The 71920-nt window shown below is 46.4% G+C and overlaps 2 protein-coding genes, 1 long non-coding RNA gene and 1 pseudogene across 4 annotated transcripts; 1 reads left to right on the forward strand and 3 right to left on the reverse strand.

Annotated features, from left to right (window-relative positions):
* Window positions 1–23106: 23106 nt before the first annotated feature.
* Window positions 23107–25598, reverse strand: LOC136517799 (3-deoxy-manno-octulosonate cytidylyltransferase-like; annotated as a pseudogene).
* Window positions 25599–26203: 605 nt separating this feature from the next.
* On the reverse strand, window positions 26204–27428 carry LOC136514901 (uncharacterized). The gene is made up of 2 exons (XR_010773887.1): window positions 27105–27428; window positions 26204–27071 (listed from the first exon to the last, which is right to left on the reverse strand). It is a non-coding gene; the product is annotated as an uncharacterized lncRNA (long non-coding RNA).
* A 1978-nt stretch (window positions 27429–29406) lies between these two features.
* LOC136517224 (uncharacterized) lies at window positions 29407–33406 on the forward strand. Of its 2 annotated transcripts, none has more exons than XM_066510755.1 (3): window positions 29407–30005; window positions 30726–31004; window positions 31939–33406. In XM_066510755.1, the coding sequence occupies exons 1-3, from the start codon at window positions 29904–29906 to the stop codon at window positions 33100–33102; spliced, it is 1545 nt and encodes a 514-aa protein (XP_066366852.1). In that variant the 5' UTR covers window positions 29407–29903; the 3' UTR covers window positions 33103–33406. The 2 variants fall into 2 exon arrangements, with proteins under 2 accessions (XP_066366852.1, XP_066366851.1); XM_066510754.1 differs by having other exon boundaries at window positions 29408–30005; window positions 31921–33406.
* A 905-nt stretch (window positions 33407–34311) lies between these two features.
* LOC136517540 (protein DEHYDRATION-INDUCED 19-like) lies at window positions 34312–37287 on the reverse strand. Its single transcript, XM_066511132.1, has 5 exons — window positions 36948–37287; window positions 36699–36838; window positions 35726–35803; window positions 35320–35597; window positions 34312–34774 (listed from the first exon to the last, which is right to left on the reverse strand). Exons 1-5 carry the CDS (start codon window positions 37018–37020, stop codon window positions 34666–34668), a joined length of 678 nt encoding a protein of 225 aa, XP_066367229.1. The 5' UTR covers window positions 37021–37287; the 3' UTR covers window positions 34312–34665.
* Between the last annotated feature and the right edge of the window lie 34633 nt (window positions 37288–71920).

A 71920-nucleotide genomic window follows, 5' to 3' on the forward strand; every position in this document is an offset into this window, starting at 1 on the left:
AGAAAATTCATATTTTTAACAAAATAATTTTATGCCTTTTATTTAATTTACTATGTATTTAACAAAAACTATTGCATTTCTATTGTATTTAACAAGACTATTGCTTAAAACAGGCGGGAAACGAAACTGCAGCCCACCTTTACTCCCGGGTGGGAATCCCACCCGGGAGTAAAGGTGGGCTGCAGTTTCGTGGCCCGCCAAAAAAAACCCTTTACTCCCGTACTCCCGGTTGGTAATACGCACCAGGAGTAAAGGGTTTTTACTCCCGGTTGGTGGCTGGCACCGAGAGTAATTCTCTCTGATATATAACCTCCAGCGCCTGGCGCAGATCGATCCGCTCGTCTTCTTCCTCGTCGAACACCGCCGCCCTTCTTCCTCGCGCCGCCTCCACCGCGTCCGTTCGCCTTCCGTGACACCGGTGCCGCCCTCTTCTTCCTCGTGTGGCCTCCACTGCGCGCGCCCGTGCCCCTCCTCCGCGTGACCCGTGGCCCTCCACCGCGCCCTCCTCCACGCCCGAGGCCCCTCCACCGCGCCCGTGGCCCCACCGCGCCTTCCATGACACCGGCGCCGCCCTCTTCTTCCTCGTGCGGGCTCCACTACGCCCTCCTCCGCGACCCGTGGCCCTCCACCGCGCCCTCCTCCGCGACCCATGGCCCTCCACCGCACCCTCCTCCGCGCCTGAGGCCCCTCCACCGCGCCCGAGGCCCCTCCACCGCGCCCGAGGCCCTCCACTACCGAGCTCGAGGTGATATGTTCGTCGATGTCTTTGTACATTCGCCCGAGCCCTCCACTGCCGAATCATAGATCACGTCAAAAACTACGTAAAACTTTGGTGGAAGTCATGTCAACGCTCGAGGTCGATTGAAAATTCCAAATTTTGAATCACAAAATCCAGGAACTGAAAATGAATATTTGGAACTATATATATATGCAGCGAGCGAGGAACTCTATATATTTGGAACTCTATATATGCAGCGAGCGAGGAACTAAAAATGAATATTTGAATCACAAAATCATGACAAGTTTAATTAAGGACCACCAATATGAAATTACTTTAGAAATTAATTAGATCGATGTAAATCCATGGCTTGTATAATAAACACGCTATATATTATTTGGTTTATAAAAATTAAGCGTTTTTTAGTTTATAAAAAATATCACATGTGATGATGTAAGCAGTTTTGGTTGGACTTGCATGCATGGCTACAGACAAATGAAGGAAAACTTCAACGTTTCTTCATTTGTGAACTTTGAATATACAGATATAATATATTAATGTTGCTAAAGTAATATGATGAATGACACATATACTTACATTTCATAATGACTTATACGTTTCTCATATGATGAATGACTACATGGTTCACATGGTACATAGGATCACAACATCACGCACCGACACCGCCCCGGCTCGCCTCACGTCGTCGTCGTCGTCAGCACGCCGGCCCGCCTCACGTCGTCGTTGTCAGCACACCGGCCACCGCGCCGACACGTATATATATGTCATTTGTATTCATATGCATGTATATATACGTCGCGGAGCACCGCCGCCCTCGTTCGTCCATGCGTTTCTATGTATACGACGGAGCACCGCCGCCCTCGTTCACCCATGTGTACAGACATATATATGGCGGAGTGGAGCACCACCACTCTTGTCACACCGCCCTTTCTCGTGGCCTAGTTGATCAACATTCGTATTATCGTTATCGTTAATGCTAAACAATCACACCAGGGCGAACCGCGCTGTTGATGTACTATATATTGGTTTTGTTTTTTGAAGCTAGATGGCCGACCCGAGAAACATGGATGAGGAGGAGTTGATGATGAATTTGATCAACACTGGCACTCAAGTTGCCGGCGATGATGGTGCTAAAAATAACATGCAAGAGGATGTAGATGACGGGAGTCAGTACTTAGCTCTTGAACAAAATGAGCAACAACAGATTGGCCAAGTATATATTTTTTATTATTAGCTATATATATTATCATATGTCTTTATGTGTGCTCATGACATTAAAAATAATGTTTATGTTTTGTAGCCCTCTGGATCGACATCAACAACTACAACGAAGAGTAAAAATGTTCGAGGTCCCAAAAAGCCATTGGAGGGCCGCTTCATCATCTCGGAGTTCAGTGTGGATACAGGAGAACCGGGGGGGGCGAATAAAATGAAATTTGTGCACCACTGTGGTTACCTTGTACGGGACCGGCTCCCGATTAGTACCCATGAATGGAAGAAGAAGACCAATGCTCCTCATATCAGTTTTGTCTCCGATCGTGACAAGGCGTTAATTCGGAATGATGTCTTGGTACATTTCACGCTCCAAACAGATGGTTCTGATGATATAATAGATGGTGATGAATTGAAGGAGCGAGTTAGGGATTGGGCAATGAAGAAGATGGCCACCCAGTTTTAGACTTGGAAGAAACACCTATACACGACGTATGTCAAGAAGAACATAGCACCAGATTTTACTGTCCCAGGCCCGATCTCAAAGCAGAGGCCCTATTGGGATGAGTTTGTACAGTACAAGACTTCGGAAGAGGGTGTGAGTCGGGTGATAAAGAACCAACGTAATGCCCAACAGAAGACATACCACCATACCTTGGGATCAGGTGGCTACCCAACTGCCATTAAGAAGTGGAACAAAATGGAAGCAGACCTTCTTGCCAAGGGTATCAGACCAGAATCACTCGAGTGGGGAGAACGTGCAAAGAATTGGTTTTTCGGTCATGGGGGAACACTAGACCAGGAGACAGGGAAGTGCGTTTATGGCGCAAGACTGCAAGAAGCAGCAGAAAGATTGTTTTATGCTCAGAGAGCTACTGCTAGTGGTGCGTTCAGGCCCAACAGAGAGAAGGATGAGCTGACATACGCCATCGGGACTGTTGAACATGGTGGCCGAACTAGAGGCAAAGGAAGTGTCTCGTGGGAGCATGGATTCCCTCAGGACAGACCTTCTTACAGAAGTCGCCAGAGAAAGAAGGAAGAAGAGGCAGAGCGGCTCCAGAGATTGGAGGAAGCGGTGCGTGAAGCACAGGAGCGGGAAAAAAACCTTGAAGCGAGAATGCAGGAGGAAATCAGAAGGCAAGTGCAAATAGCAGTGAGTGCAAGTAAGCAGGCATCAGAGCCAGAAATCAACATTAGCCAATCTGTTCAGTTGAAAAGCAGCTGCGCTTCCACGGAGATACCAAATCAAGGGGACACAGGACTGCGCTTCCCTATGGATGACGTCACTGAACCTTGTACAACGTGTGAGCTACACATTCCGAAGGAGAATTCTACAATCAAGGTGGCTATCGGTCTTGTTAATCCTATCGACCAAACCAAGACACCAAGGATTCATGGGAATATAATCCAAGAAGGATATGCGACCATCTCGGTAGATAAAGCTGAAAAAGGTTTTATTGATTTGCCTCTTGACATTCCTGGAGGTGATGGCGAGAAGACTCTAGGAGAAGCGGAGAAGACATTCATTCTATGGCGCAAGCGCTACATCATCATTCCAAGGATGTCGGCTCCACCTCCTCCTGAACTACCTCACCATAGGTACGTGCGGATGAAAACACTACATCATTAATTTGTATTGGCTTAAATAATTAACAATCTGCTCATAATAATATGTCATTCCTTTTTTTTTGTAGCAGATCCTCCCCCAACCTAAATCCAATTGTTCAATCGCCAGATCATCATAGTGCTCAGTACGATGACATTATGTTGGAAGACGAGGCTGCATCTACACCATCTCCAAGGAGGTCTCCAACGCCGCAGCCGCCACCTCCAAGGAGGTCTCCAACGCCGCTGCCAACACCTCCAAGGAGGTCTCCAACGCCTCCCCCGCCCCCGCCTACCAAGAAGCCTAGCAAGAGGCCAACCCCTCAAACGAAGAACCAGTCCCCGCCTGCAAAGAAAGCCACCGTGAAACCAAAGGCTATTCCCAAAATAATATCTGAAGAGAAGGAAGAAGGAACTGATGCATATAAAAAAGACATGTCTAGATTCTATGACAAACTTAAAATGAATCAAGAAGCAAGGAGAAACCTGGAGAAACCGTACTTCTTCGTAGCTCTAGATATTCTAAGAAAAAAGGTGACTTCTTACCAGCAACAACAGCGGGAATCTCGTAAGCCGTCCAAATCAACGTTATCAGACTATGACCGCACTCTCACCAAGTCAATTGAGGCGACACAGAAAAAGAAGCGGGCAGGAAAAGGCATTGCCCAACTCGGACAACAAGCGCACCAATCAATCCCTCCGCTAGTTGTTGGTAATGAATATGGTTCGAATTTAGGATTAATGCATCAGGCAAACATACCTCCGGATGTCGATTTGGATCACCTTGGTGAATTTCTTGATGAGACTGGTCTCGACCTTTACCAGATGTTTGGTGATGGAAACATTGAGAGTGCGGCAGAGGTTGATATTTGGAAGAAAAAATTTGTACTAGGCCAGAGTCTATACAACCCTCAAGCCTTATCTGATCTGGGGACGCAAATGTACCTGCTAAACAAGTGGTACATGCAGGCGTCTACCAGTGGAGACTTCTGCGTTGGTGTCAGAATTAGAGACGAACATTGGTTCCGTGGCGATGATGTTATGTATGTTGACTTTGCAGAATTTCATCAACTATGCCACCTGACCTCTCTGGACAAAGTTATCATTAGCTGCTATTGCCTGTAAGTAATAATTCTTTCGATCTATTATTAAACTCATCATATGTGTGTATATGCATATAAATTATCCTAACAAGTACTATATATATGCAGATTTACAATGACAGAGCTCAGAAAGGAAGGCTGCAATGAAATTAGTTTTGTTGATCCCCATATAGTATTCGAAGACCCAATTACTCCAAAGACTAATTGGAAGTCTGAGTCAGAGAGTAACCTCATGAACTTCTTAGTGAACCAACGCCACAAAAAGGATATACTCTTTCCCTATAACTTCAAGTGAGTGTTAATCATGTCGATCATATCCTTAATGGCTCATATGTTGATTCTAGTTAATTAATGAGTGTTATGCGTTATATCCTATAAACACATGCAGCAATCACTGGATATTGATGGACATCGATCTGGTGAAAAGTCACTTGATAATCTATGACTCGATGAGAAAACCACAACAAGACTACCAAGATATGATAGATATTATCCAGAGGTAATTTCGGGATCTCTAGCAACTATATATACACACAAACATGATGATTAACTATATCTGATGACGTGGCAAATTTTTTATTGGGCAGTGTTTGGAAAACCTTTATTGAGAAGCAACACATGGAAAAATACAAAGCGCCACTGAATGTAATCCCTTTAAAAGTAAGTCCCCTGAATCGCATCATCTTTATTAATTAAACATATAGCTTTCACCGGATCACCAGATTGGATGACAAATTTTTTTCTCGTAAAGTGGTGTCTAAGGCAGGAACAGAGGAACAACTACTGTGGTTACTATGTTTGCAAGTTTATCAAGGTGTTCTCCCAAAGAACTCCTACAGAGAGACTCAAAGTACGTTAAAAATACACTATATATTCATTTAATTATTATTATTGATTGTGTTACTATGTCTTTATATATATATATATATGTACATATATTAATTTATTTTTCTTTAATTCAAACCTGCAGACTCGATGGTTGGAGGAAAAGGTCATACGGCAAGACCAAATCAAAGCAATTCAAGAGTCTATAGCTGGATTTTTTAATGAGCAAGTCATCGATTCCAAGGGCGAGTTCTACTTCGACCCAACACTGCCATTGAAGCCAAGCTAGAGGATGAGAGGAAACTTGTTATGTCATAACAACTGTAATGCAATCTTTTGTAATATATGCACATGAAATAATATAATGTAAAATACACATATGCATGCATGCATGTAAATATATATATGATGCATGCATTCATATATATATATATATATATATATATATATATATATATTTCTATGCTTGAATTGTGTGATTTAATACGTTCATTGTGCTTGAACCGAAACATACTATATGCGCGTATAAATGTATAATTAGCCGCGTACAATACGATTTCGAAAACCTATTTTGAAAAAAAAAACAAAAAAATGAAAAGAAAAGAAAAAAGAAAAAAACCTTTAGTCCCGGTTCGTATTACCAACCGGGACTAAAGGTGCCGGCCATCGTGGCATGTCAGGAGGCACCTTTAGTCCCGGTTGGTGTTACCCACCGGGACTAAAGGTCCTCCTTTAGTCCCGGTTTCTGACCCGGGACTAAAGGACCCCCCCTTTAGTCCCGGATGCTTGCTCCCGGGTGGGAAACCGGGACTAGAGGGGGTTTCCCAACGGGAGTAAAGCTCGGTTCTCATATGAGCCTGTTCGTTTGGCTATAGCTTGTCGTAAACGATCGTAAATTTCCAGTCGAAACAGTATTTCTCTTTCACACAAACCAGCCAGCAGTATTTCTTCACGAACCAGCATACCAAACAGGGGCCTTGCTGCTAGTGCTAGCTAGATCGAGACCGTCGCGCTGGCTGGCTGGGCCTCGGCAAGGCCACGTGCGCGGGGCAGCCGTGCCTGCTCAGGTGTCGACGTGCCGTTCTCGTTGCCGGTGCACTGCACTGCCGGGCCGGCGCACACGCCCGCCGGCACAGTGTATGTGTAACGCAACACGTACGCATGCACAAGACGATGCATGTCAGGATCTACACGTCGTCCCTAGCTTAGCCATCATCGCCCATCAGCAGAGGGATTGGAGCTGCATGCATGCGCCTGCGCTCTCTGCGTGCTACGAACGAGCTAGCTAGCTAGCTAGTCCGTGCCGCCGGCCGGCCGTCGGACACGTCGTCGCGATCGCCTTTAGGCAGCTACTAGCTTCTTGTTGCAGTGAACGCGACCGGCCAGGGTGCTGCGTCGATCTGACTGTGCATGCATGCGCGTCCACGTGAGGCTCACGCGGGTCCAGATTGGCCCTGTATGTCCCGGTGGAGCAGAAGTGCGGAACACGACAGCGACACGTCGACGTCGCCACGTACGTACACCATCTACCGACCCGGTACTCGGAAAACGGACGCTTGCCTGCTTCTCGATGGGCGGGATCACCAAATTACTAGCCTTGTTCGTCGTCGCACCAAAAGAAATCACTCAAAACAAGTCGGTACAAGTATGTAGCTAGTGACTAGCGACAAGTACAACTTCGATCAACACAGATTGTAAATCGTACTGAAAAACACGGACCTCTACTAAAAATAAAATAAGAGTCCATAAAAAACTGAAGCGTCCACTAGAGCTTGTAAATCGTACTGAAAAAAATAAAAGCAAATGAAGCGACACATACAAGAACTACGATAACACAAGATTTTAAAGACCACAAAAACTATTTGCTACCATTAATGAGGCTAGTACCCGCTAAAAGGACAGCCTGCAGCCTAGTAGAGCCGTTAAAAGAACAACATGTAAAAAAGCGCTCAAGAACACCATAGAAAAAAATGATGGGGAAATGGGATCTTACCACATAACAGGTCAAAATAAGAGGTTGAAAACGTGGAATCGGAGACCAACCAACCGCTTTCACTGATAACACGAGCATTCTAAAACTCTGATCTATTTCCGTTACGATATAATGGAAATAGGGAATCCCCTCGGTTCGAAAAAAAAAGATAACACATGAACAACCAAGATCTAAACAAAACTATCAAATTTAACTGAACATACTCTCACTGGTCCTTTACCGATACTAGATTGGACAACGTTGATGTAGGAACATACCGAAGAGATCTTAGTTTAATGCACAATCGTTGAAGCAGCCTCGTCAGTGGCAGGGCTGTTCGGATGGTTTCTGCGGCTAATAAGCCAGCTGAAGCTAATTTGTTGTAATAGAAAACACTGTACCATGGCTGATAAGCCAAGCTGATAAGTTCAAGCGAACATGACATAGCAGACAAGGCTCACAAATCTAGCCATTGACGAAGTCGTCGGAAGGGGGAGAGAGAAGAGGGGATTGAGGCGCATGGGGAGAAGTCCCTAGAGGACGATGTGGTTGTTTGGAAGATTTCTAATTATTTACCACCGATACGGTGACCACCTCTCCGTTTGGTAGTTTTATCGTGACACACACCAGTGAAAATGGCAAATTTGTAGGCAAGTTCCTGTGTCCCGGGCAGATTTGTAGTTGTCACGATAAAACTGGCAAACAGAGAGCTGATCGTCGTATCAGTGGCAAATAATTAGAAATCCCTGACGAACCAGGATCCTATGGGTTTTCCACTAGACCAACTACTCGGTGTGGGCTTGTTCCCGGCCAAGGTCTGCTTCAAGACACGGAACAAGATGGCGTGATCTCCAAGTAATCAAGGACCGACCTAGTTGGATTTTTAGGGAAAATAGTCTTAGTAATAGAACTAGGACCCTCCAATTGTATCCGACAAGGACCAGAACAACCGCTCTGCCCTCTAGACTATATAAAGAGAGGCAGGCGGCACCCCTTGTACATCCAGTCAATCATACAATCCAACGCAAAGGCATCACGCCGAATTGGACGTAAGGTATTACGCTATACTAGCGGCCTAAACCAGTATAAATCGTTGTCTTCGCGTTTACCGCCAAGTTCTGTATATGCCGAAGCTCCCCAACTCTGTCCCGGGTAACCCCATGACAGGTTGTTGGTCGTCAAACACCGACAAATCCCGTGTTTGGAGAGAGGATCAGAGGCAGCCAAGCAGGGTATTCATGACTAAGGTTAGCATTATTGGTGTTTTATTTGAGTTTTATTTGCGTTTAATATTATGAAACATTGGCAGATTAATTATGAAGAGAGATAGAGAAAATTCGATAGAATTTCATCGGGATGAAATATGTTATCAATTTTTATGCCATTAATTAACTAGACTAGAGGAGTAAACTTCTCTGGTTGTGACAAGATGGGCTGGAAGTGGTATTACGACTAGTAGCGAGGCAGAGAATGGGCCTCTACAAGCACATTATCTTTTTCTGCAGTTTGTTGCCACCTTGGGCCCATATAGCCCACCTCTAGTGTTTCAGCCGGGATGCTGCTAGCCTGTTTATATAGCATTGCTATCTTCAATTGGAGTACAAGTGTACAACACATTTTCCAGGTTGCTGTTGGCGTTCACCACTAACCCGTGTGGTGTGGGTACATACATCATCGGATTAGCGCCTTTTGCGTGAGTCAGTGAGGCGGCTCTTTGGCGATTAATCAATTGCATTGCTCTCACGGAGGATGGCTACAAACCCTACCATTACCAGTATGGGCATAATATATCTTATCAGTTTTCCGAGTGAAAGCAATAAGATACGTATATATCATCACACGTAAGGATCGCACGCACACGGCACACCACACCACCCTTTTCCTTTTGTCAGGGTCTCATGGAGAAGATGGAACACAGCCAAAAGGACAATCAGTTTGTTATAATCTATAATGCGCTGCGAGGTCACCAGGTTCCACGAAAGCTTTTTCTGAAAAAAAAGAACAACACGATCGACATGTAGTCTTCCACCAGCAACAATGTCTAGTGTCTACTGCAGGACCTTCCATTTTCTCCACCTTTTCTCTTTATTAAAAAAAATAAAAATACGTTGCCCCGACCATGCATCATGATGCATCGTACCCCTACTAGTTTCGACGCCGACCAGCGCAACGCGCCTCTCGTCCGTCCGGTAAAAGTCAAGAACGCTCTACTTAGCAAGTCAAACCGCCCCGCAAGTTCAGAGGGCCGGCAGATGTGTCCAGTCCTCATCTCTGAAACGCGCGCTGCTTTCCCTCAGAACGAGCGTGCTCCACTCTGAGTTCAATTACGACGATTAATCAAATGCTATCATCGTATATATGCATGATGGCTTAGCTCAGCAGTATCAGTTTTACGAGTCAAAGCAAAGCAATAAGATATGTATATCACACGTAAGGATCGCACACCACTCTTTTCCTTTTCTCCTCTTACCAGTATGGATGGAAGATGGAACGTAACACTGCAAAAGGACAACCACCTTTGGTTCCGCAAAAACTGAAACCCCTACCTAAATAACACACATGATATATATAGTGCTTTGGGGTAGGGTTTGAGTATGTGTGTTTATAAGGGTGAGTGTGAGTGCGTGTTGTAGATGTCTACGTTGCAGTATGTAATTTTAAAAAAAAACCAAGAAGTGTATATCTATTAAAAAATATGCAGGACCTTCCATTTTCTTTTCTTTTTCTTTTTATTAAAAAAAATATGTTGCCCCGATGGACCACCATGCATTTACTCGTCCTGTAGTTGTTTGGACGCCGATGTCTCTCGTCCTGTAAAAGTCAAGATCTCTCTGCCCAGCAAGTCAAACCCCGCACGTTCAGAGGCCGGGAGAAAGAAAAAAAAAACAAGGGCCGTTCAGAGGCCGGGAGAAGTGTCCTGTCCTGTCTGATCTCTCTGAAGCGCTCGCGACCTTTCTTTCCGTCAGAACGAGCGCGCACTGCCGCCGGCTGCCGCCCGCCGGCTGCCGCTGCCCGCTAGCCAGCTGATGTCGGGTTGTCGAGAGTGCGCGTCATTGCACATCCCATCCCAACGCGCGAGCCGCCCAATCTGCCAGCCAGCTCAAGTGCACGCACACAAACGCAAGCATGACCGGCCGCGGCCGGCGAGCGCGCGGTGCTGGAGGGCCTATCGGGCGCCACTTTTCCGTGTGCGCTGCGCAGTTATTTGCCGGACGTACTACTACGTCTTATCGCGGATCGGCACGGGTGCACCGCCGGAGTAGTGCAGAGACCACCACCAAACCGATCATCGATTTGACCTGACCTTCTCGCGCGGATCGTCAGGTCAGCAACGAGCCGACGAGCACTAGCCAGCCAGTGGCAGACTCCTACCCCCACCACCACGCGCGCGGCTCTTCGAGGGCGATCGATCCACCGCCCGCGCCTATATAAACCCGCGCGCGCCGTTCGCGGTGCATCGGGCACCGCCACGCACTCCTCTTAGCCCACTCTCCCAGACTCGCAGTTGCTGACTTTGCGAGCCAATAAGCAGGTGCAGTGAGGTTGGGAACGACGAGTCGACGAGCAAGGTCGTCGTAGCTGGGATCGAGTAGTGCGTGTGCATGGCGAAGGCTACTAGCGTCACGACCGGCGTGGTCGCGCTCCTGTGCGTCGTCATCCTGCTCCTGTCGTCCGCCGTGACGACGACCGAGGCCGCGGCCGGCAGGCATTTGGGGATGGGGAGGAGGGACGGCGAGGCCGTGACGACTGCTGCTGCGACGACCGTGACGGGGACGGGGCGGCCGCTCGGTAATAAGGTAATGCGAGAGGAGATGGAGACGTCGATGACGGACGGCGACGGCGCCGGTGTCGGCGAGTCCAAGAGGCGGAGCCCTGGCGGCCCGGATCCTCAGCATCACTGAACTGAAACAAGGTTCTGTGTCGGTGCTGTCAGCCGACTGCATGCGTACACGACACCTGAACAGTTGGATTCGAACGAAGAGCTAGCGTTTGTGCTCGTATACAAATAAAAAGAAGATGTTGTTTTAGTTTTACAGCTATATTGTAGAACCATTTGCTATCTAGCCGTCACCCTCAGCCAGAGTCATAGACCAGATTTTATATCTGAAAAATAGGTTAATTTACGCAATGGTACTTTGGAGAGTTCAGAAAGAATAATGTAATAAGAGGACTTCATTTGATCTCTTCGTGTCCCATTTCGGCTGAGTTTCTGTTCGCATTGTGCCAATTGAAGACGAACACACAGGAGCTGCTCTAGTTTTAAGGCTAATAGTGTTGCAACTGCAGAACATGTTATGCAGATCAGCAGATGTATGTAGTACAGCTAGCGTACCATGGAAATTTTCAATCTCATACCATCTTCTTTGATAAGATCGAAACTATTTGGTCCAAAAGTTTATCTGTGCATGCGCTACACATTTATTTGGTATATTTTAATCAGAAAACTACTCCATCAAGGCACGGGCTATAATTTTACATTAATATTAATTATCGTCTACTGCCTCTAACAAAAAAAAAACGCTTATATTAGAATGTATGCTCTCTCTTTTTCCATTTCCTAACACAATATACATAATAGATACTTTGTGGTCCCTATCTAGTTGTGATAAACTTATATATGTTTTTTTTTGCATCCATATCTATAGTTTCCTATTTGCTTAGCACCTCTTGAATGTGCATTTAGTTGAAACATTATCTTAAACTATGATGGCTCTTGTTGTAGCCTATATATTATGACATCATAAATCTAATTTTTGATTTCCAAACATTAGTCTTATCGATTGCTATAGGTCTTTTATCCTCAAGTTAAGCTAAAACTCAAGTACTTATTATATCTTTTATTAATAATCCTTTTGCAACTTTTCAAAGATAAGGACTTTTGGTTTTAGACTGCATTATTCTTAAGTACTATGATGTCATAAAACGTGCTCTTCATTGCTTAAGATTAGTGGTAGAGGTTGAATGAAGAACTATGTCGGGTAGATGTGCTAACCTAAAGATAATATTAAAAATTAACCATTAGAATGACTATTTACTCCAGAGAAATCTTAAAGGCTACAGAGATATGGCTAAATGTGGTCTGCACTAACCTCCCCCTCTTCTCAAAGTGTTTGAATTTTCATATCAAAGAATTATATGTATATTGATGGTTATATTATTAATATATATGTGCCAAACATTTTAATTAACATGTATAAATATATACAAAGCAATAATTTATTAAATTGTATGTTATTGGTTATAATAAGTTTAATTAATTCTTTCCAAGTTGTCAAACTTAAGAAAGATGTATTAGTATCATATATTAGTTGTTAAGGAAATATTTTCATGATTGATGCAACATATGATATATATTCATCTCCCATGCATGCATTTCTAGTTTGTTTGCATGATGGTATAATATGTATGTTTACTTTATTCAAATTTAATATATTAATATAAATAAGAGTGGATAACTAGAAACATATACTTGCTTTATGGTTATTTATACATTTTTTATAATAAAAAGTGTTAATATTTTAAATGTAGATTTTACGGGACATTTTAGTATTTTTAATAATAAAAAAGTCATAGTTTATATGCAAAATTAAGTTTACTTAGATCATGTTTCTTAATGGAATAGATGGGTAATTTGAAGTATAGATTTGTGGGTTAACTTATGTTGATTTACACAATCCTAGAGGTGGGTAATTATTTACAAATTAGAGTAGATCCAATGACTATTATTATCAATGGTGATTAGAGTCAACAAAATTGATGGCTAGATGTTTTTTTATTCTTGTGAGAATTATTAGGACTTTTTTTCTAGTGGACATCGTATGGAAGAACATGGTGACTCCATTAGAGACCGATAGTTAGAATTTCTAGGATATTTTTTTCTAGCATGAGGTGTGTATTTAGTTGAAACCTAAGCATAAGTTATATAAGTTCTTGCTGCATTCCTTTCTTTCACGTATATAGTTTAGCTTCCAACTTTTAATCTAGTTGTATTTTTAGTCTATTTGTGAAGTTAATTGATAGATAGATAGATAGGCAGAGAGTAGAGTACAGGGCAAAAGAGACCTTTTATAACAACCCCTCTCCTCCAATTGGATAAATGATCACTTTAATGGTTGCGATGTCCAACGACAAAGATTCACACTTTTATAGTGATACCATGCAAATTTGACCATTCCTGTATGTATAAGCAAATTCCACACAAGAATGGTGGTGTCGTGAGTTAATTTTTCCTAATGAAAACCATCTGGTTTCTCCTAGGTTGGTCACCTTTTTTATAAAGTTTTTCATACAATCTAAGCTTAGATATATTGTTTATATATAATATCTTTGTCAAATTGTCTAATCGTATTTCATTTTCGCCCCACGAGCCGACGCAATGTATGCACAGTGAACTTATGTGGAAACTAAACAGTGGAAGATGGCAATGCTTTCATAAAAAAGGTAATATATATATTCTGGTCGTAGATGGCGACCAACCTGCTAGAAATCTCTATAGCACACAAAAAATTGTTTGCCATAAGCTAGCCCTTTGCCATTTTAGTACCTCTCAGCGTGCGCCGCCATGACAAGAAACCGTATGTCAAAAGAGAAATCATGTCTGATAAGTGCATCTGATCGCGGTGGCCATTAGCCAAGTGGTCTGTGTTAGTTTGATCTCCACGAATTGACCCAACGGCCAATTGGGCCCTTGGATCAGCGCCCTGATCAGGGGCGCCCAACCGCACCATGGTTGGTGGCCCCTCGCCACACAGCACCATAAAGGGAGGTGGGGGTAGGGCTCTATCTACAAGGTTCACCTGAGCCGCTGACGCCCCACCTCTATCCCAACGCTAACCGATCAAGAGAGACGGTGCTGCCAGCGACGGGAAGCCACCACCGACCTCACCGTCGCCTCTGCATCGCCATCACCATGCCTACGCTGCTACGACAACAGAGGCTACGTTGTTGCGGCACCACGGCCGCAATTGCCCTAGGGCGAGGTACATCAATAGTTCCCCATCTAAGAGCAGTTTATTCCCTGATCTACGTTTTAAGAGGTACTACTACCTAACAATGGTACCAGAGCCGGGTTGCTAGTGTGTAGATCTAGTATGGGGTAGAGAATTGAAAAGAAATCGAAGAGAAGTAGAGGGTTCGATCCGGTTTGGATTGAAACCCTAACCCTAATCGAGGGAAGAAACAAAGAGAGAGAGGGTTTGAACCCTAACTCAAACCATAAGCATCAACCCGAACCTTAATTCCATCGGGGAAGATGAACAGCTAAACCTAACCCTAACCCTAACCCTAATCCCCAATCGGCAAAGAACCGAGAAGAACACATCAAGATCCAAAGACAGAAGAGGGAAAGGGGAAGAAGGGAAGAGGCCTACCTCGGCGCTCCACCGCGCTGCCGCCTCGTCGGCTCGCGAGAAGTACTCCGAGCCGATGCTCGTTGGGCCTACGCGAGCTTCATGCTAGGGTGCTGCGGCCAGGCCACTCGACGGCGGTGAGCTCACCTGTAGGGGAGCATGCGCGCCGGCGAGGGGGTCGGCGACGGCGCCATCTCTCTCTCTCTCTCTCTCTCTCGGCTCTAGGATAGATCGGCCGACCTTCGGGCTCACGCCGGGGCTCTGGGCTCACCACCACGCGCCACCGTGAGGCGGCTCGATGAGGCCGCGCGTAGCCTCGGCCGCACGCGCGCTCCAGTGAGAAGCCCCTCGGCGGTGCGACTAAGTTCGGGCGGCGTCGCCGTTTCGCCTGCTCATCGGCCGTGCGAGAGAGACGGGAGGGAAAGAGAAAGGTTAGAGCGAAATGGAATTAGGGTTTCAGGGGCACCGGCCGCGACGGGTTTTTGTTCATCCAAAACACACGCTCAGCCGTTGATCTCCATCGAACGACGCAGAATCAATGGACCGGAGGCCGGCCTAGGCGGGCGCGCGCGGCCATGCGGCTTTGCCGGCCCAGGCCCAGGTTGCGGCCTAGGTGCGGGCAACGCGCGTGCAAGGGAGCTGGGTTGGGCTGCTTTTGCCGTTTTGGGCCGAGAACCAGCCAAGATGAGCCCAGTTTTTTTTTCTTTTTTGTTTTCCAGTAAATGGTTATTTCTGGAAAATAAAAAATGACCCAAAGAAAATAGAAGAAATGTGAATTTTACCCACAATGTGAATTTTTCTATGGGTAAAATTCACAAATTATCTTTAAGTTTCCGCTGCAAAGTTTAATGCTGATTATCTTCTAATTAAATTCGAACCAACGGGAGAATTTAATTTGAAGAGCAGTTATATTTAGTAAACTATGATCATGTTGATCCTCTAATTAAATTGGAACCAACGAAAAAATTTAATTAGAGGAGTAGTCCGTTTTTGTTTGTGTTAAATTATTGTATTGTTATTTTCTGACCAACGTTGATGATAACAATATTATAATGAGTTTAAGTTTGATGTTTAAATCTCTGAAAAATTTTACACCAACGTGATCAATTTTTTAGAGAGTAGATAAGGACCAAGAAATGCTCCTGAACTGAAAGAATGTATTTTATTATTAAGTTCCCACTGCAATGATATTAATTATCTTCTAATTAAATTTGAACCAACGGGAGAGTTTAATTTTGAAGAGTAGTTATATGTATTTCAAGTTGATTTATGAGTTCTATGCATTAATTCTTTTTTCTGCCCAACGGTGATATAGAATTGATGCAGAAGCACCTTGTATGTTTTAATTCGACGATATCACTCGGCTGCATGCCAACGGGGTGCAATGCTGAGGTATGTCAATGAAAAGGCTTGAGTCAAGCCAGTTCAGTACAATTTTTATTAGTTTATTAATTTTCTGATTAAATTAGAACCAACGAGAAAATTTAATTAGAAAATAAAGTATAAGTAAATGTTTAGTCGTCATGACTGAGTTTTCGTATAGATGTATCCCGCATGGGGAGAAGTTTTGGTATAGTAATTATGCTAGTCCATCCAGCATGGCAGGAGAAGTTTTGTGATGATTCACATGTTTTGTATCCCGCATAATGAGAGAAGTTTGGATAGCTCTTATGCTATCCTAGTATTGACCTTGGCACAATAGGAATGCATCGTCATGGTCAATACTAATCAAAGGATGAGAAAAAGATGTAAGCGTGACTTGCAAAAGTACTGCTAATGAAAGATCTGTTTGAGTTCTTAAAGTGAATTAAGTAAAGTGTACTCCTAAACGGATCAAGAAATAACTTTGTTTATATTATATAATCATGTGAATGAAGTAAGTTAAAAGTGTCTCCTCGTTTACAGGCTTTCTGAATAGTTATCGAAATTATGGCAGTAAAGTTCATGCTATATTTTGAGGAGGAGAATATCAAGTTTAATTAAGAAAGATACTCTTCATTAAGAGTGAGATAAAGATTAATTAAGATGTATGCGACCGTCGAATGAGTACAACGGTCATAATAATGATACCCCTAAGCAGAGAAATAGCTAAATTCCTGGACCTTTTAAAGTTCTGACAGGAATATAGCGTAGTCAGCGTCAACGATGTTAAGGTGGTGCTAAAAGCGCCACATGAGAGTTTAACGGATTAAACCCAAAATAAGATATTTGAAGATACATTATCTTTAGAAAAGATGAGAAGATCTAGGGGAGCATGATATGTAGAGGTACGTAGAGACCTAAGACTTTGAAGAGAAGATGGACTATGTGCCCACTCTAGTGACTTAGGAGCAATAAGTTTCTCAATACCTGTTGATGTTGTATGACCAATACAACACCTGTTATTAGCTCTTCGAAGAAGATGAATAATGTAAATAAGGATCTTGTTATACAAGAGCCTGTAGAATCAATTGTCTCTTGGTAATGAAGAGCAACAAATAGCTCCATATGAAAGTGCCAGCAGTTGAGGCCCTAGAAGGTCTCAAAGAATTAGTAAACCAGTTTTTCCAATGACTATGAAGTCTATGTTAAAGAATTTCAAATGGAGGGTGATCCCACCTCATTTGAAGAAGCCATGAGAAGCGTTTACTCGTTTAAATGGCAAGAAGCTATGAAAGTTGAAATGAATTTGATGAGTACCAGTGATGTTTGGGACTTAGAAGTAATTTCTAATGAAGCCAAAACAGTAGGCTATTAATGGGTCTACAAGACAAAATATGATTACAAAGGGAATGTAGAAAGATATAAAGCGACTTGTGATCAATATGCTTTAAGCAAAAGAATAAAAAGATTACAATGAGAGTTTTCTCTCCAGTCTTATGTAAGGATTCTTTTAGAATCATAATGGTGTTTAATGGCACATTACGATTTAGAGTTATATTAGATGGATGTAAAGATGGCATTCCTCAACGGGGATTCATATGAAAATGATTACATGGCACGACCCAAAAATGTTTTGTTGTGGAAGAAAAGAATATGTGGGATGCCGCCTGTAGAAATCCATTTATGGGTTAAAAGTAAGTCTCTATACTGTAGTATTTGAAGTTGATGAAACGATAAGAAAGTTTAGGTTTTTTAAAGAAAATGAGAAGGACAATAGCGTTTATGCGAAGTTCAAGAATGAAAAATTCTTTTTCCACATCATGTGAATAGATGCCATTTTACTCACTAGTAGTGATGTTAATCTGTCATTGGAGAAGAAGAAGTTTGTCCTGAAGTTTTAATGTGAATAATCTTGGGGAAGCGTCATTGGTTTTAGAAATCGAAATTCATCAAGATAGAAGAAAATAGGGTATTAGGACTATCGCAAAGGCATACTTAGAAAAGATTCTGAAGAAATAAAGTATGCATGCGAGTAAACCTACGCCCGCTCCTATAGTCAAGGGTAATAGTTATGAGAACTTTAAGTGTTACAGGAACCGATATGAGATCGATCAAATAAACATGGTTCCATATGCTTCAGCTATTGGAAGCTTGATGAGTGTACAAGTACAAGTAAGAAATTACCCTGACGTAGTTTAAGTATCCGGGATATTTTGGCAGAAGTCCAGTTCAGATATAGATCACTGGAATTGAGTTGAGAATGTCTTGCAATTTTGCAAAGTATCATAGGCCTCATGCCGAGTAAGAAAGAATAAGTACTCTTAAATAGTTGAGGGTATAAAAGTTAAGTCTTGGCGAGATGTGTACTAAAATCCACGGCAGTTGCTAACACTCGTAGTTGGAGTATTATTATGGAAAAGCTCCAAAGAAACAGTTGTGGTGTCATCAGTGATGCATACCATAGTATAGCTTATCATGAGGCTTAAGGAACAGGCAAAAGGAGGTTAATGGAATTTGTACCCAGATTTATTAATGTTAGACAACAACAATAACCATTTAAAGTAAGTTAACTCCTAAGACAACAAGTCAAGTGTGCTGCCAAACACATTGACACTAAGGTATATGTTATAAAGGAGAAAATCCAGAATCATGTTGAAAGTATTGAGCACATAAGTACCGAGTGAGTACTTGCGGATTCGCTTACCAAAGGCTAACTACCCAGTGCGTTCAGAGAACACACAATCGACATGGGTTTATGGAAAAGCCTATGATTTCTGGATACTAAGGACCTAGTTGAGTATCTGTTTCGAAACAGAGAGGTGTGTCGTAGCTGTTTAATCTAATGGCAACAGACCGTGACGATGAGGCACGCTCTATACACTGATCTGTGATGGAATGGGAACAAGATAAAGTAAGTAAGTTAAGTTTAAGGAATAAGGTGAGATCAAGGGGGAGAATGTTAGTTTGATCTCCACCAATTGATCCAACGGCCAATTAGGCCCTTGGATCAGCGCTCTGATCGAGGGCGCCCAACCGTACCATGGTTGGTAGCCCCCCGTCGCACAGCACCATAAAGGGAGGTGGGGGGCCGAGGCTCTATCTACAAGGTTCACCTGAGCCGCTGACGTCCCACCTCTATCACAACTCTAACCGATCAAGAGTGACGGTGCTGCCAGCGACGGGAAGCCGCCACCGACCTCACCGTCGCCTCTGCATCGCCACCACCGCGCCTACGCTGCTACGACAACAGAGGCTACGTCGTTGCGGCACCACGGCCGCAATTGCCCTAGGGCGAGGACATCAATAGTTCCTCATCTAAGAGCAGTTTATTCCCTGATCTACGTTTTAAGAGGTACTACTACCTAACAGTCTGCTTATAGATGGGATTAGTTTTATCAACTATCCATCTGGCGTGCAGAAAAAGCACAAGTGCAGAGAACACCATTGCTGGACATGCGGTACATGCATCACCCTCCTCAAACCCAATTTAAAGTGGGGCATAATCCAATGCATGTCGATCATGTCACCAATTCTGTGAAAAATAAAGGAAGTTAACCAACTGGTTTTTGGTCTAAAAGTAATACTGTTTTGCTTTGCGGCGAAAAATAAAGGGTGATGGATGTGTAGGATTGTCGGCAAGTTAGCTTTAGTAGGTCCTTGGGTCACATACTTTTGGATATAGTATTTCTATTCAAGGTATTGGGAAAAGATCGTCTAAATTTCCACTGAACTGCCTTAAGCCCTTAGGGCATATACTTTTGGATATAGTATTTCTATTCAAGGCATTGGGAAAAGATGGTCTAAATTTCCACTGAACAAAGAAAGTTAACAGTTGACACAGAAGGTGTTCATCTATCTTTTATTCATATATGTCCAGTGCTAGTACACTTGCATAGATGCTTAGCATTTGAGCTCCATATATTGCTTTGATTTGCACTAGAACACAGGTGGCCTTCAATCCCGGTTGGGAACCGGCTTTAGTCCCGGTTTCCCAACCGGGATTGCGGATCCGAGACAAAAGGCTGAGATCTTTAGTCCCGTGTCTCGCGCGTAACTTGCTTACCAAATCAACTGCACACCACATGTGAGAAAGTCTTGGACACTCTCCTTTTGAATTGACCCATAGGTGACCTTTAGTCCCGGGTGGGAGACCTTTAGTCCCCGTTGGTGTTACCAACCGGAACTAAATGTTGGAGGTTGGTGTTACCAACCCGAAATTCTGGTTGGTAGCACCAACCTCCAACCTTTAGTCCCGGTTGGTAACACCAACGGGGACTAAGGGTGATTTTTAGTCCTATTTGGTGTTACCAACTGGGATAAAAAGTACCTTCTGTGCCTATGAACTCGAACCCAAATACAACCGAGACTAAAGGTGCGAACCGAAAGTCATTTCTCTACTGGTGTTAATTCATGCAGTATTGGAAGGCCTGCTCATTACCAATCCCTTTGTCCTCGGCATCCACAAGAACACGAGTAGAGATAACAACCATTATCCAAACCCATTTACGGCTGATATCGAGACCAAACTAAAAGATTGCTTGAAATACAATATTCTAAAACATGGCAGCAGAATTCTATGATCAGCACATGTTTACTGTAGCACCATATTATTAAAACAAAGACTATTAGGCTTAATAGATTCATCTCGTAATTAGTCTCAAACTGTATAATTAGCTTTATAATTAGTCTATATTTAATACTCTAAATTAGTGTCAAACATCTGATGTGACAGAGACTAAAATTTTGTTGGTGGAACCAAACACCCAAGTTAGCTGACTGCTTTATTTGCCGCCCTGACTGTTTCTAGTTTCCTGCAGAGACAGAGATTTAAGATTAGCAATGCCATCGCAGACGACAATCTGAAGCATTATGGTTAACGTCCGTATACAACGTCGATCAAGGCCCTCATGGTTCATGGTTTCGCCACTACCGTTTGGACACGACGCTCTGAATTGGCGGCTGGCCGGCGGGTGCGCAGTGGAGATTCGAAGGCCGTAGCACACAGATCGAGTCGGCTATTTCTGCATGCGTTGCGATGGACGCGACCACGCATTCGCCAGCTCAGTAGCTCACTCACTCGCTCCCTATATAAACAGCGTTGCTGATCGTCAAGGGCAGTTCAGTTCACCGATCGCAATCCACAGCTATCCGATCCCGCCACTCTAGCCAGACCACAAGACTAGCTGCCAGTGCTACATGATCACTACATCCTCCTGCTGGCAGATGAGGCCCCGCGTTCACGTGCCTTCTCGTGCTCGCCGTGATTATAACCTCGGGGCCTTTCATGGAAACGTCAATGGCGCGCATGATGATCCGCGGCGTAGACCCGCCGAGCGAGCTGCTACCGGTGCTGGTGCCGGCGCCGCTCGTGGTCGCTGCTGGGCGGGGGAACGCGGTGAAGGCGACGGCGGAGGGCGAAGCCAAGAGAGAAGTTCCGGACGGGCCGTGCCTTGTTCGCTTGGGTTTGTTTACCTTATAAGCTATATTTTTTAGCCAATGAACATTATTCTTCTCTCAAACTAAATCAGCTAACTGTACTTTTAGCCATGACTTATCAGCCAAAAAGGCCAAACAAACAGGACGCTGATCCGCAGCACCACTGAAATTGAATTATTGAACCGTCACTACGGGTGCAGTGCAGAGTTTAGTCGATCAACCCAATGACCCAAAATATAAAGTGTAATATAAACACAGTACCTAATAATTTGATCTACTATAAGTTTTAGTTCGGATCGTGTTGATTTGGCTGTGTTGTTGTGTAATCCAATCCAATCCAATCATCATGGCTCGTAGTGCTAATCGCTGACACTGACACCCGCGCGGCCTCCGGCATCGCCGGCACGCTCCGCCTCCGCGCCCTGACACTGCCGGCGCGTACGTCCTCCGCGACCCATTGCTGCACACAAGGATGCAGAAGAAAAAGGGGTTGGCGACTGGCGAGCACGACGGGATGGACGGAGTGGTAACTCGCAGAGGAACTAGCTAGACCTCCGAGTCAAAGACTTGGAACAGGGCAATGCTGCTATGCCGAGTCCATACTCCATAGGTTTTTGTTGGTTTCATGGACTAACAGGAGCCGGAGCGCTGCGAACGCTGTTTTTTTTACGTAATGAAACTAAGTTCCAGCCTCTACCACCCGAAGACGGTACACAGCTGAAAATGCTGTTAGCTGTGTCCATCTGTGTTCTTCAGTTTTTTTGTTCGGTGCTGGGTTCCTTGGGATGCCCCTTTTCTTTTCATCATTTTTGTTTGGATCGGTAATGTCTAGCGATGCCACCGTTTAGGCTTTGGTGACTGAAATTACTACTTGTTCATTTCTGTTTGTATGCGCACCAGGACTAGTGTTCCCTTGTGTTTATGATTGTCTTCGAGTTCTGACTGACGACGGGGCGCAGGTCCGTTGATGTTCTCTGGTGGAACTAGAACCAAGGATGGAGTGGGTTGGGCTGACCCAAAACCCAAAGAAAATTAGTAGTATAGAGCGGTTAGTGTTTGCGTCAACCAAGTCTGCCCCACACTTGCATGCCCAACCATCACACGGAAAGGGGAAGGCGCGAAGCGATAGAATACCATAAAATGGTGGTTTCTAGCCCTTAAGTGCAAACGTGGTGACTTCTTTTAATACCATGGTAATGATACAATAGATGACCAATTAACCATGGATGCGACATTCCGTGTGAGTACCCATAGGATAGTGCGAGTTGTTGTATTTATCTTATCACATCAGTCACGCAACACGGCATGGATGGGTCTTTACCCATTTTTTACATTGCCCAATTGCTTCATCTCCAGCAGAAACGATTTGTTTTCCACTGTGCGGACGACTGAAAGTACTGCTACTAACTCCTGAAGCACAGATACAATGCACCAGTGCGCTGAACTGCAGATTGAGTAATGCAAGTGACAAATTCAATGAGTGAAAGCTTAGCAAGCACAAACTTCAAGAACTGATGCAGCAGCTTCACTTGGTATCATGCTATTCAGAAAACGGGATAGCACAACCAAAAGTCTCCCACCAAGCCTATGCCGATAGCAATAAAGCACAAACTTTCTCTTCATTTTGTACTGATGTCTATCGCTCGCATCAGTGCTTCGATATTCTCAACGTCCTCAGGTGCATCCACACCATGGGCATCAACCAAAAGTCTATGCAAAGCACTTACTTTCTCTTCATTTTCTACTGAATGTTTCTCGCCCGCATCAGTGCTTCCATTTTCTCAACGTCGTCAGGTGCATCCACACCATGGGCATCGTGGTCCACTTTGATCACCTACAATTACGAAAAGCAAACGGAAACAAAAGTCAGCGCTCTAGGATGACCTGCTTATGCACCATACAAAAAAAAGATTATGTTACAGCACATATTGGAAAAACAGTAGCATTCAAACTGTACAAGTCCATCGTGAACGAAGTCCATCAGAGCAGTAAAAAACAGGCATTGTCTATCTCATAGATTCTAGAGTTCCATGCCAAAATACCTTCATCCTATAGCCGTTTTCAAGTACTTTCAGTTGCTCTAGGTCCTCTTCCAATTGTAACGGTGTTGGTGGAAGTTCTGGATAGATCTTCAAAAACTTTGAATCAAAGCCCTGCGTGAGAGAATAGTCGGTTAATTAATTAGTCAACTGAAAGTTGGTTAATCAAAGGACCATGAAGCAAATACAAATAAATAAACATAAGGTAGATAAGATACCGCAATTCCAAGATGAAGAAGATACGGATATTTTGGATTGACGTTCCCTGATCTGAAATGGTGAAAGTCAGAAAGATTTCATATGATAATACAGTCAATGGAAGAGTTAAAACAACTACTGGTGCCTCACTTATTGAATGGAATCAGCCCTCTTGAAAAGTATATCGCGTAGCCCTGATTATCCACAACACACTTCACTCGATTTGTGTCGAATGCATCTTCTGGCTTCAGTGAAGTAACAGCTGTGCTGAAGACTGCATCAGGAGCTGCTGCAAAACACGTTTGAAGTACAAAGAAACAAGATCAATAAAAAGAGATCAAGGATCTGCAAAGGCACGGGTGTTTGGTGTACAAGGCCAAGGTAAATGTAAATGTGTAGCATGCAAAATAATTAAATGGTGAAATTGCATTATTTTCATGAGCACCCTCAAAGAAAAGATATAGTCCCCAACTATTAATTCTAAGAACCATTTTATTTAACTGAAGAGAAGTACAAGAAACATCAAGATAGTGTTATGTAAGTACCACCTGCAGTGCCATAACTACACCATCTATTATCTCCGGTTCAATAAGAGGCTCATCTCCTTGAATATTGACGACAATATCATAACGTTTTTCAAGCTTCTTTAGTTGCCTCACAGCAACGTTCAGATCCTATGTTATCAAGCAAATGCCAATAAACACACACATTACTGTTCTACCACATAATCATGAAAAGATAATATAACTATAAACCACACAATCAGTACCATTTTTGCAAGATTCTGATGTCATTATAACATCAGCTCCAAATCCTCGACAGCATTCTGCAATTCTCTCATCATCCGTTGCCACAACTAAGGGCAGAAAAGGCACAAGTGTGAACATGATAAGAAAATGAAACCAATCAAATGATTACTATTAGCCATCTTGGGCTTACCAACATGGTCCAAAGAAGAAGCTAGCATCACTCTTTCCCATGTTCTCTGTAAGTGTGAAACACACGAATTTTTAACTGAACACGAAAACAAGAAGTAAAAAAAAAGGTAACAGATCTGAAAAAGCAATGATACACTTTCATTAGTTCTGTATTCAGTATAAAAAAAGTGTCAGCACGAGGTGCAGTAGGAATTATACAGATTGCCGGATTAATCGCAGACAAGAAATTAAAACTGGCTAAAACTAACAGCTAATACCATTTCCCTTCTCCAAAATCCATCAAATCGAAATTCGTTGAACTCAAGCTTGACTTCTAATGCTGAAAAAACATTGAATTGTGAGGAATAACGATTCACAACATTTCAGTAACCAACAGAACAGCTACTGTGTAGTTCACTACTTCACTGTAATCGGAAACAGCACAATTCGACTCGATCTCCCACCTCCCCTCGCAGTCCCAGCCGCGAGTTGCAGGTACAATTTCCCCGGATTGATTTTCTACCTACCGCAAGCCTCCCCTAGCTCTCTCTGAAAGATGCGATGAGACAGAGGTAGGAAGGAGACAAACCTGGGATCATGGGCTTGCCGAGGATGTGAACGAGCGGCTTGCCCTCGAAGCGCGTGGAGGCGAAGCGCGCGGGTATGATCCCCACCGCGCGGCTGCGGAAGCCGCTCCGCCGCCGGTACAGGTACGCCGCGGCAGCGGCCGCGGCCGCCGCGCCGAGCGCTAGCCCGTGGAGTACCCACACACGGAACCCGAGCCCGACGACGACGAGGAGTCGGACGACGGCGCGCAGATCGGCATCGCGGCGTCCGCGCCGGCACGGCTCCCGCCCCTAGATCCGCGCGCCGAGCTCTGGCAGTGGCAGACAACACTGACACGATCGAGGTTGTCAGACAGACACACACCCGAGCCTGACGAGGACGAGGTGTGTACAGGTACGACGTCACGGGGCCGCAGCCCACTTCCATGTTGGGCCTCAATCGTCCTGGCACAAAGAGGCCATGTTGCCGCAAAGTTTTCGGCGGCCCAACCCGTGTTTTTAATTCGTCCATACTAGTTGTTCTCTCGTTTCTTCAATCTTCAGCGGTTCAGCTCTTCAGGATTCTCCGGTATTAGTGCATGACTGCTTTCTTGTCTTTTGTTTGTGCATTCTTGTCAACTAATCCTGTACTTTTTACTTGACAAAACGAGTACGATTGATCCTCGTCATTTTCTATCTCTAATCAGCCAATAACCATGTTTCTTTCAGCCAAATTGACATTTTGAACTTTACGATAAAGTAGATGAGACCATTTCAAATCGGCACGTTGAATTTTTTAGTACTTCATTCGCGTATTTGCGTGCAGGGTAGGGAAACGCGTGAGAAAGCTGTGTGCATTTCATTTCATCAACGTTGTAGAGAGCCTCGGCGACAATGTGAATTGTCAAGAGCCCTGTGATGGAAGGAAGCCTGTTTACGCTCAAACGCCCGTACCTGAATAAACACGGCGTTGACCTGGTTGCACCAGCTGCACGAGGGCATGGCGCGTTCGTATATGAACATCATACGTAATAGCTAGTAGGCCGTGTCCGTGCATCAGGATTGGTCCATGCGGTCCACGCGAACTCACACCCGTTAGCGTTAGCCTAGCAACCTGTTCGCTTGGTGTGTTTGGCTTATAAACCATGGCTTATCAGCCAACAAACACACACAAAATCAGCCAACATTATTTTTAGTCATGGCAGCCAAACAAGCTCAAATGAACAGGGCGTAGATATAGTAGCCACATAAATCATGGCTTATCAGCCAACAAACCAATGTTTTTAAGGCGTCGCCTAATCGGCAAGGCGCTACAGGCGGGACAAGCCTCAGATTGGTATGGCGTCCGCCTTACTACCATGGCGTCCGGAAGTCGTCGATTTGGCGTCCGATTCGCGCCTAATCGTGCGTGGCGGGCGCCATACAGGGGTCCGTTCTGGGCGGCAGGAAATCACGGAAGAAAGGGCGGGGAAAAGAGTGGGCGCGCGAGAGAAATTGGTGTGCGCAGAGAGACGCGCGGGAGAAATAGAGCGCGGAGAGAGGAGCACGTGGGAGAAGCGGACCTACCAGCGAGCGGGAGAGCAGGGGAAGAACCGGAAGCCACACCTCGCCCGCGCGGACGCGTTCTCCCGCGCCGCCGGGAGGAAGTCGCTGCCGCCGAGCCACGAGGACCAGCCTCCTGTGGGGCCGCGGCGGGTGCTCTGGTCCTCTACTCGTCTACCGAGCCGCCTCCTCTGGTCCGCTGCTGCTCTGGTCCTCCGCCGAGCCGCCTCCTCTGGTCCGCCGCTGCTCTGGTCCTCCACCTCCTCTGGTCCGCCGAGCCGCCTCCTGAAGTCTTCTGTCGAGCCGCCTCCTCTGCTCAGCAGGTACTGATTGATTCCTCTGCTCTGTATTTTTCTACTTGCTTGTGGCCTCTTCTTTCGAGCCGGACAACAGCATGCCAATTTGTTTATATTTGTTTTGCTGGGTGCTTTGCTCACTTTTACTTTGTGTCTGGAATCTGGACGACAATTTGTTTTTTATATACTACTGTTGGATGGCCGTAAGGCGTCGCCTCGCCTTACGCCTTACTCGCTTTAGCGTAAGGCGGTAGTTGGTCGCCTCGCCTCGCTTTACCGCCTTAAAAACATTGACACACCAAATCAGTCAACAGTACTTTCAGCCATGACTTATCAGTCAAACAAGCTCAAATGAACAGGACGTAGATAGAGTAGCCACGTAAATGTGACTCACGTGTGACATGAAGACCCGATTCTTCTTCTTTTTTCGCAAAAATCTTGTTCAACGTCATCACTGTCTCAAAACATCATTAGGCCTTGTTTAGTTCCCTTCAAAATTCCAAGTTTTTTCACTCTCTCTTCATCACATCAATTTTTAGTCGCTTGCATGGAGTATTAAATGTAGGTAAAAAAATAACTAATTACACAGTTTAGTTGGAAATCACGAGATGAATCTTTTGAGCCTAGTTGGTCCACGATTGGACAATATTTGCCAAATAAGACGAAAGTGGTACTATTCATCAGGTTGAAAAAACTTTCAATCTAAACATGGCCTTACTCTGTCTCAAAAAGGCAATCTTAGATTTAAATTAAGTCAAACTCTTTAGAATTAACTAGATCTGTTGAAAATAGTATCGATAAATATATTTCATGATTAATCGATAATACTTATTATGCGTTATAAATATTATAGAGTAGTATTTTTATATGTTTTATCAATGTAAAATTCAATTGACTCAATAAAATACGAAAATGACTCTTTTCAGACCTTTATTCGGACGGAGGGAGAACTAGAAGAACGCGTACATCCTACGCCCAGCGAGCGCGGGTCACCGTCGCCCAACTTGCACTGACTGGGCCACTGCCACTCGTAACAAAATTAACAAGCCGTAAGCCCCCGAGCACAAAATCAGACCCGAATTCCGTGCAAGGATTCCCCCGTCGCGCACATGTCTCCCCCGCTGCCGGTGGGCGGTGGCGGCACGCGGCACTGTGTGGCCCGGCGAAAGGGATAACCGGGGCGTCGCCAGCCACATCCCCATTCCCACACCGTATCAAAAAATACGCCCGTTGCGTGCCCGCCCAGCCCAGCAGAGACCACCAGAGGTCTTCGTGTGGCGGAGCAGCGAGGGGACGTCACGAGCCGGCAGCCACCCACCAACCCCTCCGTTTTTTTTTTCTTATTATTCACCGAATCCAAGTCAGCGTGACATCTCACTTCCAGATTCGCTTCGCCCCCGTGCCTATCCGCAGAGCCGAGCCACATGTACGGTGCCGCTACGTGTCTGGTTGTCCCGGCAGCATCCACCAGAAACCAGAACGCAATGCAACGCCATCTTTTTCTCTCTTTTGGTTTCGTGTGGCCGTGCTGTGTCCTGGTCTGTGGGCACGCCTGCAGCTGCAGATTTGGGCGGGAGATCAACGTCTGAGGTCTGGAAAAGCAGGCCTATGAAAGAAATCTTTAGATGGAAGTGCAGCGTACGAGTAGTCCATATACAAGTTGGGTTTTTGTAAGCAACGGGATACCATTGACTTGTCAATTGGGCATTTTCTTTCGGCAGCCAACCTGTCAATACAGCCTGCCCGTCTATTTTGAACGCGTCTCTGTGCTACGTTCACGTCTCCGTGTCGTTGCTGTCAAACAGTGCAGGTCGGATCGACGCAGCAGCCGCCGGAGCCAAAAACGACCAGATGTCATTCCGACACTAACGCATGGTACACGGGTCTAACTGCAAACCACGACTTGCCGACCAGGATCGAAGACCACTAGTATGATCTACAGTGTCGCACGCACGGGATTAGGACGCGGTGATGGGCGAGGGCATTCCTATCCACGTCAACTTTTCACACTAGGCGATCCGCGGGGAACGGGGGTGCCGTGTCCGTCCGCCATTCCACCGCCCATCCGCCGGAGGCCGGACAACCAGGATGACTGCAAGTCGTGAAACACGCGGCGAATGGTGCTCGTACCTGCCACTGCCAGCCGTACCCGTACGGCGATCGCAGCGGCGGCAGGCGATCCGTCCGCGTCCCCGCGCCCACGCCACCCCCCACGCAGTCCTCAGGCCTCGCGTGCGGTGCAATAAAACCAGGCGGCATGGCATTGACCCGCGCGGATCACGGGCGTCTCGGCTGCACGGCAACGCGCACGGTCCACCTGACCAATCAAACCGCGAGCGGCGCGCGGATGCCCGCGGTCCGCACCGGGCAGAGGCGTAGGCAGGCAGGCTCGCACGCAGCCGCCCTCGGGTCGCGTGGCCGCCGAGCCCACCCCCTCTCCTTACCCTTTCCCCCCACCACACCACGGGTCCACGGCACGGCGCCACCACCCCGCCGTATTTATTCCGCGCTCCTCCGCGCCCCCGGACCGGAACTCGCCAGTCGCCCCGCCGCCCACCAGCCCGACCGCTCGCTCGCTTTGCACCGCTTTTTTCGAACGCTTCTTTCGCTTTTACTCCTCTTTTCTCTTGGCTTCCACTCCTCGCCCACGCCTCCTCCTCCCTTTCGTCGTCCCTTCGCTTCCCTTCCCGTGCGAATCCTCTGACCACCGCAGAGCCGCCCCGGAGGAAACCCTAGCGCAGCCGCCGATCACCGCCGCACAGCATGGCGTCCCCGGCACGCCCCGCAGCCGCATCCGTCTCCGGCGCCTTCGGCCTCTCGCTCGACCCCAAGCGCTGCTCCTTCGACCAGGCGCTCCGGCAAAAGGTACGAGCCCGCCCGCCTTTCGATCTATCCGAGCGAGATCTCCGCGCCTGACGCTGTCTTGGGCTTGAGGGAGTACAGTAGTAGGTGTCCAGGCTCCGAAACGAGTGGTTCCGTGTGCTTGTGGTGCGTTGACAAGAGCGACGGCCGGTTCGTTGCTCGTGGCCGGGGATGGGTGCACCTTGTTCTGATTTGTGCCAACGGTTGTGGAGTGGTTTCGTGTGCGCGTGGTGCGTTGACATGAGCGGTCGGTTCGTTCGTTGCTCGTTGCCGGGGATTGGGGGTGCACCTTGCTGCCTTGTTCTGATTTGTGCCAATGGTTGTGGGGTTATCGTCTGTTGCCTGTGTGTGACTGCGGATTTGGATGTTCATTAGCCGCTTCTGAAGCGTAGGGTTTGGGTACGCTTGGTTCTGCTGTTTTCCTGATTATTCTGGACCGTTGGAGTAAAAGGAGTGGACGAGTTAACCAGTTTCGGGTGGAGACTTCTCGTTTCTGTTAGCTGACTTTTCAGATTCCTGGGGCTCTTGCTACAACTAGGGTAGCATGACAATCAGGGGCAACACTGCCTAAGGAGATTTGTCCTTAGGTGCCATGCAGTGATACGTGAAGTTGTTGTGGTTCTGTTCTCTGTACCTAGGCACAAGAGAGATTGTCCATCTTATATGCTAAACTTTTATGTTCATCCTATGTGATCTAATGTGTCTATTATCTCAATGAATCAGGATTTTCAGGAGAACAGACTGCTGATGTCATTTGTTAATTTCCATGAGCAAGAAAAAATTTCTAAACAAAAAATCGTGACAGACGCTATAGAAAGCTGCATGAAGAAACAAGCAGATAACTTATTGAATTCTCTGGAAGTTATCAGCGGTAGGCTGTCACAATTGGAGTTATATTGCTATAAGCTGGAAAGGTCCATTGGAGAATTACGAAGTGATGTGATGGATTATCATAACGAAGCAAATCTCAACTTCCAGTGCCTTGAAAAGCAAGTGAAAGAGGTATATCTTTTTTATACATTGAAATATCAGAGTACTTTGCTGTTTTTATTTGAGCTCTGTTGCATGATGCACTACTGTCTACTGTGAGGTATCCATCACCCATAAACTCTGAACGCTTTATGTTTGGTTTCAAATTTTTATGTAACTAGATTCCATATCCTGTTTCTTATAGGCTATTGTTTGGGTACAATTTTCCGTAGTGTTGGTGTATGGCTGAACAGTACAAAATGCATGTCATGAACAGACTGTGTTTTACTTTCGATAAAAGCAGAGATCCTCTCTTTTCCAAAAAAGAAAAGAAAGAAAGAAAGAATGGACGGTGTTTTCCAATTAAATCATGTAACTGAAATACGGTGGAATGGTATTTCAGTTGAATCATTAGACATTCATCAAGTGAACATTAGATCAGTTTCTGCAGACACGCACTTTATTGATTTGTTGGGATCTCTCAGGAATACACACAAGCTTATCGAGTCTTAGCACTGCTCATGCAGAGTGGTGCATCAAGATCCATTTGAACTGAATCTTTATGCTTTGGTAACAACACGTTATCAGCTTAGTGTGCATAGATTAGCAGTCATATTTGGATTGTGAGTAGTTAGGTTTTATGCAAAACACATGAAATCTGTCACATGCTTAGCAAACAAGTTTCATATACCCCCCCCCCCCCCCCCCCCCCCACACACACACACAAAAGGAAAGAAAGAAAGATCAGATCTGGTAGTAATGCAACAAGTTGTAACAATGCCTATTCTGTAGATTTTCAAATTGTGGCAGACTACCGAGATAAACTTCATTGTTGACATCCTTTGCACTTTTTTGTTACCTTCTTCAGTTATGTCCAACTTATGGTTTCATTAACTCTGATGACATTTTTAAGAGTTTCACTCATAACTGTACCTACTTTCATTGACAGGTTCAGAAATCTGTGCAGGTCGTTCAGGAGAAGCAAGAGCTTGCCGAAACTCAGAAAGAAATGAGCAAACTTCAGATAGTACATGAGGATTCTGCACAAAAGAGTGAAGGTACTGCCCCATCAGTTTTCATGACTAGAGAAAATGAGGTTGCCCTTGTGCCGTTGCACCAAGTAAATGCTGTTCAGTCTCCTGCTGTGCAATTCCAAAGTTGCAGTGGCCTTATTCTACAGCAACTGGTACCAGTACAAGACCCCCAGCGCTCGAACCAAACTGCAGTGTACTGTATGCGAGGCCAAAGTCACCCGGAGCACAGACAGGCCCAAATGTTCCAGGCTGCTGCTCAATCTGTGCAGACACACACTCGGAAAACTCAGCCACAGACAGTAGTTGAGGTACCTCAGGTAAGCAGTCAGGCACCAGAGTTCTACCCTCAACCGCAGCATCAGTGGCAACATCAAACCGGTCAGCAGGTTCAGTCCCAGGCAAGGCAACCACAACCACAGGTGGTACAGCAGCAGCAGTACAGCAATATCCAGCAAGGTCCAGCACAGATGATTCAGCTGCAAACGTCCTCTCCACATGCTCATAGCACACCACAGGTCACACTAGTATATCCTCCATATGGCGCTCATCAGTCTGCATGTGGTAACGCTGAGGCACGCACCGGAGGCATGGTCGTGCCGCCTTCATACTCTACAATTTCCTCATCCCAGCAGAAGCACCATGAAGCTGCTCCTATTTATGTGCAAAGCAACACAGTTTCTGTTCCATTGGCGGAGCAGCATCAGCAACTTCATTCACTCAACAATGGCTCATTTGTACCTCAGCCAAGCAAAGTTAATCCATGTGGTGTCGCATCATATGCGGTACAAGGGAATGCACAGACCTACAGCCCTGCTTATGGAAGCCCTTCCAGCAATCCTGCTACTATTGTTGCTGTCCTTAATCAACAAGCACATTGCAGTGCTCCCATGGTGCTTCATCACTTGGGACCTCAGTCAGTGCAGAACCATCCAGTAGACATTGCTGAAAAGGTTGCTCGGATGGGTTACTCAAAGGATCAAGCTGAGGGCCTTTCACTCCGTATGGTGGCTGCAGGCCAGCCTGCAGAATATAACCACCCGCATGATAGGTTGAGCTCTGTTGGCCATGGGGTAGCTCCTCATGCATGGTCTGGATAGTTAAGAACGACAAATGCAGCTGTCACGCTTACTCATGAGTTGTTTGTGTGATATATCTCGGTATGTACTTCGTTATCGTTGGAAATCTTCAGGTATTTCCTCTGGCATCTTTTTATCAGCCAGGATTACATATTCACCAGCTTATTTTTTCTAGCTGGAGGATCGAGATGAAATAAGACTGTTTAGATTAGTTAAAATGATGCTGGCATATGTCCACCTTTTAATGGACATATGTGCTTGTAACCCGTGGACTTTCACACGCACGTTTGCAATATAAAAATATATGATAATTTGTTGGTTGTTACTACTTTCTTATGAAGTGTTGAGCTCGTTCATCTGCTCAGACGCCAGTTGAGTTGTCATATGTGAAACATACGATAATTTGAGTTGTGAGAAAGAGATGGATGTGAAGTTGAATTGACTTGATTTTGAAATAAATTCAATTGAATTGCGAGTTTGCGGGGATGATATCATGAGTCGGATACCTGCGACCTTCATATCAGGGGATGATATCATGAGTTTGCGGGGTTGTTACTACTTTCTTATGAAGTGAGCTCGTTCCAGCAGTTTCTATGAACTGGGATTTTTATTTGGTATAATTGTGGAGTCATGATAACTGATTGCCGACCAATCTCTCCGACCTCTGCTGATACCTGCGACCTTCGGCTTGCATCGCGGCACGCCGTGTCAACACCTCTCATCGTCATAGCCTATTCGGCGACCGAGGAAACACATCCACTCGCTGAATGTTGTGGGTTGGATAAAGTACCGGTCCGGTTTTTTTTTTCAGAACAGACGCTGCTCAACATTCTTTGAAGGGAGACAGCCGCTCGTGCCGCCAACCACAGCAAACCGATCGAATCCTCTTTCTGTTTACGATAAGGCCAGATCAGAGATCACACAAAAAGGCAGAGGAGCCCTGGTCCAAGCACAGTAGTGCATAGGTCCTGTTCACTTAGCTGAAAATACTGTTCGCTAATTTATTGTGAGAGTAAAACACTGTTTGTTCGTTGAAATAGTACGGCTCGTAAGACAAGCGAACAGGACCCATATCAGGCTCTTACGCTTCACTGGTGGTCTGGCGCACATGGACTAAACGACATCCAAATATAGACAGTTTCGGAGCTCGTTAATTGCTCCCTATACAGTGCAGTGTATAATCATGCGCTGTAGTTTCGGAACTCGTTTAATTGCTCCTACACACTGCAGTGTATGCATAGCCATCCGCTGTTGCAACATTATTATTATGTTGGTACAACAAACCAATGCTTCAGAGTTCAGACACAGATGAGGTACACGCACAACCGCGACTTGCATGCATACCACATGCTGATCGTCAGTTGTGAAGGAACTGAAGATAGATAGAGACCGGCTTACAATAACTTAGAAGACACATCATGCCCACATCGACTCTGCACCTTACTGGAGGGGACGAAGGATAGCACCCCGGATGCGGGCGTATGTTCCGTCGAGGAATTCAGCAAGTTGGGTGGAGCACGCTAGTCTTTGCAGACCTGCACCGGGAAGCACCCTTCCAGTGATAACTTGGCTCGCCCTGATTAATTAGTCCCCGAATAGAGTAGAGAGCAGCAGGTCTTGCACGAATGTGGCTCTGACGCTGGCTTGCTTCCGTTTCTGCTCCCTTTCTTCACTTGTGAGGGACGAATCGATACTGTGCCAGCAAAAAAGGACAGCGGATGACTGAACGGTGTACAATCAATTGTAAGATGGGTAGAGGATTTAATGATCGCATGGACAACCTGCTTTATCTAATGCGTTTACACAATAGTAAGTTGCAAAAGGCGAAGAGAAGTCTTTTTTTTTTGAACCGTAAAAATAATGAAGAGAAGCTTGGTACTACACTGCTTATCATTTTTCAACGGAACCAACTTGCTGGCTGGAAGACTTAATATTCAATTTATAATAAAAGGCATCCATCAAAGGAAAAAAAAGAGCTTTCTAGCAGACAAACTACTGGCTCAGATTTGCATGGCTATCAAAGGAAAAAAATGAGCTATCTAACAGACTAAAACTACTGGCTCAGATTTGCATGGCCACATAAGATTTCCCTATCACACAAGACCATTCAGCTAGACTCTGAACTAGTCCAGAAAGTAACCTGAAGATTATGGTGTTCACGTGATTGGGCGAAAAATAATGAGGTTGTAAGCCGATATACTAGTGTTTCATTTTAGCATGGATGTGTATAAAACATACCTTAACTTCCGTGCCTGAGCAGGCGTTTCTTTTACCATCGTAGCATCATCAGGACTGGAAATAGTCGATTTGGATGTTTGCTCTGCATCTGATGCAGGGAAGCTAAGGCCGAATGATGACAGAAGAGGATCAGCTGAAATATTTGTGGTGCTGTTATTGTTGCTTGACCTATGTCCACCTCCTAGAAGCACCTGCAAATGGGCTTCCCGTAGATCTCGGCTCAGTAAAGAAAGGGCCTGGCTGCCTGGAATAACGAATCTGCGCAACCGGCGACGATTCTGCAGGAGGTCAGAAGGTGAATGAGTTTCAAGGGTAAAAAGAGCTTTGTAAATTGAGCAGCTACATTTTGATGTATCAATTGGTGAGATCAAGAACCACGAATTACATGTGCACAATGTGAGGATACCTTAAATAAATATCCATGTTGCATAGTAATATGGTTAACCATATCCTTCGTAACCATCTCAGAGCACACAGGGCAAGCCTGAAATGGGCAGTGGAAAAATCAGGGCAAGAAAGCAACCAGCAAAATGAATCATTATTACGGCATAAAAGCAACAACATCATTAAGGTGTGTTTCATACATGGTACACATTTTTTTGGGGGGTGGGGGGGAGAACAGATAAATAAAAGATCAATTCAACTGAGGCAAAGAGAAGGGATCCTCAAATCGATACGCAACAGATCCTATAACATTGGAGACAACTAAGAACTCTTAAATCTACAACTTAGGATAAGCTAGAAGTTCTACCCCTGATACTGAGTTATTGTGTTCCTTCCAAAACTGATGTTTCAGTTCACTGGTCCAAAGCCAGTGCTGTTCATTCTTTGGATCAAACTTGAAACCTTTCTTCTCCAAATACCTATTTGTAAGCTTTTCTGTAGCAGGCTTCAGTCCATGGTTGTATGTTGACAAAAACTCAAGCCACAGGGTTATAACACTGACGAATGGCAAATTAGCTCTCATTTTGCATCTCCGAGAAGAGCTACCCTAGCTCTAACTGGTCATATATATACTCATATCCCAAAACTCTAGTTTCATTTAGGCAGACTAAAAGAATAGTGCAAGTATCAAATAATACAATCTTTCTAATACTTCTCGTGTCCATGGATCTAAAAAAACAATCTCGTTCTTCAAGTCAACGCCAACGAGCTGATAGTTCAAATTCCAATCAGGACAAGGTATTTAACCCATATAATCAAGCATCAGCACCTACACGACTAGCATCGTGAGGTCTGTCCCCAGGTCAACCACGCACAAAATTGTTCGATCCTCTCTAGCCATCGAGGTCAACCAAGCACAAATTTGTTCGATCCTCTCTAGCCATCCATAGGAAGCAAAACACATCAGATTAAGGCACCCGGTGTGGGGCACTCACCGCGGCTTGGGGTTCGAACGGGTGCTCCTCCTCGAGGTGCGCGCAGAGGGATCCGACGTCGTGGTCCTCGTAGCAGTAGGGGCAGGCGAACTCGGGCCTGACCTCCTCGTCCATGTCCAGCTCCTCCATCCCCGACCGATCTGCGCCCGCAAAAGCAATCCCAGGGTGAAGCAGTCAGAAACCACGCCGCCACAAAGGCAAACCCAGCGGAACGGAAACACGGGACGGGAGGGAGCGCGGTCGCCGCACCGCTGTGGCCGAGCTGCGCCGCGTAGAAGCGCTTCGCAGCGGCCAGGCGCGAGATCCAGTGCTCCGAGTCCATGGGTCGATCGGTCCGGCGGGAGCGGAGTGGGCGGAGGGATACGGCTCCTCTTCTTTCGTCTCTCGTCCTCCTGTGGCGGTGGCAGCCACGGCGCCGCGCCTCTCCTATCCTCGACCGCCGCGCGACCAGCTCGCACGGCCTCTGCGGCGTGGGGAGTAGTCGGATCGGATCGGAGCTCGCCGCAGTTTTTTGGCCGAGGATGGAGGGGAGCTGGAGCGCAGGAGGGGAGGGAGGGGAAGCCGAGGGCCCTCTCTTATCGGGAGGTGAGAGTGAGATGTGGGCCGCGTTTAGTTGCGCCCAAATTTGCCGCCGCCTGAATTATGTGCATACGGTAACATTTTCGTTTGTATCGGGTAATAATTGTCTAATAGTTAACTAATTAGGTTCAAAATATTTATCTCATAAAGTACAACTAAATTGTGTAATTAATTTTTGATTTCGTCAATATTTAATACTCTATGTATATACTATAAATTTGATACGATAAAAAATCTTCTTTTTTTTTTATAGTGCCAAAGTTTAGATTCTCGGTGAACTAAACATGACCGTGGAGAGATGAGGAGAGGAGGAGGAGAGGAACGTGGCGCCTTTTTTTTTATTCGCCGTGCGGTCGCCGTCCCCGCCGGCCCGCGCCGGGCAGGTGAGGTGAGGTGAGCAGGCTGAGCAGAGCCGGTCGGGTCGTCGCCCACTGAGTACTGACTCGCCGTGTCAGTCAGCCCGTGAAATTTCGCCGCGGATGACGTGTGGGGCGGGACGAGGCGAGCGAGGCGCGACCTGCCGTCCACGCGGTGGCAACGTGGCGTGGCCGCGTGGGCCTGTCGGACCGCGGAATCGTGGGATGGGACCACCGTACCAGTAACCGTAGCAGCAGTAGGTAACTCGTCAGAGTTGCTGACCCCGAGGCCGAGAGCCAGACGGCCGACGGGCACGGCTCCGGCGGCGTGGCTGAGCCGCTGAGTGGATGCGCCTGCGCCCGCGCGCTGCAGACGTCCGTCACCGTGACACCGCAACTTCGACGATACTCTACCAAAGACCTGGAGGAGAGAACTCCAAATGCAAATGTGCTGTAGCACCGAGTCGAAAACATGATAGGGACCAAGCTACCTACTGCGGCGACAGGTGACGAAGGGCAGAAGGACCTACTAAACTCGTACAAGTAGGCCCAAGAGACTTTCAGGGCAACAGGATGCACCACCATACCATTTGGCCTCAAGAAACTATCCAAGAAAAAGAGGCGACAATGAGATAAAAGATGATCAAGTCAACAAGACCAAAATGACGCGCATGCGCCATCCTTTATAGCAAACGGGGTGCTTAATTGCAATGTAAGGAAGTTTAGAAGTAGTGTCCAATACAATACTTCATCCGTCCCAAATTATAAACCATTTTAATAACTTTCTTAGATACTCAAGGAATCTTCATTTTAACCAAATTTATATAATAAAATAATAACATAAGTACCATTGGATTCGTAATTAGTTATATTTTCATAGTATATCTAATTGATGTCATACATCTTTATAATTTTCTCTATAATTTTGGTCAAACTTGAAATGTTTTGACTCTCTAAAAAAGTAGAACTACCTTATAATTTGAACGTAGGGAGTATATTATGTAATTTTTCTAGCACATGTGCACCAAATTTCTATCTCGCTTATACTTCCTTCATTATTAAAAAAATACAATTCTCACTTTCTAAAGACTTACTCCCTCTGCCCTAAAATAAGTGCATATCTCACACTTCAAGAAGTCAACAAGTTCAAAGTTTGACCAATAAACATCAATTTATAAATCACATTATATATTCATATGAGTACATGTGCTATTCTACACCCTAGGTGTAGAATAATATTCTAAACCATGGACCAACTTGACCCAACCAGCTTCCAACCGACGCGCCACCCTTGGAACCCTCCCCGCGCGCCCCGCACCACGCGCGCCCGAGCTATCCCTGCACGCCCCGCACTCAAATCTGGATACCGCCTAGGTGCCCTCTGTTTCTCCAGAAACCGATGCCCTTCTCCAAGCTGTGGTTCCACTAGCTATTTCAAGTTAGTGTCAAGAATGGTTCTTTGGAGAGAGGCCACTTTTTCCTAGTGTAGGGGCTTGCTGCCTTTTGTAGGTAAACCAAGTGTGGTACTTGGAAGGCTAACATGGAAGTGGTGATCTAAAGGACATTTGAGATTCTTAGTTGAAGCAATCTAAAGGGTTGATCAAGAGAGCAACCAACACCCAAAAGAGAGCTAGTCATGACAATTCAAGTTGTATTCTCTTACTTAGTTCTCTCATGCAAGCATTGATCAAAGGATGAAGCTAGCCGACCACAACAAGAAAAGTGCACTTGATCATTAGTGGTTCTCAATTCATATGGGTAAAGAATGGATTTTAATATTAATGATTGGTCTTCACCAAGCTTATAATTAGACTTCACATTGCTAGTGGAGTAATAAATTAGAATCTAATGACTATCTTCTACTCCAACATAGCAAAGGTATCATTGTAATGTGCATGATCATCTCATCCCTTACTAGTATATTGTTAGTGCATATAGTACATGCTTATAGGATCATGCATAACAAATGAAATTTTAAAATTTATAGCCTACCACTATTGCTTGAATGGTCAATTGATCTAGTGGTATGAGTATGCGTTTATTCATGAGCTAGTGAACCCAACAACAACAACATAGCCTTTAAGTCCCAAACAAGTTGGGGTAGGCTAGAGTTGAAACCCAGCAGAAGTAATCAAGGTTCAGGCACGTGAATAGCTGTCTTCCAAGCACTCCTATCTAAGGCTAAGTCTTTGGGTATATTCCATCCTTTCAAGTCTCCTTTTATTGCCTCTACCCAAGTTAACTTCGGTCTTCCTCTACCTCTCTTTACGTTACTATCCTGGCTTAGGATTCCACTACGCACTGGTGCCTCTGGAGGTCTCCGTTGGACATATCCAAACCATCTCAACTGGTGTTGGATAAACTTTTCTTCAATTGGTCCTACCCCTAATCTATCACGTATATCATCATTCCGAACTCGATCCCTTTTTGTATGACCGCAAATCCAACGCAACATATGCATTTCCACGACACTTATCTATTGAACATGTCATCTTTTCGTAGGCCAACATTCTGCACCATACAACATAGCAGGTCTAATCGCCGTCCTATAAAACTTGCTTTTTAGCTTCTGTGGTACCCTTTTGTCACATAGGACATCAGATGCTTGTCGTCACTTCATCCACCTTGCTTTGATTCTATGGCTAACATCTTCATCAATATCCCCATCTCTTCCTAAGGCTCTTCCACAAGATGGAAGCTCTTGGGTGACGTCTAGCCGGCTAGGGTTCCAAGAACCCAAGAGTAATAGACGCAAATCCAACCGGCTTAACAAAGAAATTGAGTGCTCAAGCTTGCCAAAGTAATTTTCTCACTCAATCCACTCTCCTTTCACTCATAACCCTAGGGGAATTGAAGATTGGAGCAAAGGGGAGAGGATAGGGGCGCCTTGAATGCTTAGGAGTTGTTTTAGACAAAGGTTGTTGAGCAATGAATGAGTGGGTAACTATTAGAAGAGAGGAGAGAGCTATTTATACTCATAGTAGAATCCAACCGTTCAGATCTACGTCGGAAGTTCCAACACAGATCGCCAGAACTTGTGGCCCTTCTACAAAACACTATTCATGGCACAGTCAAAGGTGGTCAACACATCCAGAGCCGGAACTCCCTGTGGAACATTGGAATTTCTGGCAGTTGGGACTTCTGACTTTCATCGGGACTCCCGACGCACAGCCGAGCCAGGGGGCTAAGTCCTAGGGCACCGGGACTTCCGGTGGGAGCCGGGACTTTCGGCACCCAGAACACCCGACTCCCGTCGGGACTTTCGATGGGCGAAGGTGCACAGGCAGGCTAGCGGCTAAGTCAGCAAGCGTCGAGACTTCCGTCACCAAACGTCGGGACTTTCGACAGCTGGAACTCTCGGCTCATGCCGGGACTTTCGACTACCAAAAGTCCACAAACTATGTCTAAGTGTTCGTGAGGTGATTTTGTGTCTCTCTTTTGATTTTATTTTTATGCTTGAGCACTCTATCTTCCTTAGACCACCTAAACTTGCATCTCTCTTTATAGTACGACATACCTAAACCCAAAACAAAATATAAAAGCTTTGGAGAGCGCTTTGGGTTCATCCGCTTTTTGCACTTGAAGAATTGAGGGATACCATTTCATCTTAGATCAACTCTTTAAAACTTTCAAGGGACTAAAGCTGCAATATATGTCATTAAGATCTCATTAGTTCCTAATTTGGATGTCATCAATACACCAAAACCCACATAGGGGGCAAATGCACGTTCAATCTTCCCATTTTTGGTAATTGATGACAACCAACTTAGGCTTTCATAAGAATGTAAGAATTTTAAGGCTTTTGAACCCCAAAATTTACGGAGCGCTCCCCCTTAATATATGCAATGAATTTGAATTTCAATGATGATCATTTATCCATCATTTGCATATATTAAGACAAAAGCTCCCCCTAAATTTTGTAATTCGTGGGGTGCAATTAGTGAGTGTGAACAAATATATATCCGTGAAAAGGAGATGCAATATGACAAGTTATATTCACACAAGTAAAAGAGAATATGATGGCCAAGATCTTAAAGTAGGGACTTGAAGCAATACATGGCCATCCAAAGTAAAACATTCATCATCACAAGTAGAGACAAACACAAGCTAATAGATAGATAAACATAATTTGTCCTACAATCATCCATCACAAACACATATATAGTTGTCCATCACATACTTGCCACCACACGACATAGTTTAAACAAGCTAAAAGTTTTAAAGTCTTTAAATCCAAGTGACTTACTAAGCTATTACAATAATATCAAAGCCTGACACTCCCCCTTTGTCAACAAGTGCCAAAAGGGGTAGGCCACGTGAAAGAAACGACTACGCATCCTTGTAGTCCTCATCGTCATCATGGTCACCATCATCACCACCATCGTCGTCATCGTCATCATCATACTTGATGTACTCCTCGTCCTCGGTGCTGGCTTGTTGCTTGCTATGGCGACGGGGCTGATCGAACGACTCACCATAGAATTCCTTGCAAGCCTCATCATAAAGGTCGAAGGGATCACGAAGTGGCTCCAAGTCATGAGGCGGTGCAGAGTGAATGTCCAACTTCTGCTCAATCCGATGCATCCTCACAAGCAACTCTTGCTCACGCTCCGCGCTAGCACAACAAGCTCCAAACATATACTTCATGAAGAACTTGAACTTGCTAGGGGGGCTTACCACCGGAGGAGGGGGGGGACCGAGGCTCCTCACTATGAGCATGGCGAGAGCGCGAAGCACGTGGTGGAAAAACACGTGAGGAGGAACCCAAGGCACCTTTGCCTTTGCCTTTTCCCTTAGCGGCCTCCTCTAACTCCCTCTTTGCCTGAAATGACGTCTTGTTGGACAGCTTGAGAACTTTGTGAGGGGCATCTGAGGGGAAGTGAATGCCTAACATGCGCTCAATGATATGCATGATGAATGGAGCACATGGGTAGTGCTTCACCACATCCTCACTAGCCACAAAGATCTTATCCCAAATATAACAACTGATGGAGAACTTGGTGAACTCATCTCCAAAGCAATCAAGTACAACCTGGGAATCCTCACGGAGATTAGTAGAGTCACCTATCTTGGGATACAAGATCTAATGAAGAATGTTGTTGAGCACATTGTAGTAGGGCTTCAACCAAACGGTCTTCCCATCAGCACGATGACCATCCAAATACATGTACGGATACTCATCCATAGCAAGAGCTAAAATCTCAGTGATGGCAGTGGAGGTGCGATCCCTACGGTCCAAACCAAGAAGGCGAGAAAAGGTAATGAAATCAACCTTGTAGTGCTTGCCTTTGGTGGTCCAATGAATGACATGTGTATCCGCCCGAGTGTCCAAGTGATAGGAGGCATAGAACTGATAGATAATCTTGTTGTTCCATGGCTTGTGGAACTCCATCAGTGGTTGCAACCCCATCCTCCTCAAGTCATGGAGCAATTGCGTCATGTCCAAGCCAGGCAGCTTGCTAAGCTCAAAGGTGTTAATGGCCTTCATGGCAATCACTGGAGCCTCTCGCTTGTTGATGAAGTGGAGCTACATCAAATGATGGTAGAAATCAAAGTGAAACGGCTACCAACACCGGTACTCAATCCTCAAATCCTTGGTCTCATCATAGAGATGTTGTGCATGCTGACGACGAATCTCAGCCACATGGCGACGATAATCCACCATCAAGTGCGGGGTGTAGCCATGAGCAGGATTGGGGGGCGCTAAGGCTCCCGGATGGATGGAGTAGGATCGGCGAACGGAACTAACCGGCTAACCCCAAAATAGTCTGAAGGAGAGGGAGTCATGGTGCAGACATCTTTAGCAATAGTCCTTCCTTCTTGATCAAGGGCTTCCTCAGCAGGATCAATAATGGGCACATTGCCAATGCTGGGAACGAACTCCTGAGTAGTAGCACCAACGGGCAGAACTAGAGCTTGGGCTTGAGCATGAGCAGCATGAGCACGGGCCCCATGACCACCAGCTGCGTCACGAGGGAGTGATGCCTTGGTGCGTCCAGTCGGCCGAGAGGATTTGGCACGGTCATGGTTCCGCTTGGAACGCTTCTCGCTACAACGGGGAGGAGTGTCATCACCACTAGAAGCCATCGCTGTGGGGAAAACAAAGAGAAACTAAGAATCAAGGCAGAAGAATGTTGAACGAGAGCCTAGAGATGGAGAAACATGGATAGAGTAGCGACCAAGGGGTCAGAAGTGCTGGTGATAGCTAGGACTCCTGGCGGTTGGGAGTTTCAGCCCTGGAGCCAGGACTTCTGGCACACTTTGGTGGCCAATCCATACATGGGGCTCCAAATTCACACAACCATTCACACAAGGAAGGTAGAAGAGAAGAGAGGAAGGAAGAATAGAACCAAATCACAAGGTACATTGGACGTTATGGTTAGCCATAGAGATTGGAAGAGGAGGAGAAGCACCAAATCCATAGCACCAACACCGACCATGAGCAAATCCACAACAGGAACAACCTTCCCCAATGAATCCATGACTTCACAGCACCACCGACGACGGCGAGGAGTAGGGAGGCGGAGATGACAATAGCAATGGGTGGGAAGGAATGGAGGTGAAGACGCCAGGACTCCTGAGTGGAGTCAGAGGGAGGGCGGAGCCAGAGCTCCTGGTGGAAAGGATCAGGCGGAGCCCCCTGTAGGGACACAACATGGCGATGGCACACGGGCGAAGCTATGGCAGGCGACGGTAGCTACGAGGCGACTCGAGGGTGCAGGGTGGCTCGGGGGCAGGTGGGAGGGAAGAGGAGACAGTGAATGGCAAATTACTTGGCTAGGCCACAGTCAAAACAAGTGAACCCTAGGTCACGCGTGATCAAACGGACGATCAGAGGGGCACCGACTCTGATCTGCATTGGGAGTTTCGGCCTGAGCCAGGATTTCCGGTAGTCGGGACTTCCAGCTCCAGAGTCAGGACTTCTGGCTATCGAAACTTTCGACGGACGCTGGGATTTCCGACGCAGGAAACTTCAGAAACTTCCTAGCTTGAGCTCACCATGCCATATGGGGCAAAAATATGATGGACACAACATTTTCACTGGTGACTAGATTTCAAACATTCAACACAAAGCAATAGTCACATATGAAAACTATAAAATAGATTTTGAAAGTGTCACACAATATTTTCTCAATTCTTTTCTCCTAGCTAGTTCAAACAAAGTATGTGCAAGACATCAAGCCACGTTATGAGAATCAATGATATTTAGTTCACTCCTCAAAGCACAAAATCTTGACTCATCTAGGGGCTTTGTGAAGATATCGGCTAGTTGCTTTTCGATGCTCATATGATGAATTGCGATATCTCCTTTGGCTTCGTGGTCTCTTAAAAAGTGATGCCGGATGTCTATGTGCTTTGTTCGAGAGTGGTTTATGGGGTTGTTTGCCAACTTAATGGCACTCTCATTGTCACACAAAAGGGGAATCTTGGTTAGCTCACAACCAAAGTCTTTGAGAGTTTGCTTCATCCAAAGTAGTTGGGCACAGCATGCACCGGCCGCCACATACTCGGCTTTAGTGGTGGACAAGGCAACGGAGTTTTGCTTCTTAGAGCTCCAAGACACCAAAGACCGGCCAATAAATTGGCAAGTCCTGGTAGTACTCTTTCGGTTTACTTTGTAACCGGCATAATTCGAATCGGAATAACTAAATAACTCGAAAGTGGAGACCTTAGGATACCACAAGCCAAGATTAGGAGTGTGCACTAGATACCAAAAGATTCTCTTAATGGCCATCAAATGACATTCTTTTGGATTAGCTTGAAATCTTGCACACATGCACACACTAAGCATAATCTCGGGCCTAGATGCACAGAGGTAAAGGAGGGATCCAATCATGGAGCGATATACCTTTTGATCAACGTCCTTTCCTCCTTGATCAAGATCAAGATGTCCATTGGTCAGAATAGGTGTCTTGATGGGCATGGCCTTATCCATGTCAAACTTCTTCAACATATCATTGGTGTACTTGGTTTGACTTATGAACATGACATCCTTGAGTTGCTTGATTTGAAATTCAAGGCAGAACTTCAACTCTCCCATCATGGACATCTCAAACCTATTTGTCATAATCCTACTAAATTACTCACAAAAAGCCACATTAGTACTACCAAATATTATGTCATCGACATATATTTGGCAAACAAAGATATCATTATTGACTTTGTGAGTAAATAAAGTAGCATTGGCCTTATCTATCTCAAACCCTTGTTTGAGTAGGAAATCCTTCAAGCAATCATACCAAGCTCTAGGGGCTTGTTTGAGCCCATAGAGCGCCTTGTCGAGCTTGTAGACGTGGTTGGGATACTTGGGATCTTCAAAGCACGGTGGTTGCTCTACATACATCAACTCGGATAGGTGGCCGTTGAGAAATGCACTCTTCACGTCTATTTGATATAGCTTAAAATCATGATGAGCGGTGTAGGCAAGTAGAATACAAATTGATTCTAGCCTAGCCACCGATGCATAGGTGTTGGTGTTTTAAGTAAACACCAACGAGTAAATTTGTATATTGCGCGTCTGACCTGGATGGTGTACTAAGAGGACACAAGGATTATACTGGTTTTGGCTGAATGTCCCTACGTTCAGTTTTGGGCTGCTCATGTTACTAGCACTGAGTTTGTAGTAGAGGGTTATAAACTGGCGAGAGAGGAATAGGTCCTAAGTCTCTGGTGGAAAGATTGATTGGGCACCGAGAGCTCGATCGCTGCTTAGCTATATATTCAAGGTTCGATGCTAGTGGTTCCAGTGTGACGTGGTGTGATATGCGATGCTATCAGATGCACTTGTTCGATGTCCCCTAGTGGGACGCCCTGCTTTCCCTTTTATAGCCCAAGGGAAAGCAGGAGTTACAACCGAAGGGAAGAGGGAAAAAGAAAGAGAAAATAAGGCTCCTAGAGGTGTGCTGTCCTCCTCTTCATGTGGGTCCCGCTAACCCTATAGATTGTGGTGGCAGCGTTGTCGCACCAGGGTCCTGTTGGCCGCTGCAGCATACGTGCGGGCGTCGTGCATCATTCTTGTCTTCCATCCCATCCAAGCAGATGAAATGGTCAAAGGGTCCCTAACAAAGGCCATATGGGGGGCTGGTGGTACAGTGCAAGTCAACTAACGCCGGTCGACTGACGTTGGATGGTGGCTAGGCAGGGAGTTGGTAGCATAGTGCCAGCCTGTTGACAGGATGGGCGACGTGAGTCTCCAAGCATGGCCTGATGCGACCACCAGTCACATTAGGACATGCCCAAGACATGCTCCCGGGCGTGTGCCTCCATGCCATAGTGGTTGAAGCGGTTCGGGTCCTACCCTAGGGCCACTGCTTTTGTCCGGTAGCAAATCTAACCCCTAGGGAATGAGCGAGGCAAAAATCTCGCCCTAGGGGCCGGGCGAGATGAAATTCGACCCATGGGGGTCGGACAAGGCAGAGCCCTTCCCATGGGACCGGATGAGTCAGAGCCCCTGCTTTGGGGTTGGACGAGGTGGAAACCTTATCCATGGAGTTAGAGATGACGCCTTGGGGTCAGACAAGGCAGAGACCTCATCCCCGAAGTTGGACGAGACGTGGCCCAGCCCCTAGGGGTTGGATGAGGCAGAAACCTCATCCTTGGAGTTGGACGAGGCTTGGCCTGGCTCCTAGGGGTCGAACGAGGTGGAAACCTCGTCCTTGGAGTTGGACAAGGCATGGCCCGGCCCCTAGGGGTCAGACGAGGCAGAAACCTCATCCTTGGAGTTGGACAAGTCATGGCCTAGCCCCTGGGGGTCAGACAAGGCAAAAACCTCGTCCTTAGAGTTGGATGAGGCATGGCCCGACCCTCGACAGTCGGACAAGATCGCAGTTCCATCTTTAACCATTGGATGAGGCGACATGATGCTCCTTAATCCTTTGGTTCAGATATCCGGGTATAGGTATTTGACAATAGGTCTCCCCAAAATCCAAGCCTTCAATTTGAGTGAATCCTTGAGCCACCAACTGTCGACGAAATATGGTCGGCAGTCTACCTAGGGGTATGCCCAAGGTAGTAGATTATCGGCAGACAGATGCGCAAGCCCCAAACAAGACGGTGACGCAAGACAGACACGAGGTTTTATCCAGGTTCGGCCGCCAAGAAGGCGTAATACCTACGTCCTGCGTCTGATTTGTATTGCTGTATGTCAATGAGAGATATTTTTTAGAGGGGTCCCCTGCCCGCCTTATATAGTCCGGGGAGCAGGGTTACAGATCTGGAAACTAATCCTAGTCAGTTACAACTGCCATATCTGGCCGGATAAGGATTCCTATTCTAACCGACCAGGATCCTGCTTGGTTGCCAAATCCGTCTTGATTCCTTGTGCGGGACTCCGATCAGGTTAACTGGGCCGCACGTCATCTTTCGGGTGGACTGAACCCATCGATCCGGGCCAGCCCAAGCTTAGCCGTAAGGGTATAGGGGTTAATACCCCCACAGCTAGTCCCCGAGCATCATGTATTATGCTGCGACACGCCTTTTGAACCTTCTCCGACAAGCGAGGCTTGAATTCTTGACGCCTCCGACCACCGTCATCACCGGAGAAGTAGGTTGTCCGAAGAATGTATGGTGCTCTTAAGAAAAAAGAAAAAGATATCTGTCCCAGGAAGTGTGCCCACTTGTATTTCTGAAAAGAAATGTAAGTGCATCTTGAAGCGTAGCATCTTTGATCATCAGAAGCGTAGGGGTCGAAAAACAAACACATTCACCGCAAGGTGAAGTGTGCCCACTTAGTCCCTGAGCCTGGTAGTAGGTGACATAGGCACGTGGTGCCAGGGTCTAAAAAGAATTCCCAGTTATGTTGAGAACCCAATCGTCGTACAGGCGATACGAGATGCACCGGCAGGTGCATCGTACCGATGTAGTCCCCGAGCTTGCTGGAAGGCGAGGTATGAGCCTTGTAGCAAGGTCTAAAAGAAAAGTCTCTTAACTGTATGTGAGTACAAATCACATGTAGCCAACGAGAACCACTATTCTAGCAGTGGTCGGGGCAGTCCCCGAGCATACTAATAATCCTCATAATCATTCAAACACAGAGGTCAATTTAAACAAACACATTCACCGCAAGGTGAAGTGTGCCCACTTAGTCCCCGAGCTTGCTGGAAGGCAAAGTATGAGCCTTGTAGCAAGGTCTAAAGAAAAATCTCTTAACTGTATGTGAGTACAGATCACATGTAGCCAAGGAGAACCATTATGCAAGCAGTGGTCGGGGCAGTCCCCGAACACGGCCGTGGTCGGAGCGATCCCCGAGCACAAAAGTGGCTTGGGCAGCATCCAAGCACAGTAGTGGTCTGTGCAATCCCCGAGCACATTAGTGGTCTGAGCAGTCCCCGAGCACATTAGTGGTCTGGGCAGTCCCCGAGCACTTTAGTGGTCTGGGCAGTCCCCGAGCACTTGCGCTGCTTGTACCATTATTTTGTGTACTTCTCTCTATTCTCTGCCAAGTCCAGTCTGACACGTCTGGTCAAAAAAGTAAATAGGTATAGTACGTCATTCTGTCTTCTCTTTCTTTCTTTTTTTTTTTTTTTTTTTTGCAAACAGTCGGTTGACACCTGTATTGAGGTGTGTCAGTGTGGGCCCCCTTACACCATCAACGAAGAGGCGCGTACACTGTTAACGAAGGAGCGCGTTTATTGGCGCAGATTTCGAGGTTGTGTGAACAACCGTCTGCGGCGCGTGCGCACGACTCCCAATATTCTCGGGCGGACGAAACGACGGTGATCTTTGTTTTATATAATGCAGATCTGGTAAGTTACTCATACCATTCCCCATTGTCATCCGCCGCCGCAACCTTCTTCCTCCTCCTGCCGAACCCTATTCCCCAAAAATCATCACCAATCCCCTCGGTCTCCCGCATCCACCCACTTCGTAAGAACGAACTAATGGCGAAGAGAGACGCCCAGAAGAAAGGCGGGGTCATGGCGAAGGAATGGTGGAAGTCGCGGAGCAACGAGCAGACCATCGAGGACCTCGTCGCCATGGGAGTGCTCCACAACAAGGCACTTGCGGGATGGCGTGCACCGGAAGGAGAAAGCTTCCTCGATCCACAACCAGGTGAGATTGTGGTCTTTGAAGATTTCTTCAAAAGGGGTTTTGGGATTCCAGTGCACCCTTTCCTTCAGGGTCTCTGTCTATACTATGAGATTGGGATTTGCAATCTGCATCCCAACTCGATTCTTCTTGTCTCCACCTTCATCCATCTCTGCGAGGCTTATGGCGGCTTCCAGCCCCATTTCGACCTCTTTCGCCACCTATTCTGTCTTCGGAAGAAAGGGAGCGGTGGATCGAAGATCGCCGGAGGCGTTTACCTGAACCTGCGCGACGGCATGAAGGCTCAATACCTGCACTGCCCCTGGAACACCTCGTTGGACGAGTGGTACAAGAAGTGGTTCTACATCCGTGAAGAGCCGAACACCATCACTCTGTGCGATGTGGGCTTGATTCCAGAGAAGAAAAGCAGCTGGTCGGAGAGGCCCGAGAACTTGGAGCAGATCGCCGAACTGCTCGGGATGATCCCGTGGGGAAGGCTTGATGGCCCGAGTGTCGTTGGCAACTTCATCAGCCGTAGAATTCAGCCTTGCCAGAAAAGGATTCACCCTGGCTTCGAGTACCAAGGAGGCGCTGATCCGACGAGGACCAGAAAGGAGCCGCTCGACAAGATGGAGATCAAGGCCAGGATTGGAGAGCTGTTCAACCTGGCCGATCCCAATTATGTTGCACTGAACGCCATTGAACACGCTTTCAAGCTGGCTCGTCCTCCCCCAAAGGTAAATGACGCCTCCTTTTAACTGTAAAGTCATGTTGTATCAAGAAAATAACTGTCTTTTCCTTCATTTTGTGTCTCAGTATAATGGCCGTGACCGGGCAGGAGTGTTTGTGTCGCCTCCCCCCGGTGTAGAGTGGCCGCAAGCTACTGGGCCAACCGCCCAGACCAGCGCCAGGACCGACGGCGTTCACTGGGCGGTACTCGAGACCGTAGAGGACGCCTCGACCAGAGCCGCCGGCAAGCGTCCGGCTGCCAGCAAACGTCGCCAAGCCATCATCTCCCAATCGGACGACGAAGCAGAGGATGCCGACATCTCCCAATCGGAGGTGGGACAGCACCTGTGCAGGGTATGCCATCGACAAGCCAGCTGGAAATGCCATCAGCTACAAGCCAACCAACGGAGCCTGCGGTCTCGACCAGCCAGGCACCGGCGGGGCCATCCCCTTCAGCTTGACTAACCCCAGAGTCCCCGAGACTCGAGTAGGGTATCAGAGGCGGCAAGCAATAAATGCCATGCGCCCCGACCAGCCAATGTAATAGGCTTAAAGCTGTAGAAGGAGGACATAGTTGTGTTATTGTAAACTTGAGCCTTTTCAGGCAAGCTTGTAATAACGTAACTGTATATCATTATAAGCTTGTTTGTTTTATACAAAACGTACTTTAAGCTTGAGATTCTGTGTTGGTGTAACTAAGTGGGAACGTGTTAACGTTCTGTTTAGTTGTACCGTTTTGCTCGACACTTCATCCTGAAAAGTTTGTGCGGCCCTAGTCTGGCATGTGGTCGGAGTATGAGGTACTATGACCTGTGCACACGTGAACGCAGACAAGCCAAACCAGGGGGGACCTGCCGATCACCCGCAACGTAGAGAGCAGATCCCGTGCACGTGTTGGGAGGAACCGGAGACAGGACCTGCTCCGAAAACCGTAGAAGGAGTGGTGGTCGGCTTGTACTGGCTTAAGTTAGAATAACCATAAAATTTGGAGTGACACATTAGAGTGGTCGGAGAAATCATAATTGCTTTAGTAAAGTAAATCGAAAATACAAGTAGAGTACATATCTCAGTAGTTAAGCATAGAAGCGTCTAAGCTTGTCGATGTGCCATGAGTTCGGTACGTCCGTGCCGTCTAGATGAGCTAACCTGTAAGACGTTGGACGTGTGACTTCCTTGATCATGAAGGGTCCCTCCCATGGGGTTGCGAGTTTGTGGACACCAGCCTGGTTCGTCTTCCACTTCAAGACTAAGTCCCCGACCACGAAGAAACGCTCTTTAACGTTCTTGTTGTAGTACCTGCGCAAAACAGCAAGGTACTTGGCCGTGCGTACGCAAGAATCAAGCCTTTTCTCTTCTGCGCTGTTGACTTCTAGCTCCCGTACTTCGTCGACCTTGCCTTCGTCGAAGTTCTCTACCCGTGCTGATCGGAAAGCTATATCTGGTGGGAGGACTGCTTCAGCGCCGTAAACCATAAAGTATGGTGAGACGCCAGTGTTACGACTGGGCTGAGTTCGAAGGCCCCAGACAACGGCTGGTAACTCCTTGAGCCATCTTCCAGGAGCTTTATCGTTTTCTCTGTACATCCTCTTTTTCAATGCGTCCAAGATCATGCCATTTGCCCGCTCGACTTGTCCATTAGCTCTAGGATGCGCCACCGAGACGTATTTTACAACTATGCTCCTTTCATCGCAGAAGTCCCAAAAAGCGTTCCCGGTGAACTGAGTACCCAGATCAGTAATGATGCTGTTGGGCACGCCGAAACGGTGGATGACCTGGTCGAGGAATGTGACGGCTTTCTCTGAGGATGCCTGTATCAGAGGCATGTATTCTATCCACTTAGAAAACTTATCAATTAGCACGAAGACGCATGTAAATTTCCCAGGGGCTGGTTTGAAAGGCCCGATCATGTCCAGTCCCCAGCATGCGAAGGGCCAAGAGGCTGGAATCGTCTGGATCTCGTGTGCCGGTACATGGATTCTCTTGGAGAAGAACTGACAACCTTCACAGCGGCGGACTAGCTTCTCTGCATCGGCCACTGCTGAGGGCCAATAGAACCCTGCTCGGAAAGCCTTACCGACCAGTGTTCTTGATGCCGCGTGGTTGCCGCAGGAGCCAGAGTGGATTTGGTCTAGGAGATGCTTGCCTTCCTCCTAGGTTATACACTTCATCAAAATTTCCTCCTTAGCGTTTTTGCGCCATAACTTGCCATCGACGAGCAGATACTGCTTACTACGACGCATCAAGCGTTCATTTTCTGTTCGATCGATATAACCGCTACCGTCTGTTAAGTACTTGATGAAAGGTGTTCTCCAGTCTGGCTCATGAGTGGTCGGAAGCGGCTCGGTTGTGCTCGGCGCCGGAACCGTAGCCACTAATTGCTGGTCTGAGACTTTGTCGGTCGTTGAATCTTCGTCTTCAATGGAGGGCGTGAGCAGGTCTTGGACGAATACGCCATGTGGGATTTTGGCTCGGGATGATCCTAACTTTGACAACGCATCTGCTGCCTGGTTCTTGTCCCGGACCACGTGTATGTACTCGATGCCATAGAACCTGCCTTCCAGCTTTCTTATCGATTTGCAATACGCGTCCATCTTTTCACTGGTCGTGTCCCAGTCCTTGTTGAGTTGGTTGATGACCAGAGCCGAATCTCCGTAGACATAGAGACGTTTAACTCCAAGCTCAACCGCAATGCGTAGACCATGCAGGCATGCTTCATACTCGGCTGCATTATTAGATGCTGGGAAATAAATCCTGAGGACGTACCGGAGCTTTTCCTTGGATGGTGATACGAAAAGAACTCCTGCTCCCGCACCGTCGATGTTGAGAGAACCGTCGAAGTACATCGTCCAACATTCGTGGGATCCCGGAGAGGCGGGAGTGCTTAAGTCTGTCCACTCGACGATGAAATCGACGAGTGCCTGAGACTTGATTGTAGTACGGCTTGCAAATTCCAAGGAAAGGGGGCATAGCTCCATTGCCCATTTGACGATGCGCCCGTTCGCGTCCTTATTGCGAATGATGTCCCCCAAAGGATACTCGGTCATGACCACCACACGATATCCGTCGAAGTAATGTCTCAACTTTCGGGATGTTATCAGTATGGCGTAGAGCAGTTTCTGAATCTGTGGGTACCTGGTCTTGGATTCGTTGAGTACCTCACTAATGAAATAAATTGGCCGCTGTACCTTGTAGGCGTGGCCTGGCTCGTCACGCTCGACCACCAGCGTAGTGGAAACCACCCGATCGGTTGCCGCAATGTAAAGTAGGAGAGTTTCGTCTTCTCTGGGAGCAGTAAGTACCGGAGGTGACGTGAGGTATTGTTTCAGCTGCATGAAGGCAGCGTCTGCTTCCTCCGACCACTCGAACTTCTCGGACGCTTTGAGCAGTTTGAAGAACGGTAGTCCTTTTTCTCCTAATCTTGATATGAAACGGCTTAGAGCAGCCATGCAGCCGGTGAGCTTCTGGACATCCTTCACCTTTTTTGGGGGCTTCATGTCTAAGACAGCTTTGACTTTCTCCGGGTTAGGGCGTATGCCGTCGTAACTGACGACGTTGCCGAGCAATATGCCAGAAGGGACACCAAAGATGCACTTCTTTGGGTTTAATTTCCATTGGAACGTATTAAGGGCTGCGAAGGCGCGTTCCAGATTGTCAACAAGGGTATGTGCTTCCTTGGTTTTGACAACTACATCGTCGACGTAAGCCTCGACGAGGCCGTCTTTTATCTCGTCGTTGAGGCAGGCCTGTATAGCGCATTGGTAGGTAGCACCGGCGTTTTTGAGCCCGAACGACATGGTCGTGTAGCAGTAGGCGCCGAAAGGCGTGATGAAAGATGTCTTGATCTGGTCGTCCTTTTTGAGAGTGATCTGGTGATAACCAGAGTAGCAATCGAGAAAGGAAAGCAGCTCGCAACCGGCGGTTGAGTCTACGACCTCGTCTATGCGAGGTAAGCCAAAGGGGTCCTTAGGGCAGTGTTTGTTGAGATCAGTGTAATCAACGCACATTCTCCATTCATTATTCTTTTTGCGTACAAGAACCGGGTTGGCTAACCATTCCGGATGATACACTTCTTTGATAAATCCGGCTGCCAAAAGCCGTGTAACTTCTACCCTAATCGCCTCCTTTTTGTCGCGAGCGAACCGTCGTAGCTTCTGCTTGATTGGTTTGGCTTTGCTGTTGACATTCAAGGAGTGCTCAATCAAGTCCCGAGGTACACCGGGCATGTCGGAAGGTTTCCATGCAAACACATCCACGTTGCCCCTCAAGAACCTGACGAGCGCGTCTTCCTATTTGGGATCCAGGTCGGCCCCGATGAGAGCCGTTTTGCTGGGATCACCCTCGACCAGCTGGATCGTCTTGTGCTCCTTGCACCTGATGTTCTTGCGCGGAGCCTCGAGCTCTGGGATCTCCAAGTGGTCGGCCGTGGTCTTCTTAGCGTCGAGAATGGTCTCGGCCATGCGAATAGAGAGGTCGTGGGCCTCTGCTATTTTGAAGCTGTCGTCCTCGCAGGTGTAAGCTGCGTATACGTTGCCCCTGAGGGTTAAGACTCCTTTCTCAGTAGGCATCTTGAGCACCAGATACCTGTAATGAGGTATGGCCATGAACTTGGTGAGCGATGGTCGACCAAGAATAGCATGGTAGGTGCCGTCGAAATCAGCGACCACGAAATTGACGTAGTCGGTGCGGAAGTGGTCCGGAGTCCCAAACTGCACCGGTAGCGTGATCTGCCCGAGAGGTGTGGAGCTCTGTCCGGGGAGAACGCCCCAGAACTGTGCCTCGTACGGCTTCAGGTCCGCCTGAGCTATTTTCAGAGCAGGCAGGCTGTTCTTGAACAGTATATCAATGGAGCTGCCGCCGTCGATCAGTACTCTGTCGAATTGAACCTTGTTGATGCAGGGATCGAGGACCAGGGGAAAACGCCCTGGCTCGGGTATGGCGGCCCATTGGTCCTTCCTGCTGAAGTAGATTTCACGGTGAGACCACGGAGGAAGCCGCGGATCGGTAAGAAGGTTGTCGTTCTTTGCCACGTTCAAGCAGGCGCGGGCGAGCAGCTTGCGTTCTCGTTTGGTCTCAATGGACACCTTGCCGCCGATGATGGTGTGCACGCGATCCGTCGGCTTGACGTATTTATGACGAGGATCTGCATCGTCGTCGTCGTTGTCCTCGTTGCGCTGTTCCCTCACGTCAGTAGGCTTGTCGGACATATCCGGAGCCTGTTGGCGCGTGTAGATAGTCTTGAGGACGCGACAATTCTCCATGGTATGGTTCGACTTGGGATGGAGCTGGCAGGGGCCCTTCAATGCCTTGGCGTAATCGTCCTCGTAGTTACGACGTCCTCCGCCCTTTTTCACAGTATTGACCTCGCCATCATCTTCCCGAGCACGCTTGCTTCTGTAATCGTCACGGCGGTTGCGCCGCTGATTACGTTGATCACGGTGGTCGCGGGAGTCGTTGTGCTGGTTGCGGCGGTCAAAATTGTCGTTCCGACCACGGTTGCCGCGGTAATCATCGCGGTGTGGGGGGTGGTCGGAGCGTGGAACCCTTGCTTCTTCTTCGACGATTATCTTTTTAGCGTCGTCGGCGTCCGCGTATTTCTTAGCGGTGGCCAAGAGCGCTGTGACTGACTCAGGTCTTTTCCGGAGGAGCTTGTCTCTCAGGGCGTCGTGGAAGCGGAGGCCGGTGACGAAAGCCTCGATTGCTTCGTTGTCGGATATTGATGGGACCTTGATGCGCATCTCCGAGAAACGCCGAACGTACTCGCGCAGTGGTTCGTCTTTCCGATCTCGGATCCGTTGCAGATCGTACTTGTTGCCGGGTTGTTCACAAGTAGCGATGAAATTGTCGATGAAAGCCTGCTTGAGTTCCTGCCAAGAGTCAAAAGAGTTTGCCGGCAAGCTAACTAGCCATTGGTGACCGGCATGACCAACGGCGACTGGGAAGTAGTTAGACATAACGTGCTCGTCAGCCATGGCTGACCGGCACGCGGTTTCATAGAGCATGACCCATAATTCGGGGTTTTCTTTGCCGTCGTACTTCTGAAGCTTTTCGAGCTTGAAATTCTTGGGCCATATGACTTGGCGCAGGTGTGGAGTGAACTGCTTCAGACCCGGCGGACCGTGGACGGTGTCGTACTCCATACGGCGATAGCTTTCATGGGATGCACGATCGTCGGCTCTCTGGTTGATGCGAGCACGCAAATCACGTCCACCGAGGTAATGGCGGAGATCGTTATTGCCATCGTGGCGATCTCGATTGCCACCTGGATTAGCGCCGCGACCGCGGTTATCACGGCGATTGTCGCGGTTATCTCGGCGGTTGTCGCCTCGAACGTCGTGGCGGCTATCCTCCCGGCGGCGGTTGTCGTCCCGACCACCATCACGACCACCGCTCCTGCCTTGACGGTTGTCCGATGGGTCGTTATTGCGCGAGCCACGTAGGTTGAGTGGCTGTGAGCGACTTGAGTATTGGCGGCTGTGGCTTGATTCGACAGAAACGGATGGAGCCCGGGCTTGGTTCATCTCCGCGGTCTGAGCCATAGCAGCCGTCAGATAAGCTTGTATGTCATCACGGATTACTTGAGTCTCGGGAGTGTTGGGCAGCCGCTGCATTGTCGCCATGGCGACGGCTACGTTGGCGCTTGGGGTCTTGAAGACTTGTTTATCCCCCACCCTGTCGAAAGCATTGTTGAGGTCGCGCGATTGGACCCTTATGCGTCGTGCCTCCTGGTCTGCTTCAGCTTCGATTTGCCGGCAATTAAACCGGTCAATATTGCGTGCTTCGCGTGCAGTCTTTTCTTGTTCTGTTTCGCCAACTGCTGGCGGCTCGTCGTTGCTGACAACATGGATCAAATCCCCTCGTCTTGGCGGGAAAGACGGAAATTGGGGGAAACCCGGGGCGTGGTCTGGTAGATCCAGATCGTATTGGGCGCCTTCATCTTCGTGACGCTGAAGCTCGGTGCGGACAGATGCGTTGGACGCGATGCCGGATGAGGAGCTGGAGTCACCTTCTCGGACTGTGTGGACGGATCCTTCCCGATAATCTTCGATCCGGACCATGTTGACGATGTTGCACGGCTTCGGCCGAGATCGGTATACAGAACACAGATCCGAGCGGTGTCGCAGGTTGTACGCGTAGCTGGATGCAGCGTTTTGCAGGCCGTAGGGCTGGACCTGGTGGTTCTCCGTCGGGGCTTCGTACTCGCAGAGTCGGAGACCCGTCGCAAAGGCTGGCTGGCGACGAGCGGAGCGCCCCTCAGGAGTAGATACGACCACAAGATCTGTTCCGAGTCGTGCAGGACGACTGGTCCGAGCTGGTCGGATAGATCTGCTGTGGGGAGATGTTACCTGCTCATTAGGTTGGCTTTGAATCGTACTTACCAGAGCTAGGGTTTCAGCGAGTTTGATGCCGACCCGATCGATGGAGTCGAGCAAGTCGGTGTCGTCGATCTGTTTTCCTCTGTAGCGGGGAAGCAGACGACGGGTTGTCGGCGTGGCTGTAAGCGTGGTCGGAGCCAGATGTACCGTGGTCGGAGCCAGATCCATCGTGGTCGGAGCCACGTTCGTCGTGGTCGGAGCCGTGTTCACCGTGGTCGGAATCGTGTTCACCGTGGTCGGAGCCGTAGCCGATGCAGGTGAAGTAGTCGTCGGCGCGGGTTGAATCCACGCCTCCTCCGCGGTCATGGTGACGGAGACGTCGGGGCCGGTGGTCCAGGTGATCTGGCCGACGGTGAACGTGAGGCCGTTGGGCGTAGCCATGGAGCCGGAGACGATGACCATCTTGTTTGCTTGACGAGCAGTACGCACACCCCCTACCTGGCGCGCCACTGTCGACGAAATATGGTCGGCAGTCTACCTAGGGGTATGCCCAAGGTAGTAGATTATCGGCAGACAGATGCGCAAGCCCCAAACAAGACGGTGACGCAAGACAGACACGAGGTTTTATCCAGGTTCGGCCGCCAAGAAGGCGTAATACCTACGTCCTGCGTCTGATTTGTATTGCTGTATGTCAATGAGAGATATTTTTTAGAGGGGTCCCCTGCCCGCCTTATATAGTCCGGGGAGCAGGGTTACAGATCTGGAAACTAATCCTAGTCAGTTACAACTGCCATATCTGGCCGGATAAGGATTCCTATTCTAACCGACCAGGATCCTGCTTGGTTGCCAAATCCGTCTTGATTCCTTGTGCGGGACTCCGATCAGGTTAACTGGGCCGCACGTCATCTTTCGGGTGGACTGAACCCATCGATCCGGGCCAGCCCAAGCTTAGCCGTAAGGGTATAGGGGTTAATACCCCCACACCAACCATACCTTATTCCTTGTCACCACGCCATGCTCATGTTGCTTGTTGCGGAAGACCCACTTGGTTCCAATCACAATTTGCTTGGGCCTTTCCACTAAGGACCAGACTTCATTTCGAGTGAAGTTGTTCAACTACTCTTGCATGGCTATCATCCAATCTAGATCATCAAGTGCCTCTTCCACCCTATGAGGTTCCAAAGAAGAAACAAATGAGTAATGTTCACAAAAACTTGCTAAACAAGAACGTGTTGTTACCCCTTGTCGGATGCTCCCCAATATGTTATCAACGGGATGATCCCGTTGAATGGATTGATGCACTCTAGGATGTGGCACTTGAGTTGATCTTTGGATGGGGCCATCATCTTCATCATCATGGTCATGATCGATTGGAGGGTTGTCTTTACTTCTTTCTTTATTGTTGAGTTGATGTTGAGCTCGGTCATTGTTGACACCATCTTGATGAGAATGATCTTGTGTTTCATTTGATCTCCCATCTTGATCATTTCTTATTGCGGAAGATTCACCATGTTCATTGGATGAAACATGATGAGTGGTTGGATCAAGATTAACATGCACAATATTGTCATCATCTTCATCTTCGATGGGCTTTCTTCACCAATTGCAAGCTTTTTGATGGCTTTATGTGGAGCTTCTTCATTACCTACAATCTCAATATTGACTTGCTCCTTTTGAGAGCCGTCGGTTTCATCAAAAGTCACGTCTACCACAATTTCAATCAAATCGGTGGTTTTATTGAAAACTCGATATCCACATTCGTTAGTATCATAACCAAACATGAAACCTTCATCAACCTTTGGTGCAAACTTTAAGCTTTTGGATTTCTTATTAGGTATGAAACACTTGGATCCAAAAACTCTAAAGTAGTGCACCTTAGGCTTTTTACCAGTTAGAAGTTCATAGGTGGTCTTGTCCCTTTTCTTGTGAAGATATAAGCGGTTGATAGCATGACATGTCGTGCTAACTGCTTTCGCCCAATAGTTGGTTGGAGTCTTGTATTCATCCAACATTGCTCTTGTGGCTTCAATGAGAGTTCGGTTCTTTCTCTCCACAACACCATTTTGTTGTGGAGTGTATGGAACCAAAAACTCATGCTTGATTCCTTCTTCATCAAGGAACTCTTCAATGTTGGTGTTCTTGAACTCTATCCCATTGTCACTTCTAACTCTCTTGATCTTGACATCAAACTCATTGTGGGCTCTTTTTGCAAACTTCTTGAAGATGCCATTTACTTCACTCTTGTCACGCAAAAAGAATACCCAAGTGAAATGAGAATAATTATCAACAATTACGAAACCATATTTGTTACCACCAAGGCTTATATAAGCGATAGGTCCAAATATGTTCATGTGAAGCAATTCCAATGGCCTTTCGGTTGTCACAACATTCTTGACGGAATGTTTAGCTCCAACTTGCTTTTCCACTTGGCATGCACTACAAATCCTATCTTTCTCAAAAGAAACATTTATTAGTCCAAGGATGTGTTCGCCTTTTTAAAGTTTGGCCAAATTCCTCATCCCAACATGGGTAAGTCGGTGATGCCATAACCAACTCATGCTAGATTTTGTTATTAAACAAGTCTCAGGATTTATTCTATTTGATGTGAAATCAACTAGATAGTGTTTCCCTTTTAAATGATCCATAAATGCAATAGAGGAATCCTCCCTTCTATAGACTTCCACACCATTATCCGTAAAGACACAATTGTAGCCCATCTCACAAAGTTGTGAAATGGACAACAAATTGTATCTCAACGAATTCACAAGTAAAACATTGGAAATAGAATTATCATTTGAGATAGCAATTTTACCCAAACCGAGAACTTCTCCTTTTCCATTGTCACCAAACACAATGTTTCCACTTTGGTCATGACTAGGTTGGAATGATGTGAACATGTCCTTCTCTCCGATCATATGATTGGTGCATCCACTATCCACCACCCAACTTGTTCCACCGGAGGAATATTCCTACAAAGACAAATTAAGCTTTTGTTTTAGGTACCTAAAAGGATTTGGGCCCTAGGGGGTTAGTTACATAAAACTTGGGCACCCAAACACTCCTCATAATCTCCTTCCTCTTTTGGGCATCAACATACTTGACCACAATCTTGCCATCCTTGCCCCAACAACACATATAGTCACTAGCATAGCACCGTGGAAGTGGTGCTTGTGGCTTGGGGGCCTCGGATTTCTTCGTCTTGATTGTCTTGTCACTTGTAGGTTAGATCTTGGAAATGTAGACCTTGTTGTTGGCCTTGCATATATGCTCATCAAGAGCAACGCCCTTGTTGAACTTCACACGAGGCACACCATTGATCATGTTTCTTCCATTGGCCTTTCCATCATATCTATTGTAGCCAATGCCTTCCTTGATTGATGGGTGCCTTGATGACTTGTATATAGTCTTGTTGGATTGCTCTTGATACTTGCACCCATTCTTCAAGATCATCTTTAACCTATGAATCTCCTTGTCTTTCTTCTCTAACTCAACAAGGTTAGTTGCATATGTATTCACATCAATTTTATAGCATCTTTTACAACCATTACTAGTGGAGACATTAGAGTCTTCGGTTGCCTTAGGAGAAGTTGAAGTGCTAGCCCAAAGAGTACTATAGTTTAGCTCAAGATTTTGGTATTTTTCTTCCAAGCTTATGAGGCTTTCTTGAGCTATACTCTTCTCATTCTTGAGGCTAGCTACTTGATCATTAACTGAGGAATGTTCCTTAGTCAATTTCCTAATTGAGTCATTGGCTAAAGACAATTCTACGGTTAACTTCTTAACCTTCATCTTTTCCTCAACGATAGATGCTTCAAGTGCAAGGTTTTCTCTCTCTCTCTCTCATGATTATATCTCCGTGCATCTCTAAACATCTATCCCTCTTCTCTAATTTCTTCATTAGCATTTTTATTTTAGTGAAGGTCTTTTTACCAAATTTCTTCATCATGGTTGCTTCAATTTCTTCTATGTTCTCATCACAACTATCATACTCATCACTAGAAGGATCGGGTGAGTCATGTACCTTCTCCCCCTTAGCCATGAGGCAAGTTGGAGTGTAGTATTCATTGTCGATGAGGTTGGAGAAGAGCCTTGGTGATGAGTCTAGGTTGGGGAAGAGCTTTGGTGGTGAAGCCGAGTCGAGGAAGATCATGGTTGGTGATGAAGAGTGGTGGATAGCAATGTTTGTGGCTCCCTTCTTCTTCTTATCATCATCACTAGAGTCACTATCATTTGACTCCCATTCTTCACCAAGATGAGCTTCACCTTTCTTCTTGCCTTTGTTCTTCTTGTCTTCATCCTTGTCGTGCTTGTGCTTCTTCTTCTCTTCGGGACAATCGGCAATGAAGTGACACGTTTTACCACACCCATAGCAAAACCTATTCTTGTACCTCTTCCTTCCATCACCATAGGTCTTGCGGTTGCTCTTCTTCATAAATTTTCTAAGATTCATAATCACAAAAGCAACCTCGGCATCAAAATCTTCTTCTTCACTTGAGGAATCATTTTTCACTTTCTTCTTCTTTCCTTGACTTGAACCTTGAACCTCATGTTGTTGAGTTGCTTTTAGGGCTGCACTCTTGTTATATCCCATTGCACTAGGATTTTGATTATGAGCATTGATTGCATCTTCATCTAGACACTCATGATGCTTGAGCTTTGAGAGGAGTTCTTGGGGTGTCATCTCATCATAACCGAGCCTTTCCATGATCACGGATGCTAGCATGTTATTCTTGGCTCTATAGGTTCTCAACATCTTTCTAGCAACCTTGTTGTCATCCCATTCGGTGCTTCCAAGAGCTCTTATGCGGTTGACCAATGCCATAAGCCTATCAAACATGGATTGTGTTGTTTCATTTTGCAAGAACACAAATCTTTCCAATTCACCATGAAGTAACTCAATGTTGCCTTTTCTCACACTCTTATCTCCTTCAAATGACACTTTCAAAGTATCCCAAATTTGCTTTGCACTTTCTATTCCATTCACCTTTCTAAACTCATCCGGACCTAGGCTTGACACAAGCAATGCTACGGCTTGTGCATTTTGATGGAGATTGTGCACTTCTTTCAGAGTTATCTCTCTATGTTCATCGGTAGGAATCATCACACCAACATCCATAACTTTCCAAAGTCTTATGGCAATGAGATGCTTCTTCATCTTGTAAGACCAATCGGTGTATCTTATTCCATCAAAGTGAGGTGGCTTACCAATGTTGACGGAAGGAGTATGTAGAGGTGAACCTTTGATGAGTTGTCCATAGTCAAAATTCATGTTTGAATATATTCCCTTTCCATGAGCATGCTCACTGACTCTAATATCACTAGTGGCATCTTTGTTTGCTTCATTCTTGCCACTTGTTGCATCATTCTTGCCACTTATTGCATCATCAACCTTCTTGCTCAATTCTTCCTTCATCTTGCTCATCTCATCTTGCATCTTCTTCATTTCATCTTAGAAGAACTTGACTTGAGCAGCCATCAACTCTTTAGCTATCTTCTTGGCCATCTCGGTGGCGTCGGCTTGCATCTTGTCGGTCTCCGACATTATTTCTTCTCACGCGGTGAAGAGCTAAAAGAAGACCTTGCTCTGATACCAGTTAAAAGGATCTAAACCATGCCTAGAGGGGGGTGAATAGGCATATCTAAAAAATTCTATGTAATCTCAAATTCAAATGTCAGTGACAGTCAGAAGTCCCAACAGTTTGGGCCAGAACTTCCGGCAACCGAAAGTTCCGACGCAAAGAGCTAGGAATTCCGGTACCTATGAGAATTTCACTACAAGTGCTAAAATAAACTTTGAGTGCAAGATATCTTATAACCCCACTTTCAAGTGATAAGATGAAGTGTTAGGGCTGCTTCTTTGATGCTGGAAGGTCACCACTCCGTAGATCGAGTCGTAGATCGAGTCCAAACACTAAGAGGAGAGTTGGGGAGGAAGACAAACCAACAAGAACAAATATGATAGCACAAATCTCAACAATAACAAGCATGCGAGACATAAGGATTTATCTCAAGGTTTGGCAACCCCACAAAGAAGCTCCTACATCCTCGTTGTTGAGGTGACCACAAAGGTCGGAGTCTCTTCCACCTCTTTGCCTCTCTCAAAGCAACCACAAAGGTCACTCGAGCTTTCCACTAAGAAATCAAGGATAATACAAACTTTCCAAGGCTCTTGCACAAGACGGAAGCTCTTGGGCAACACCTAGATGGCTAGGGTTCTAAGAACCCAAGAGTAATAGATGCAAATCCAACTAGCTTGACAAAAAAATCGTGTGCTCAAGCTTGCCAAAGTGATTTTCTCACTCAATACACTCTCCTTTCACTCATAACCCTAGGGGAATCGAAGATTGGAGCAAAGGGAGAGGAGATGGGCGCCTTGAATGCTTGGGAGCTGTTTGGGATGAAGGTTGGTGAGCAATGAATGAGTGGGTAATGGTTAGAAGAGAGGAGAGAGCTATTTATACTCATAGTAGAATCCAACTGTTCAGATCTACGTCGGAAGTTCTAACATAGATCGTCGGAACTTTCGGCCCTTCTACAAAACACTATTCAAGGCGCAGTCAAAGGTGGTCAACACAGCTAGAGCTAGAACTCCTGATGGAACGTCGGAACTTCTGACAGTCGGAACTTCCGTCAGTTGGGACTCCCAACACACAGCTGAGCCAGGGGGCTAAGTCCTAGGGCATTGGGACTTCTAGCGGGAGTCGGGACTTCCGGCACCTAGAACTCCCGACACCCGTCGGGACTTTCGACGGGTGAAGGTGTGCAGGTGGGCTGGCAGCTAAGTTAGCAAGTGCTAGGACCTCTGGCACCAAACGTCAGGACTTTCGACAGCCGGAACTCCCGGCTCATGCCGGGACTTCTGACTACAAAAAGTCCACAAACTATGTCTAAGTGTTCGTGAGGTGATTTTGTGTCTCTCTTTTGATTTTATTTTTATGCTTCAGCACTCTATCTTTCTTAGACCACCTAAACTTGTATCCCTCTTTATAATATGGCATAACTAAACCCAAAACAAAATATAAAAGCTTTGGAGAGCGCTTTGGGTTCATCCGCTTTTTGCACTTGAAGAATTGAGGGATACCATTTCATCTTCGATCAACTCTTTAAAATTTTCAAGGGACTAAAGCTGCAATATATCTTATTAAGATCTCATTAGTACCTAATTTGGATGTCATCAATATACCAAAACCCACATGGGGGGCAAATGCACTTTCAATAGGATGATGGCTAGACACTTGGTATGTTTCTCAAGTATTACTAGTACCTTGCTTCTAATGTTGATCTCACAGGGTATCTAGTGGTTTTGTTTCCAAGTCATATCTAGCTAACCATGGTGCTAAGGATGAACTTAAAGGTGCAACTCCGGTTGGTATCATGCTTCAAAGGTTTATTCTATACACCTTAGCATCATTTGGTAGCCATTACTCTCCCACAATTCCAATCTATGCATATGTGCGAGCTTCAAACCAAATACTCTAGCATATATGTAGGGGGATCTAATACTACCAATTTGGGTTTATGGTACTTGTCCAAAATCATTTACACATGGTAAAATTTCTTGGTCAAGCAACATGAATCCAAAAGAGCTTAATTTTCATATCTTTGTAGAGTTGTCATCAATTACCAAAAAGGAGGAGATTGAAAGGTCCTTGTTTGGTTTTGGTAATTGAGTGACAACCTAGGTAGATTAATTGTGTTTAATATGAGATACATAGGTGATTAGTCTGTAGGTACATGTGTGTGAGCAACATATGCCATAAAGATGAAAATAGCTCAGAGATGTTGCAAAGCTCACACATATGATGAAGGAGCTCATTGCATATGAGACATGACATGGAGTCATGTCATCAAGGTGGAGAAGATCAAGACAAGACTTGGCTCGATAGACCGGTTGCAAGTGTGAAGGGCAAGTTGAGTGATGACTTGGCGTCGATGGACCGAGGCAACGGTGAAGAGAAAGTGAAGTCAAGATCGATGAACCAATACGGTCACATGATGATATGAAGTGGATCATATCATTTGGTGATTGGTTGGTGTATGTGTTGCATCAACTATGGAGGAGATAGAATGGAATGCATAAGGCAAAGGTATAACCTAGGGTATTTTATTTTATCGGTCATAGGCGTGTAGAGAAGTTGATGACCGGGTTTAGGATAGATGGCCGTACTATTAAGAGGGGCAAACTTGTTTGCATATCGGTCATCTAGTGCCACTTGAGCGATCTAACTTTGCATACATATTAGGATCGAGTGGCATGGCAAGAAGTGTTAATCCTTTGGAAAATGATTGTGAAAATGCTAACACACTTGCACATGATGTTGTACACTTGGTGGTGTTGGTACATTTGCAAAGGTGAAGAAGTTGGTAAACAAGAGGAGGCAAAACCAGACTCAGGGTGTTACCTAGGTGGCACCGCCACCCCTACGGTGGTGATCGGCTAGGAGGTCATGGGCAGCATGTTGCCCTGAGGGCACCAGCACTGGTTGTCCGGTGGCACCGCCACCCCTAGGGCAGTGCCACCTAGTCTTGGCCGAGCGCATCGGGGGTTAGGGTGGTCATCAAAAGTGATGGTGTACACCACCATGGTGAGGGCGGTGCACCATCGGGTGTTGTCTAGTGCCACCACCACTTTTCGGCAGAGAGCGAGGGAAGTAGGGCTTGGTCACCACCTGGGCACCGCCGTGCCTAGGATGGTGCACCGCCCTATTTTTCCTGAGGGCAAGGGTTTCGCGGGGTTGGCCTGGGTGGTCACCACCACCCCTAGGGTAGTGCCACCACCACCCCTGTTCGATGACCAAGGACTAGTTTCTAGCCATTGGAATTTGATCGTTGGGGAGGGCACCTCCGTGTCCGGTGCCAGGCACCGCCCTATCCGGTGCCCTCGTAGAAACCAACAGCTTTGCTCCAACGGCTCTATTTGGCTTGGGGGCTATAAATAGAGGTGGAGCTCAGGCTTGGGCTGGTTGCTGAGCACCCTTGAGCCTTGGTGGCTTGTGTAGGTGTGTTTGGGAGCCCTCTAACTCTTGCTTGATAGTGTTCATCTGATTGAGTGAGTGAGTGATTCTAGTGCAATTGCATCGTGAGGTTGCATCAAGTGGCACTAGGTGATCAAGTTATAAGCCGGTGGTGCTTGTTACTCTTGGATGTTGACACCTCCTAGAGGGCTTGGTGGCTTGCAACTCCGTTGAAGCACGCGAGAAGATTGTGCGGTGCTTCGGAGGAAGATTTGTGAGGGGGATTGTGCTCAACCTATGGGGATCACGAAGAGCAACTCTAGTAGAGCATGTCATTGAGCTACCCTCACTATTGGGGTAGGTTCTTATGGTTCCCGATGTGCGGGCTTGACGGGCGATGCCAATTAGCCGCCAAACCACCAAGTGAGCAGTCGACACAACGGGCACGTAGCTTGGTGGCAACCAAGTGAACCTCGGGACAAAATCACCGTGTCAACATTGTCTTCATCATCTTCTCGGTGGTTTGTATTCCGCGTAACACAAGCTTGTATTTACATTTCATATATTGTGCTTGTGTAGTTGCTCTTGTGACTAGTTTAGCTTTAGTAGCTTGCTAGTTGCCTTCTTGCTTGTGTAGCATAGAAGTAGCTCCCTTGCGTGACTAATTTGGTTTGAGTAACCTTGTTAATCACATTGCTTAGTTTGTGTAGCTAAGTAATTTGAGCTCTCTAATTTGGCTTGTGTAGCCTTGTTATTGAGCATTGCTAGTGAGCTTAGGCTTTGTGCGCTTTGCATCACTAGATTGTGTAGGTGCTCTCCGGTTTGGTTGAAGTATTAGTTGTATAGGTTTACGTGACCTTACAAGCTAGAATTGGTTAGGTGAGCCTAGCTAGCCCAACACATTTGTTGCCTACTTAGGATTTTTATAAGATGCTTGAGAACTTAGATAGAGGGGTGTAGTCTTAGCTAGACCGATAGTTATAATTCTGCATTTATTTCAGTTAGTAGGTGCAATTTTTTTAGAAAGGACTATTCACCCCCCCTCTAGTCCGCTATCTCGACCCTACACGTGGTATCGAAGCTAGGTCTCTCATTTGTGGTCTTCATCGACCCGAGAGGATGGCGACTTATGGGCTAGATGATTGTAAGACATATTTTTTATGGCACAAACTTTGCACTTTGGAAAAATCACATGCTTGATCATTTTGGTGCAAAGGGACCTAATTTTGGTGGGTTGTCACTAGTGGTCTCACTAATGTCTTGGACCATAGAAATCTCACCGAAGCTCAAAGGGTTCTCTTTGAACTTGATGCACAGCTTGTTGTTATCTAATGAATGCTTTGAGCTTTGATTTGATGAAAAAAGATAAACTATGTGGGAAACACTCATGAGATGTGGGAATCAATCAAGCACACCTTTAGTGATTCCTCCACATGGGATGATGGCAAGTTCAAGAAGGAGGAGCCCAAGGAGGAGGCACATGAGTGTGTTGAGCATGACCACAATTCGGTGATTGTGGAATATTGCTCCACCTCATGGTCAAGTGATGACGATGATGATCAATCCACTACAAGTTCACTTGATAAGATTGATGATGCCACAAATGTTGCTGTCGGCATAAAATTTCATCCCATGCCGAGGGCACACGAGCAAGCTGGAAGGGTCTGCTCGATGGAGCTGTAGATCCGCCTAGCTTCAACACAGGAATGGTCGATCCTACATAGTCCTCCTAAGATGTGCCAGTCAATTTGACCCTACAATTGATAAGGACAGAAAGCTAATCAGTAATTTAAGGTGGAACATGCCGGTGTTGCCAGACAGTCCCAAATATGTGGCTCTAAGAGCCGATGTGGAAGGAGATCAACTAAATAGTCGATTCCAGCATACACATAAAAATAAACCAGTTAAAGTTTATGGAATTATGAATGGAAGATCGGTTATCATTTAGGATGAATCTCTTTATTTAGACAAATTTTAATCAATGGCAGTAGGATGTCAACAATAATCAGTTTATGCTAAGCTAATGTGTCGGGTTCATAAACCCGGGGTCCCTCATGGACTGGCTTCCCAACAAAGGCTTGGCCCAAGCAGACAAATGTGCAACTCGTGGGCCGGCCCAAGTATCTGAACGATAGGCCAGAAGGGCAATCCGATGACCGACCAGAAGGTCTGGCCGAGGAGGCACGACACCCGCCTTCTAACTCCGGACCACCTCTCCGACCAGAGTGCTCGCTTTGGTCTCTAGCCCGCCTTCGGATGGCCTCTCCGACCAGAAGGCCTGGCCAAAGCACTACTTCCAACTCTGACCCCATGTCTCCGACCAGGATACACGAATACCTTGTTCACTGCTCTTCTCTGACCAGCGCAATCAAAGCCGGCTGGGACCAACCGACCAAGGACGCCCGCTCAGAAAGGACTAGGGAACGAACGGAGAAAGTAAGGCAAGGTGCACAAGTCAAACCATGATACCAGGGACCGTACCCTGTACACCTGCATGAATAGTACTCTACAACCACCCTAACACAAATAGTGTTATAGGCGCTGACATTTTTCCTACAGTATTGTGGGCGCCGTTAACTCCCATATGATAAGGCTCCCCACATGCCCCTAGGCATCGACAGTGTTGTGGGCGCCGCAATTTACCGTACCGAGTGAACATGGCGAAACCCCTCATATGCCTCTAGGGATCAACAGTATAGCAGGTACCAACATCTACCATACTCGAACAGGACGACGTAACCTCCCATGTGCATCCGACATCCAACAATGTTGTGGGCGCCTACCATCATCCTGTACCCACCAGCATGGGCAACAAGGTTCAGAAGCATACGTACTCTCTCCCTCTCACTTGTAAGGCCATCCTCTTCATCTATAAAAGGGGATGTGCTCTGTCCCAAGAGACTAAGTAAATCCAGGTCGATTCAAGTGCTTCAAGATTCATTAGATCGATCAAGTTCACTAGCTCACAACCATAGAACCGCCAGGTTCGGACCTCAAGCACATGCTTGAACACTTAGCTTATAGCGGAGTTCCTATCACTCTCGGCCCTTCCGAACGGAGCCAACCGGACCTCTTGTACCCCCATCTTTCTCCTTCTCATTTATAACCCCACTGCAAACTTCGAGCACCTGGGCTCAGGAATAAAGTCACCGACCAACTCAAACTGGACATAGGGCATGTTGTCTGAACTAGTATAAACCATGTGCCATTGAGTGCTAGGCCACCTTCGATCACAACGTACGGCAAAACTACAAATATTTACTTGTTGGTCACTTTCTGCACCGACACAATGACTGCAAGTAACTGAATCCCTTTTTATATAAAAGAAGCAGCTCATCATCATTTAACCATTTAATAAAGATAAATCTAATGAACATATTAGATCTCATCTATCGTTATGACCAGTGGGGCATGAGGCAGAATCATGCAGGCCGTAGAAACAGCGATAAATTTGATGACCCTAACTTATTACTAATATCAGTGGGGCATGAGGCAGAATCATGCAGGCCATAATACATTAATAAAATCATGGGGCTAACACATCTTTCAACCTATCTTTACTTCAATGGTCTCATGACGTGAACTGCATATGTGAAAGCATTCAATATCGGCTAAAACAATCGATTCAAGCATAGCGCACATTTGAGGTCATGCCCTATTAGGAACAGATCTACCAAATAACGATCCCCACTCCACGGTGCTAATAGTGGGGTGTGAGGCAGAATCACACAGGACGTGATAACGGGCCATGGAACGGTTTTCGTTAGCCAATAGATCTATTCAAGACTAGACATGCCTTAACCGCACACTATGCATGATCAAGATTGACATAAAACAGTCGATAAAACAAAACTCATCGTTTAAGATGCAGATTAGATCAGTTTAGATTGACAAATGATGGGTTAAACAGGATATAAGGCCGATCTAGATTAATCCCAATCGGGCAAAGTGATATTGCTGTAATTAAATAAATAATAAAAGCAATAAGCAATATCGGTAACTTAATGAATCTATCCAAAGGATGTCACCCTTAGATAGAGCCGATAACTTGACCTTAATCTAGTTTGAGCAGTGAAGGTCGACAGGATCGATCCAGCCGTACTTGAACTAAACAAGAGTCGATAACTAGCTTATACTAGAGTCGCAGTAGAGGTCGACCGGATCGATGCAACCGTACGAACAGAAGTATGAGCCATGACGGTACTTACAGACAAGCCGGAGGTTAGCTGGACTGATGCAGCCCTGCTCGCTGAAGAACTCTTCGAGATCTACTCTACTCCTACTCCTAAGGGGTGGTCGGAGCTAAAAAAAGTAAGTAACTTGTATTTGATTGATTGTGTGTCCTCTTACAAAAGCCGGGGTCTGATATTTATACCCGGAGCCTAAACATGAATCCTACTCGAGTATGACTTATCACAATCTTCGGCATAGAAGAAAACATTCCTAATTTAAGATAACTTCGACCCCCTAATCTTTCCCTTTTTGTAGAGTCCGAAATGCAATTTCATGGTGCCAACTGTAGTTCATCATCGCTATCTGCTGACGTCATCCAAAGAGATCCAATTCTAGAGTCGTATCTGAATCAGCTGATATCGATCCTTATGCAATCAATTCCTTGGTCGACATAATTTTGGAAGCTTCGAGTTCCCGCGTTTTTCTCTCCAAATTTTGGTGTAAACACATGCCCCCCAATTTTGGGATAAAAGTGATTTTATTCCAAAATTCCTATTTATCTATTTACCACGCCGCAACCATTTTGCTCCGAGATATACGCGTGACCCCTGACTTCCCGGGCCGAGTCTTATATAATGTCCCAATAGTATCCTTTCCAACTCACTCAGCCTATTTGTTTTCCCCTTCTTTCTCGAGCAAATCTCAACAGCTGACATCGCTATTGCCAAAGCTTCAACCCTAGCAAATCTTTCGTCCCGTTAAGCTCTTATTCAAGCGGTCTTCCTCAAATTCACATCTGTCTTGGCGGTAATGGCGACCAGCGACCACATCCTCAAGGTATGCTTTCAAATTCCCATTCTCAAAATGTCGGTCGCTACCCTGTATTTCCTTTGTCCTCAAATTTATTTTATCCGACTTCTAGGAAATGAGGAACGAAATCTTGATTCCATCAGCTGTTACTCCCAATGTTTATTTTCTCAGGCCTATGGGTGATCCTAATCCATCTGATTTCATCCATCAAGAAACCAACCAAATCCCCTTCAAACAATCTACAGTGAATTTATCCTCTTAGAATACCAAAACTCCCTTTA

Source organism: Miscanthus floridulus, chromosome 17, assembly GCF_019320115.1.
Source record: "Miscanthus floridulus cultivar M001 chromosome 17, ASM1932011v1, whole genome shotgun sequence".
Classification (NCBI taxonomy): domain Eukaryota; kingdom Viridiplantae; phylum Streptophyta; class Magnoliopsida; order Poales; family Poaceae; genus Miscanthus; species Miscanthus floridulus.

Excerpts from the sequence above, each read along its gene's own strand:
- LOC136517540 (XM_066511132.1), bottom strand. The coding sequence starts at position 37,020 with ATGGACTCGGAGCACTGGATCTCGCGCCTGGCCGCTGCGAAGCGCTTC. Across the intron at positions 35,804-36,698 it reads CGTTCGAACCCCAAGCCGCG|GCTTGCCCTGTGTGCTCTGA; the intron begins GTGAGTGCCCCA and ends TGCCCATTTCAG. Across the intron at positions 34,775-35,319 it reads GCTCAGGCACGGAAGTTAAG|TATCGATTCGTCCCTCACAA; the intron begins GTATGTTTTATA and ends TTGCTGGCACAG.
- LOC136517224 (XM_066510754.1), top strand. The coding sequence starts at position 29,904 with ATGGCGTCCCCGGCACGCCCCGCAGCCGCATCCGTCTCCGGCGCCTTC. Across the intron at positions 30,006-30,725 it reads ACCAGGCGCTCCGGCAAAAG|GATTTTCAGGAGAACAGACT; the intron begins GTACGAGCCCGC and ends TCAATGAATCAG. Across the intron at positions 31,005-31,920 it reads TTGAAAAGCAAGTGAAAGAG|GTTCAGAAATCTGTGCAGGT; the intron begins GTATATCTTTTT and ends TTTCATTGACAG.